This window comes from Prosopis cineraria, unplaced genomic scaffold, assembly GCF_029017545.1.
Source record: "Prosopis cineraria cultivar Desert tree isolate PC_DT_omini unplaced genomic scaffold, ASM2901754v1 PC2, whole genome shotgun sequence".
NCBI classification, from domain to species: Eukaryota; Viridiplantae; Streptophyta; class Magnoliopsida; order Fabales; family Fabaceae; genus Prosopis; species Prosopis cineraria.
This window is the reverse complement of record NW_026555333.1, coordinates 33169384-33241472: the sequence shown is the minus strand read 5'-3', so window position 1 is coordinate 33241472 and position 72089 is coordinate 33169384.

The following is a 72089-nucleotide window of genomic DNA, read 5'->3' as shown; positions in this document are numbered from 1 at the left end:
CATTAATCATTGATTTCTAGAATTATAATAACATAAACCTTCTTGGCTAACCTAATATGAGACACTTATAAGCGTTTAAGTGTGGTTCACCATTAAACTTAATGGACACTAATGAATCTAAGTCAAGTGAATTTAAAATTAACACTATGTCCAGCCTTGTTCTACACAAGTTTCAAACCTAAACTAGTGGAAGAAAAACACCTTAAGCCAAATTCATATAACCAATATGGATCTAACTCAAGTCTAAACATGAACTTGAACAAGAATCAGCAAGAACTTATGAAATAGCCCTAGAACATCAAGTTAAATCATAAATTTTAGATATGGACATAGAATGAAAATTTGAATCTAACATTTATATTCTCATCAAATCTAAATTAGAATTACAAAATCCATGACTAAACAAGAGATGAATCTGAAATTCACTAGGAATCAAAACAAAAACATAAAATCAAGAAAGTGAATGAAACTTACAAATCTAGAAATCTCATAATGTCAAGTCATCCTTCTTGGAGCTCTAGGTGATTAGCCTCTCATGTTTTTCTTCTTCAAATGAATTAGATCTTGAACTTAGGATGACATATTGAATTCTAAAAATATGAAGCTTGCTAGACAAAATTTAGTGCTAGAATTGAGAGGATGATGGATGAAATTGATGCTGGATGAAGAGGAGAAGAAGGTGAAATGGAAGAATCAAGGAAGAACAAATTTGGACAGTGAAGAAATATGGATGAACACATGAAAATGAAGTGGAGAAGAAGCAAAAATCAAATCTGGAAATGAAGACTTATGATGAACTCAAACTGGAATGGATGAACAAAGCTAGAATTATTGAAGAAATGGTACTGGAAATGTGATAGTGGAGCTGGAATAGAGAAGAACTAGATCTGGATCTTTAATACTTGATGAATATGGCATGATACTTGAGCTGGAAAATGAGAGGGAGTTGAGAGAAAATTGAGAAGAATTAGATGAAGAGAGAGAATAGAAAATAAGGAATGAGGCTTGAATCAAAAATTTTCTCTTATGTGTGTGTGAATAATGTGAACCAAGGTGATAATTCCAAAGTTGTGTGGTGATATTTCTAAAGTTCAAATCTAAAGAGGTTAACTTCCAACTGGAAATATGGATTAAAATAAACAAATTAAATCTAGAAATTCAGAGGAAAGTAGTGCCAATGTCTAGAATTGAAGAGCATAAAACATGTGAATGAAGCCTTGAAAATGTGTCTCAATTCAAGCCATGCTTCAGTTGCCACCTCATCTCCTTTTAAATTTAAAATAGGTCACATCTCCCATTCTCCCTTTTGCTTTTATGATGATGTGCCTCCCATGCTTCCAACGCTAATCATTATTTATTTATTTAATTCCCCTAATTAATTTCTGAATTAGGTGCCATTTATCCCCTCTTCATGTCTAAAAATGTGATGCCACATCATCCTTAATTAATTCTGGACTTAGGATGCCTAATCAGCCTTTCTTCTCTCGTAATTGGTTTCTCAAATGAAGTTGACTTGTCTTTGCCTCTTAGCTCTAAATTTGCTTCTTTCATAATCTAAAAACAAAGGATACAAAACTAAATAAATTTTAGAAAGACAATTAAAAAGGAAGGAAAAAATATTTTAAGCCCAAAAATCCCAATTAGCATTTGCAAAGAGTCAAAGCAACCATCAAATAGTATTATTAGGATCTATAAAATCAATATGTTAAAAACAACTAAAAACTGGGAAATAAACCCCTATATGCATGATTTGATGTCAAAGACCAAGTGTTTAATATGTAAAATAAGAGATAGATCGCACATCCATGTAAAGAGATCTTACCTCTAATCAGATTAGAGACATACCAGCCTCCTCCTAAGATAATGCAAATACCCTTTCAGGAATAGTGGATCTTTGCTCTGTAGTACCTACTCTGCCCTCTTCATAATGTCTAGCTATATGCCTTGTCTTTCCATACTTGAAGCAAGCCCAACACTTGGCCATATGATATCTTCCATACTTAATACACTGTAGGGTCTTGGCTCTGCTAAGAGTTGAAACACGCATAGTAGAAGCCTGCTAAGATGGCTGTGAACACCCAACACTATTTGTAACATCTTAATTTTTTAATCCTGTGATTAGCTATTAAACAAGGGTGGTTAGTCAATGATTAGAAATCTACATGATTAATTAATAATTTGACTCCTTAGCATATTGAATGAATAGATATGAGTGAAGGAATCGTGTCTTAAGACGAAGCATGTATGAGTGGTCAGGATTTTTTTCACTGTACCATACACCATGCATAAGGCTGCCTGTACCATGGCACATGAAACAAAAAATGACATAATAAGTCATGGATTAGCTGGTGAGGGTAGAGAGGAAAGGAAAGAAAAACGTGAAGGGAGAATAGAAGAAGCAAGGGTCTACTAGGGCAAAGGTTTTCGGAGTATTGGAAGAGATATTTGACTAGTAACTTATCAGGTAAGCTTCGTACAGCTCTTACCTCCAATTCTACTATAATTTCTCTTAGTATGAATTATAAAGAAATTGAATCAGGGAAATTTAAGGGGTTTGTTTCTTACCCCATAGTTAAAAAGACTCTTGAGAGTTAAATTAGAGCTTTGTAACTAGTTTAGAGTTGAACAATAGAGCTTTTAACCTATAAGCTCAATTTAGCTCTAATTCAAAAGAAAACAAGGGTCGAAATGGAGTGGAAGTAGAATGGGATGGTAAAAAGTGATAGAAAGTGGTGATTGAATAGTAATTGACTTAGATTGACTAAGTAGAAAAGAATGGATGGCTAAATATAGCTATAATTAACAATTAAGTATTTTTGATTAATTAGATCAATTGACTAATTGTGCCAAATATGTGTAGATTGGTATATTTCAAGTGTAAGTAGGAAGAGAATTTCGTAGAGAAGTATTAGTGATTGAGCAAGTACCACGGGGTAACCTTTCTTTGATAGAAGGGTTGAGGTGATTGAATAACTTCCTCTATTTGACTATTTATTGTAACTATGTGTAAGTATGCTATTTATTGTATAAAACTATTTTAAACTGAGTATGTTTTGTTTTATTGCATGAATATGGCATGAAAATGAACTTTGATTAAATAAACAAGCAAAATTATGTAATTTTATTTATGTATATGTATATATATATATATATATTTGTGTGTGTATGGTGGTGATTGGGAACCTATGATTGGTTCAGAAAGCTTGATCATAGGGGTAGGAATTCACCCGTGTCGATATGGCATTATTCTTCTTAGTACCTAACGAAGTGCAGTATTAGAGAATTGTATCTCCTTAATACCTATTGAGGTGCAGTATTGGAGATTTTCTTCTCAATGTTTATTGAGGTGTGATATTAGAGATTCAGATTCCTTAGTATCGATGTAATGTGGTATTGGAGTCAATGACACCACATTATGTGTATTAGTGGAAACCATAGTCTGGAAGTGAGACAGAACACTTTGGTTGGGTGATTCTACCACTAAAGGTGAGCTCAAGGCCAATAAGAGTGTATATTAGTCTAAGGTGAGCCTATAGTTTTAATTTGAGGTCATTTGGAGGTTTGATCAATAGTGATTATGCTATATGTTAGAAAACTGGTGAAAACTAGTGAATTGTAGTGAATATAGTTTTAAAAGTGGTGAAATGATATATATTCATGAGATTTGAAGTGCAACACCTGTTATATGTTATGTTCAATTATATATATTATGTTACACATGCTCGTAGTTGCATGTAATAGTTGACAATAGAGAGTTATTCTATTACTGAAATTATTATCTCACCTCGTGGTTACATTTTTATAAGACCGAGTAGTGATCAGGGCCAAGGAAAAGAGTCGGGTCCAACATAGTGGTGCCGTGGCTGTGTAATCTTTGAGTTTTATATAATGAACATTATTTTTTGTAGTTATATATATAAGTTTCCATAAGAATTGCATGCATGTTTAAGTTGTGATTTTTGGGAAATCGGTATTGATTTTTATGAATCTTAGCCCATATGCAAAAATGTGTGGTGAAATGATTAACAAGGGCTAATATTTAAATGAAGTTAATTTATGGTGAATCTGAAGTTAGTTTGTGGTGATAATATGGTGAAAATAGTTAAAGGACATTTTTGTGAAATGTTGTGAAATGTAAAAATTAGCTGTTGAATGGCTAAATTGTGATATTTGTGTGTATATGATGTAAATTATGTCAACTCCTTTTAAACTTGGTTTAAAGCCTAGAATGGTCGAATGAGATAATGTCAGCGATTTGTATGCTTGGATGCACTGAATTTTTATAAAAAGTGACTTTTTACACATAGGTGTCCAATTTTTGATCAGACCATTAGATCATATTTAAAATTCTCTCATTAGTTAGTTTATAAGATAACCTTCATGTGAGTACTTGAATCACTCTAATTAGACATCGTATGTAGAAACGGCACATGCCAGAAATGAGCTTGTGTGCCATGGTGCATTAGATATCATGCCATGGCACATAGTATAGAGAAGGTCAGAGCTCATGGCTTTGTATCACACATCACAATGCATGTGGTACACACTGAAGTGCATGGATCATAGTCTGACCTTATTTCTTTATTTCAAAGGCATGTAATGATTGATATGAATGCATATGATTGTTTTTGTTGTGTATGGCTTTGATATGGTAAGATTTTCAAATAAGGCATTTGAGTATTGTTTAGTTTTGTTGTGGTGGTGATTACATTAATCCTTTCCTATATTTGGTGGATATATAGGGAGGGTTACGTTGTTCTTAGGTCCACTGGTTCTTTGAAAAGAACCTCGAGATTGAGATCCCTTCTAGAAAGTCTTCTTCCAAAAGCTCCTAGAACTACCTTTTAATAAGTACAACTATAAATAAGTAAATAAAACATTAATATTATGCATACATATATATATATATATATATAATATGCATTCATTTTCATAAATAATCATATTCGAATGTATCATCATCCCATCCAATTGAACCTCCATATCTAACCTGATTGAACCCATAGTCTCCACTGGACTAATTCTATGTAAATTAATTTGAGTACACCTTCAATGGTAGAGTCACCTAGCCAAATGTATTTTGTCCCACTTCTAGTTTATGGATTCCACCTATCACACAAACAATCAAGGTGTTGTTACTCTATGACACATCTCACACATGTTAAGAAGTGTAATGCCTAACATTATACCGGTATGGGCACTAACTAGATGAATTCTCCTAACACTACATCCCTTAGGATACTAAAGAGAAAATATTACTATCATATAGACTTTCACACTACTCCACCTAGGGTGAATTTTCACCCTCTATCATAATCATACCTTTTTACATTATATACAACTATATACCATATATGTATAAAATAGTTCACCTATTTACCTTTTAAAACATCTTTCTTTAGTAATTCATTTCCCATTTAAAATCATGCAAGTTCCAAATCATGTCAATAAACAATATCATATATAGTTAAACTAGCTAATAGACAGAATGAATTATTCGGTTACTTCAACCCTTTTGTTTCTAAAAAAGGTTACTCGTGGTACTATCGCTTTCTTCTCTAACGCTTGATTAAGGCAACCATGTGAACCACATCAATTTACACAATTTAGCATTATATGCCAATTATAAATTGACCATAAGTATGTATCATCATGATTAAACTAAATTAAGTCTACTTTAACACTTAACCACTCTCTGTTAGCAACTTTAACTCCAATTCACCTTCTCTGTTCCTTCTATAACTTCCATTAACCTTTCTATAACTCACACAAACATTCTTACCCTTTTTTAAAACTCTTTAATTTGGTTAAATTGAACTTACAGCTTCTAGGTTCCACCTTTAACTAACAAACTAATAATAAAAACCTTAATTTAATTCCCAACAGTCCTTTTACAACTATTAAGTTCAAAAAATCCTTAAAACTCCCTAATTTAATTTTTCTATATCCAAAACCAATAGAAATTAGGTTAGATTAGGAGTGTAAGGTAGTATGAAACTTACTTCATAAGCGATAGGTCGAAACTAACTCCCTGTGTATTGAAATACCTTGCCCTAGTAGAGCCCACTTCTTTCTCCTTCTATTTTGTGCTCTAACCCTTATTTCCTCTCTAGTCCATGAGCTTATCCACATATTTAGATTCAAATTTTTATGCCTTACTCCATAGTGCATGCTACATTTGCTGCAACACGTGGCATAGTAAGAAAAATCTCACTGTAACATACTTACTTCGCTCTGGACTGAAATTCTTTCACTCGATCCTATTCATATAATTGACCATCAACCCAAAATGTCAATTTAACATTAAAAATCACAATTAACATATTTAATCCACAAGCTTACTTATTAACCCTTAATTAGCAATTAGCTTTCGAATAAAATTCAGGATGTTGCAAATGTTCTAGACTACCAAGACTAGAACGAGTTTTTGTAATAAGACAATAAGTAGTACTGGTTGAGCAAGAACAAACACCGGTAGAACAAGTGCAATAACCAAAATAATAGAGGCCTCAACATGGTAATGACAAAGATATTGTGGAAGAATTACGGCAAATCAGGGAGGTGCTATTGTATCATAAAGAGAAAATGCTTTAGCATGAGGAATAAATAGTAAGAATGAAGCATAAGAAGGACTACAACCATAACAGTGATGAGGGCCCAAGCACATAGCTGAATCTAGCCACCCTTAACACTAAAGTGACGTACCCTTCCTTAAGATAAAGGCATGAGAAGAAGAGGAAAGGGAATAGTGAAAAGCATAATAAAAGTGGGAGGTTTGCAAAATTGTGTGAGGGGTTAAGTGTAAACCACAAGAAAATTCTAGCACCCCTTTAACCATTCCTACTTCTTCAATTTATGGGAAGTATCAAAAAAAGGAATGCTAGAAATGTTTTTGAAGTATGGAAAATATGGGCATATTACTCAATTCTATAAAGGAGACAAGTAACCTTTCTAAAAAGGCTAGAACTGTTATGGTGGGTAAGATGCTTTTTTTCTCTGTGTAGAAAATCAGCCTAATGTTATATGCTTTGAGATGTATATATGACCACTTGATGAATTAATTTGATATTGTGAATGATACAGAAAGGGAGAGGAATTGGATTATTGATAACAAATATACTTGTTGCAAAAATTTTGTGAAATTGCAAGTTCTCATAAAATGATATCATTTTTATCTTGAAGCCTTGGAGTTAGGATGATATGTAGTTAATGCCAGCAATTGGTCCCTAATCTTGTTAAGAATTATAATTCCCAAAAAAGGAAATAGGAAATGGTGAATAGTATGTATGCCAATTTTGTGCATGCAAGAGAGATTGTTAGGGGGTTTTGTTGGATCATATGTTTTGATGATTACAAAACCAAGATAAGAGGTGTTTGTCATGTCTGCAAATATAAAGAATCATGGATGAATACAAAATCTCAAGAGCATGAAGAATCAATAGAAGTTGAAGATACTTAGGATAAGTTATTTTAAATTTGAGAGCTTAATCACTTTTCATGATCATTAAAATAAATGCATCATATGTCTTATTTATATGCATTAAGACTCATCTAAGTGTATTAATGCTTGTAAATGATGTCTTTCTTGTGTGTTGAAAGTCATACTCACTAATTGTAGTATGAGGTGTAGAATCACGTGTGACTTTATAGGTCACTCATGAGATTCTACAAGTTAGGCATACTAATTGCTCAATCTTGCAAGAGTTAGGAAATGATTCATGCATGATTTATCACTTGTGTTGTGTGATGCCTTAAGCTTTGCTTTTGCATGCAAAATCATACATGAGAGCCATAGTTGTCCACGCAAGTTTTAGCAACTATGTTTCATTACATTTTATCAAAGTATTATTTCACGCGTGAGTCTGATGGTAGCCACATGTGATTTGTTACTTGTTGCACAATCACATTTTGCCTTGTTAAGTCTTAAGTCATCTCAAGCCAAGCTAAAATTGTTCACTTGTATGATCATTGATTCATAAATCCATATCTCTTGATCATGCAAAATATTGCTTGAGTTATGTGCAGTTCACGCGTGAAAATGCACCTAGATAAGTTGATGCATTATTGCTTGCTATTTCATACATGATAGCATTTTACTTCCATGCAAGTTTTATTCACAAGAATTGGCTTTAGCAAATTGCTAGCCATTTCACACGTGAGAGGAAAGAGGTTCCATGCGTGATTTGTCACAGAAAACTAATGGTGGTTTCTTATGTGCAAAACCACACATGAGAGCTAAAGATTCACTTGTAAGTTTTAGAACACAAAAATGAATGCATATTCACAGATGCAAAACCACTTGTGAGAGCAAAGAGGTTCCACATGAGTTTTAACATATAGATCTGAATGCTTAGTTATAAGTGTAAAATCACACGTGAAAGTTCAAGATATGATTTATCACATATACATATTTGGAACAATCCAAGTATAATTTCACGCGTGATTCTACTAGTCACTAATAAGAAAATTGCACCAACAGATAGAATCACTGTTTCAACAGTCTATCAACTAACAAAACTATATATGTGATTCATTTTGAGTCAGAGCAAGAACTAATAATCTTTGAGCGAATTAATCTTTATTTTATCATTTGAAAAGCTTTCAAATTGTGCTTTTATATCTTGCATTTATTCATTATTCTTGAAAAGATTTGTGAAAACCTCTCACAAGTTTATAAGCTTTTAATTGTAATTCCATTTACTCTTTAAGAGAATTTTTTTTGCAAAAGCTTATTTCTTTCTTCAGAAATCTTAAAAAGACATTTTTCAAGTATTTATAACAACTTCCTGAATTGTAGCAAGGTTTGTTGTGTGATTCAAGACAAGTTAAATCTTGAGAGTTGTATTGTGATGACAAGCATCCACTAAAGCTTGTGAACCTAGTTGAAAATCTCAACTGTGATCTTGAAAACTGGACGTAGCCAAGTTTAAGGCTAAACTAGTATGAATCTTATGTGTCTCATCTTCTTCCTTCATACTTAAGTTCTTCACTCTTTCAAGTTTTTAAAAGTTTTTAAGTGTCACCAAATTCACTCTCCTTTTAGGTGCCAGCCTATCTTAACAGGTTTGAGTGTCATTAGGCCAAGAAGACCTACTAGAACATTAAGGATAGATAGGTGTGGTAACTACAAGAGGCGGTGAATTGGGTGACACTAATTTTTTCTAATGAACATTAGGAGTGAGGGAAATAGATATAAGGAAAGAAGAGATTTGACATAAGAGATTTATCTAAGTTCAGCCTAAATCTTGGCCTATGTCCAGCCCTTGAGATTTTCAACTAAACTTGCATGCTTCAATTGGTGCTTGCAACCTCAATACAACTCACAAGACTTGACTAGTCTTGATTTAATAATAAACCTTGCTACACTTATCATGTTGTTACAAATCACTTGAAAAGCTCCTTTTCAAGATTTCAGCTTATTTACAAAGTAAAGAACTTTCAAAGATGAACTCTCTTGAAAGAGTAGAATAAGTATAGTTTAAAGCCTATAAACTTATGAAAGCTTTTTCGCAAGATTTATCAAGAATGATAAATATGTGAATGGAATACTTTAATGCACAATTTAAAACTTGTTAGAATGCACAAAAGATGAATAGTTCACTTAAAGATCACAAATCTTGTTCTAAACTTAAATTATATCACATATATAGTTTTGACAGTTAACAGATTATTAGAATAGTGTTTGTAACCATTGGTGACATTCCTTGCATGTAAACCATAAGATTTACTCATGAAATAGAGCTATCCAAGTTTTAAACATATATATGTGACAATTCAAGTATGAACATTAGGGTGACTCACATGTGTTTTGGAGGAAAAGAATATGCAAACCATACTGTGTGATAAAACAGGCGTACAACCCTCAAATTCTTACCTATTGGCTGGTAAAATGCTAAGCCCAATTCTATGTGGTAAATCATGTGAGGGATCAATTTACTAACATGCGTGGAATGGTTAGTTACAAAACTCAGTCCATTCGAGAAGGTAGATCACGCGTGGAACACTCTATCACACACTCATGAAATGACTAGTTATAAAACTAAGCCATTCTGAGAAACACATCATGCATGGTACTCATGTGCATTAAAGCGTGGATTCATGATTGCAAAGACTTAAAACAATAAGTGACAAATCACACAAGTGTACAAGATGAAACATGCTTGAAATGGCTTAAGACTTACTTAGGCTAATTGTGTTCAAAAGGCTAAGTGACAAAACACACGTGAATACCTTCTTATTCAGCCATGAAATGGCACTTCACAACATGCAAAGGAACACAAGGTGACAATTCAAGCATGCATACACAAGGTTAATTTGCATGAATTAGAGCACATAAGTTGTATCAAGGCATCACACAAATACAGGTGACAAATCATGCGTGGATTACTACTAATTCAGGCATGAAACGTTAGTTAGTGTGCCTTAGGTGACAAATCACGTGTAGGACTATACTGAATCACACTTGAATCATTTAACAATGAAAAGCTCAACTTTTATGATCTAAAATAAGCTTGAATTGACTAAAATAAGTTTAAAGTCCCTACTTAATCCAGACTTTACCATTCACAGACACACAATCATCAAACAACAATGACTTAATATCAAAGCAGCCTTTGATTTGTTTTCAAAATGTGGTAACTCAACTTCATAAAACATATGTTTAAATAAGAGGGCTAATGAACGCATAAACACAATCACAAAACTCAATTAAACACAACATTATTACCCTAAGAAAGGGCCATGCATTGAGGCTTATGCCATCATATGCCGTGTCATGTGGTACAAAGCCATGACTCTATTCTTTTCTATGCCATGTGCCACGGTGTAGCACACAATACACCGAGGCGCATATAATAGAAAAATCTACTATTATATAGCAGTCCAAATTGAACTTTTGTTGCATGCTATTTTCATATCCGATGTCTGATTGGAGTGATTTAAGAAGCAAGATGAAGCTCATATCGTAATCTAGTTAATGAGGTAAGTTTGGACTCGATCTGACAATCTAATCTAAAATTAGACACCTAGGTGTAAAAAGTTACTTTTTCTTTTAAAAACTTGCACTTTAAGTGTTCAATTCTCATTCCTTGTCCCATTAGACCACTCTAGGCCTTGAACTAAGTCTAAAAGGACTACATACACCCGATTAACTCAACAAATCACATATATCATATTATTTACTCAAATTGACCTCTTAATGCCATATTACACTTGTTGACCTATATGAGGTATAATCTATATAACACATATACACATAGACTTGTTTCACTTTTAACCATCCGACTCTTACTTATGAGGCTTTACCTCACCATACAGTCAGGAATCATAAATATACTTGACTCATCCAAATGGGGCTTAACCTCACCATTTGGTGTCAAGTTCTCACATACACATATAATATCATATCCAATTCACATTTAATACAAGTAGAACAACTTACATAATAACAGACACTTGCTTGACTAGCATCTAGGCCTACCTATGTACCCATCACTAGGGTATGCTCGGCGAGATGCAACATTATATATATATAAGCCAGTTTTCAACCACAATTCATATACACATTTATATTTTCATATTCACATACAGTTATGCATCCTAGTTGCAACACAACTATAACAACTCATTATACATTTATATACATGAATGGTAGTCATACCACTACCAATCGAGGCTACTCTTTGTTCACTTCCTTTTCTGACCTTCAGGTGCTCTCTTCGCTTGTCTATAAAAGTAATGGAGTGAGATATATAATAGAATACATTTGTTACCTACTTTTATTTGTCAATTAGGACCTTTTTATTAATTATTTATCACCTCAAAGTGCATATATTGCTTAGATTTAGAATTTTACCTAAGTTTTTAGGTTAAGTGCACTAAGGGTATGTTGGTCCAAAAAAATGAACTTTTGAGAAAATGTATAAGAAAAATTGACAAAGTTCATTTTATGTCTATTTGATGAGTGGTAAAATTATATTTTTAAATTTTATTTTAGTTTGAGATTAATTAAATAAAAAAGTCAACACTTCCTAAAGTGTCATAGTTTGACCTAGTTTTCGGTTTGCTTTTGTGTGAAAATTTTTATATAATTTTGTGCAACTTGAAACTTGGTTAATTTAATAAATTCTCCCTTCTAATTATGAATTTAATTCTAAATATTAATTATATTTTATTATATCACATGTTATTTAATTGAATTATATGATTTATGTGACATAGGTGGCATATGACTTATGCATCAATTAGGCAATTGAGGTCAACACTCCTTGAGGTCAAAGATGATAGTTTGCACATGAATTAGGCTTTATTTATGGATTAAATTAGCTTAAAAAGGTGGATGACACATGGAAAATTACACACACATTTGAATCATCTACCAACTAATAGGAGGTTGCCACCTTGCAAGTATGATAAGGCTCCCATTTTCATTTTAATTTCTTTTCCTTGTTTTTTTATTAAGCTTCAGCTATGCTAAAATAGAATGATCACACCATTCAGGTCCCAAAATCAGATCCAACAATCATCTTATTCATCTTCCATACTTTCTCTCTCTTGTTCATCTTGTTCTTCATTTTTCTCTTCTTCTCTCTACACCAGATTTTCATCCAGCAACCTTTTCTTTCACTTTTTACCATTAAATTCACTCAATTCTTCCACCATTCTCTTCTCCTCTCATGGCCAACCCTACCCCTTGCAACTAGAAGGAGATTTAAAGCTCAATTCGTCAAGATTCATAGAGCATGGTGTTCTTGAAGGAGCAAGGAGTTCTTAATATTTTCTATCTAGATTCTCCATGGAATCCTAGGGGAGAGTCGATGGAAGAGGAGTTTTGAAATCTTCACTTGGCTATGTTCAATTGTTTCTTAATCTTGTTTCAATTCCATTAGAATACTATGACTATTATTGATTGTGGTTCAATTTAACTTTAGTTACATGATTGTTTGTAATTTCTAATGTTGAAACAAGATTGTTGAGTTCAATTTCATGACCTATGTGCTGCTAGAATTTCATCCACTCTATGAATTTGCATCGTAATATGTGATTTCAATGGGTGAATATCTTGTATTGGCCTAGCATGTAATTGTGTCGTGAATACTTGATGAGTTACTTGAGTTTTCATAGTTTTGAACTTAGGTACAGCTTTCGGCAGTGGCATTTGGGAATAAATTTTAGCTAAACACTTCATTAATTTTAGAGTTAAGCTAGTAAGATTACCTAAGGGCTTGTAATAGCACTTAAAGAATTGAATTAGTAAAGCTATGATACTTGAGATAGTTGTCTTAAATAAATGCATTTTTTAACCAAGAAAGAGGAGTTGAGTGAGCTGCCATGTTTGATTACAAATTAAAATTATTCCATTAGCAATACCCTAGGATTCTTACTTAAATTAGGAAGCCATTTCATTTATAGTTAGGTTTAGTTTTCTAGTTTAATTCACTAGATAATTAGGTTAGCAATTAGTTAATCAACTTCAAATTTTGGGTGATTTGTTTTACTAAATAACTTTAAATTAGACTTACAAGCATTCCTTAGGAGATGACCTAGGGTTGGCCCTATATTGCATTAGGGTTAGCTTCAGGTTAATTTCGAAGGCAAGAGACAATCCCTATTAAAATTTTAGCACCATTATCAAGGAATGGTTTAGGTTTAATTCTAAGGTTGTTTTGTGCTTAATTTACATTTTTAGTGCTTTTGAAAATTTTTGAAAAACCATAAAAATTTGTGTTTTGTGTTTTGTTTAGTTTTTTTTTTCTGTTTACAAAAACAAAGAAAAAAATTAGTGCAATTTCTGTTAGTTTGGTGTAGAGCTAAAAATACTCTGTTTCCAGTGTCTCTGTCTGAAATTAAAAAATTGACTAGGAACGAGTCTGAGAAAATTTGAACTTGAAATTTATTTTATTGAAATGTCTATATCTTAGCTTCATTTTAAAATTGGTTTGGTCAATTTTTGACATGGGAACTGCCTTGTGAAATTTTTACAAGCTAACAAGGTCCAGTGAGCCTTTACAGAGGATTCCCAAAACCCTGTTACAACTTTAAGTTAGCATATCTCCTTCTCTGTGTGTCCACATTAATTGATTAAAGTCTCATTTTTCTTTTTATTGTCTTATATTTGTTTCTTGTGTTTATTATTTTCTTCAATTTTTTTATTTTCTTATTTGAAAGTTTGTTAGAATCTCTGAAAGTCTTCTAGAAGAAATCATGTTTCTCCAGAACTGTGGACCAACTTGTGAAAAATTTTGGGAATGATTGGGAATGACTTTTGATCTTAAATTTTTATATAATTTTCCTGTATATCTCTTATGTCTCTCATAAAATTTTTGGAAGAATTTCTCATGTGGATTGGTTGATAAAAAACTCCACAACTTTATTGTCTCTAGAGAGCCTATTGTGCGAATTTTAAAATTGCTAAAGCTTCTTGATTGAGCATTTCTAACTTTCTTTCAACTTGTTTGGTGTTGTTTTTTATTGTGTTTTTTTTCATTTTGTTGCTGTTGAGTTTATTAGAGAAAAGGAAAAAAATTATTTCTGTTGCTTTTGTGTGTTTTGAATTGTTTCTTCTTGATTTGCATTTTAATTTATCTTGTTCTTTGTTCTTAATTTTCTTGAGCTTGATTAGTGCATGACCCGAAGAAAACATACATCTTTTGTTGAATTAGATCCAGAAATGAAAAGGACTATTTCTAGATTGAGAAGATCACAACCTATTCCTCATTTTCATTTGGTTTGTAATTCAATAATGGAAGGTATCTTATGAGAGCTTTGGGAATGGGAATGAGAATTTGCATGATGATGGCCATGTTAATAATGAATTTGAAGGCTTGCATAATTCTAGAGAGGAGAGGAGCATTGGGCAATTAACTCAACCTAGTTGGCATGATAATCCTTATGCTTGTATGTTCTTCCTTCTAATGTTCAATTTAAAATGAAACCCTCTTTGAATAATGCATTGCCTAAATTTTATGGGTTACCAAGAGAAGATTGCCATAGGCTTTTACATAGTCTCCTATTGGTTTGTGATACTATAAAGCCTATGTATGTAAATATTGATGATGTTCAAGCTAAGACTCTTCTTGGATAAATTCTAAATTAGACTAAAAGACAAGAGGGTGCTGTGGGATATTCCACCAAATTAGACTTGAAGAAGCTTATTCCCTCTTGTGTAGAGCCACCTATCTTGGAGTTGAAGCCTTTACCATCTAATCTCAAGTATGCATATCTCCTTGAGAATGAGAAGCTTTCGGTAATAATTTCTAACTCTTTATCTCTTGAGGAAGAAAATGAATTGCTTGATGTGTTGAGAAATAACATGCATGCTATTGGTTAGACTTTGGCTAACATTCTTGGTATTGACCCTATTGTGTACACACATAAAATTTTTCTCGAGGACAATGCTAAGCCCATTAGGCAACCACAAAGGAGACTTAACTAATTGATCTTAGATGTGGTAAAGAAAGAGGTTGTCAAGCTACTTAGGACTGAGATTATTTATCCTATAGCTGACAGTGAGTGGGTGTCTCTAACCCAAGTTATGGCTAAGAAAGGGGGCATTACTGTGATAAAAAATGAGAAAGGAGAGCTTGTCCCGACTAGAGTTTAAAATTCTTGGAGAGTATACATAGACTATAGGAAGCTCAATAATGTGACTAGGAAGGACCATTTTCCTTTGTCTTTTATTGATCAAATAATTGAGAGAATGGCTTCCAAGTCCCATTATTGCTTCTTAGATGGGTTCAGTGGGTATTTTTATATTCCCATAGCTCCTAGTGACCAAGATAAGACCACCTTTACATGCCTCTTTGGTACATTTGCCTCTAGGAGGATGCTTTTTGGTCTTTGCAATGCACCTGATACTTTTCAAGGATGCATGATGTCCATATTCTGTAATTATATTGAAAATTGCATGGAAGTTTTTATAAATGATTTTACTATGTATGGTGAGTCCTTTAATTCATACTTACATTCTTTAGATAAAGTGCTTAGCAGGTGCATTGAAAAAAAGCTTGTGCTTAACTTTGAAAAATGTCATTTCATGGTAGATAAAGGCATTGTTTTGAGCCATTTGATTTCTTCCAAGAGCATAGAGGTGGATAAGACCAAAGTAGATGTGATTACTTCTTTGTCATATCTTGTTTGTTTGAAAAATTTGAGATCATTTTTGGGACATGTGGGCTTTTGTAGGAGATTTATTAAGGGGTTTAGTGAAATTGCTTTGCCTATATCTAAACTCTTACAAAAAGATGTTAATTTTATTTTTGATGATGCTTGCAAAAAGACTTTTGATACTTTAAAAAGCATGCTCATTTCCCCTCCCATTCTTAAAGCCCCAAATTGGTCTTTGCCTTTTGAGTTGTCATGTGATGCTTCCAATTTTGTTGTGGGAGCTATGCTTGGTCAAAGAGAGGGCAAGTTATCATATGTGACTGTTTATGCATCTAGGACCCTAGATTTAGCCCTGTTTAAATACACTACAACTGAGAAAGAGTTATTTGCTACTGTTTTTGCACTTGATAAGTTTATATCATATCTTCTTAACTCTAAAGTTGTTGTGTACACTGACTATGCTAGTGTGAGGTACTTGTTTAAGAAGATAGATTCTAAGCCTTGCTTGATTCGATAGGTGATCTTGATGCAAGAATTTGATGTAGAGATAAAAGATAGGAGTGGTTCTACTAACCAAGTAGCGGATCATTTGTCTAGGCTACCTCATTTGGAAGCTACCATGGTAAACTCTAACCCTACTATTCCTTGTGATTCATTTCCTGATGAGGCATTGTATGCCATTTCATCTAAGCCTCCATGGTATGCCTCTTTTGCTAACTATATTGAGTGTGGAGTCTTACCTCATTGTGCTTCACGTTTTACCATTGAAAAATTGAAAAGAAAGTCTAGGTTTTACATTTGGGAATCACCTTCAATATGGAAGATTTGTAGTGATAAAGTGATTAGGAGGTGTGTTGATGATGTTGATGTGCCTTCTATTCTTTATTTTTGTCACTCTTATGCATGTGGTGGTCATTTTAGCTCAAATAAGATAGCTAGGAAGGTTTTAGATTGTGGATTGTATTGGCTTAGCTTGTTTAAAGACTCTTATGAATTTTGTAAAGCATGCATGAAATGCCTCAACAACCCATTTTATTTTGTGATATTTTTTATGTTTAGGGCATTGACTTCATGGGTCCCTTTCCACCATCCTTTGGTTTTTAGTACATATTGCTTGGTGTTAATTATGTTTCAAAGTGGATTAAGGCCATTATTACTAGAACTTGTGATGGCTAAGATTGTTTTGAAGTTTCTTAAATCAAATATTTTTTTAGGTATGAAGTTCCTAAGGCCTTGGTAAGTGACCAAGGATCCCACTTTTATAACAAGATGATAAAGGCTGTCTTGGCTAAATATGGGGTACACCACAAGATCTCTATACCATGTCATCCCCAAACCAATGGCCAAGCTGAAGTATCAAATAGAGAAGTCAAGAAGATCCTAACCAAGGTAGTAAATACAAATAGGAAGGTTTGGTCTTTACACTTGGAGGATGCTTTGTGGGCTTACTGGACTGCTTATAAGACTCCTATTGGGATGTCTCCTTTTCGATTAGCATATGGAAAGGCTTGCCACCTCCCAGTGGAGATAGAGCACAAGGCCTATTGGGCCATCAAAAAGCTCGACTTGGATTTGCATCGTTCGACTAAAGAGAGATTCCTTTAAATGCAAGAACTAGAGGAGCTTAGATTGGATGCTTATGAGTCATCTAGGATTTACAAGGAGAAAACAAGGATTCTTCATGATAAAATGATCTTGAGGAAGAATTTCAAAGTTGGAGACTTAGTTGTTGTTTACAAAAACAAGATACATCCATAAGCATTCCAAGCTCACATCTAAATGGTACGGGCCATATGTGGTGACTAATGTTCTTTCTTATGGAGTCCTTTAACTTGAGGATGAAGCCACGGGATCTACTTGTGAGATTAATGGCTATTTATGCAAGCTTTATAAGGAGGCTGACCCAACAATTCAAAAGGAAGAGGACTTCTCTCAACATGATTTTAAACCACCATGATAAGGTTGTATCTCTCCAACCTCGAGCTTTTACCGTGGTTTGATTGATATATCTAATGATTGCTATAGTACAAGTATGGAGAGATGAACCTAGTAGATAGTAGATTTGTTTACTTTGATTTTTTTAGTTTCTTTTTATTTGTTTGTGTGTTGAAAAAAAATTCTGCACCACACTTTTTTCATGCATTCACTATTGATCTTACCTTGTTTTATCACTAGTCTATACATACATTAAGGACAATGTATGATTTAAGTTTGGGAGAAAGAAATAAATATTTTGTTTTGTTTGTTTGGTTTTGCAAAAAAAAAAATTTGAAAAAGTTAAAAAAATTTCTTTGTTTTGTTTTGTTTGAGGTTACTTAATTACCTAGCTCTTTGAATGGATATTTTGATGCTTGAGATGTGGTATTTTTTAATATTGAATAGGTGTGAAGTGAACATTCTTTCACTTTAAATTAATGAATTAGAGTGGCACATTACCCTTTTATGGAAAAGGCCAAACACTTATGTGTGATTAATTCCTTAGAGATGTTATCATCTAAAATTTGTTTCATTTCTTAATTGAGACCACATGCTTGCACTTGTTTGATAGGAAATGAAAGATGGCATTTATAAAAAATAGCCAAGAGTCAAATAGCTAACCCATTATTATTGATTATCCTTTGTTAGCTACTTTGAACTTTTGGTTTGATTTTTAAAAATAAATATTCACCCTATTTTTCCCAAGGAATGCATGTTACACTTTTATATATCTTTTTAATATTCATTGTCTATCCTAGATTAAGTGAGTGGATTCCTATTATCATTTTTATATCCATTACTCTTTATCCTTTGTTGTTATACCATTACATCCATTATTTCCATTGTTTTCAAAGAGTTAGGGGCAACCAAAAGAAAAAAAAGATTTGAAAAAATATATATATAGTTAAAAAGAAAAGAAATAAAGTTACTAGAAAAAGAAACAAAAAGAAGAAGAAAAGAAGGAGAAAAAGAAAAGAAAGAAAAGAATAAAAAGTTGCCTAACTCATCTATTTCATTTTTTTTTAATTATTGTCATTGCTTTCCGTCCTCATTATGTTAAGGTGCCACTCAATTGAATTAGGTTATGCTTTGCATATTAAGGAGATATATCTTGACTTTAGCATTATCTTGATACTAACCTTATTTTTTTTTCATGCATGCATTTTTTAGATATCCTTTCATTATCCATATTACAACTTAATAAAGTCCATTTGATTCTTGATTGCAAGTGCTATTTAGTGATGGAGATGTAGAAGGGTTACAAATTTATGATAGGGTTTATCCTAAGGAATTTTGAATGAAATTTAATACCTTATACACTTTGAGTAATGAGGGAAAATACTTAACCATAAAGAGGCTTACTCTTTGATATTAATTCTTAGTAAGGGTTTGTTTGTGATGTGCGTAATTCTTTTTTAATTATTGCCACATTAATTGATAATTTGTATAAGTTCTTGAGCTAATATTTTAGTGACCTTGGACATTGTTTTTCTCGTGTTTTTTCATCTTAGAGTTTCTTTAGGACTTTTTCACTTGATTTTGCCCGGAGTACATAACTGTGGGAAAATTGATAGAACACATTTGTTACATACTTTTATTTGTCAATGAGGACCTTTTCATTAATTATTTATCACCTCAAAGTGCATACATTACATTAGATTTGAAATTTTGCCTAAGTTTCTAGGGCCAGTGTACTAGGGGTATTTTGGTTGAAAAAAATAAACTTTTGAGAAAATGAACAAGAAAAATTAAAAAAAGTTTATTTTATATCCAGTTGATGAGTAGTGAAATTAGATTTTTAAAATTTATTTTAATTTTGGAGTAATTAAATAAAAAAGTCAACACTTTCTTAAATGTCTTATTTTGACCTAGTTTTCGATTTGCCTTTATATGAAAATTTTTATATAATTTTGTGCAGCCTAAAATTTGGTTGATTTAATAAATTCTCTCTTCTAATTATGAATTTAATTCTAAAAATTAATTAGATTTTATTATATCACATGCTATTTAATTAAATTATGTAATTTATGTAACATAGGTGGCATGTGACTTGTGCATCAATTGGGCAATTGAGGTCAGCACTCCTTAAGGTCAAAGCTAATGGTTTGTACAAGAATTAGGCTTTATTTGGGGATTAAATCAGCTTGAAAATTTAGATGACACATGAAAAATTACACACACATTGGAATCATCTACCAACCAATAGGAGGTTGCCTCCTTGCAAGTATGACAAGGCTTCCATTTTCATTTTAATTTCTTTTCTTTGTTTTTTATTAAGCTTCAGCTATGCTAAAACAGAATGATCACACCATTCAGGTTTCAAAATCAGATCCAACAATCATCTCATTCATTTTCCACACTTTCTCTCTCTTGTTCATCTTGTTCTTCATTTTTCTCTTCCTTCTCTCTACATCAGATTTTCATCCAGCCACCTTTTCTTCCACTTTTTTACCATCAAATCCACTCAATTCTTCCACCATTCTCTTTCCACCACTCATGGAAAACCCTACCCCTTGCAACTAGAAGGAGATTTAAAGCTCAATTCATCAAGATTCATGGAGCATGTCTCGGCCTCTTAGTGTTCTTGGAGGAGCAAGGAGTTTTTGATGTTTTCTAGCTAGATTCTCTATGGAATCCTAGGGCAGAGTTGATGGAAGAGGAGTTTTGAAGTCTTCACTTGGCCAAGTTCAATTGTTTCTTCATCTTGTCTTAATTCCATTAGAATACTATGACTATTGTTGATTGTGGTTTAATTTGACTTTAGTTACATAGTTATTTATAATTTGTAATATTAAAACAAGATTGTTGAGTTGAATTTCATGACCTATGTGGTGCTGGAATTTTGTCCACTCTATGAATTTGCATGGTAAGATGTGATTTCAATGGGTAAATGTCTTGTGTTAGCCTAGCACAAAATTTTGTGGTGAATACTTGATGAGTTGTTTGAGTTTTCATAGTTTTTGAACTTAGGTACAGCTTTCAACAGTGGCATTTAGGAATGAATTTTAGCAAAACACTTAGTTAATTTTAGGGCTAAGCTAGTAAGGTTACCTAGAGGGCTTGTAATAGCACTTAGGAAATTGAATTAGTGAAGCTAGGATACTTGAGATAATTGTCTTAAGTAAATGCAATTTTCAGTCAAGAAAGAGGAGTTGAGTGAGTTGCCATGTTTGATTAGAAATTAAGATTCTTCCATTATCAACACCGTAGGGTTCCTACTTAAATTGGAAAGCCACTTTATTCATAGTTAGGTTTAGTTTTCTAGTTTAATTCACTAGATAATTAGGTTAGCAATTAGTTAATCAACTTCAAACTTTGGGTGATTTATTTCACTAGATAACTTTAAATTAGACTTAAAATTATTCCTTGGTAGATGACCTAGGGTTGGCCCTATATTACATTAGGGTTAGCTTTAGTTTAATTTTCAAGGCAAGTGACAATCCCTATCAATTTACATCCTAGTAACTTGGATATAACCCAAATATCGATTAGTAAACAAAATTATAAACAAAATTATAAATATATATTTCAATAAAAATAGTATAGTATGCATATAGGAATTGATTCTCATCATTCTCATCATGCTCATGCTAATTCATTCCTAATTCCATCTAGTAGAGTAATCTCTATACTCGGACTAGGACTACCAGACTTTTATAAAATAGGGCCCATCATACCTCTATTTAGACCAAGTATCCTCTTCACATATGGGTGGTCTCTTAGGTCTGTCGTGGTTGAGTCAAGCTTTATGTTCAAGGCCTTCAAGACTTTCTAGCCTTACATAAGGTAAGACCACGACCCCTACCCTAGTCTAGGATACACTCGTGGATCATTATTCTAAGTTTGTCGTGGCAGAGTCAAGCTCTATGATCGGGATCATCACATTTGCTAGGTCCTTCCTGGTGGAGTCAAGCTCTATGCTAAAGACCTTCAGAACTTCTTAGACTTACACAAGGTAAGGCTATGACCCCTTACCCTAGTCTAGGGTACTTTGCGGATGCGATGCGCATGTCTATGCATATGTCTCATCTCGTACATCTTAAACATTACACACATACCCATATACATATACTTTTGCAATTCTACTTGTAAATAATTTCATAAATGAATAAGTAAAAAGGTTACTCTAGTTACCTTTTAACCTTATTATCAAAGGTTACCCATAATACTAATCTCCCAGAGGTGTAGATTCTCATGAGCAACTTCGCAATTGCTCAATCTATACAATATAATGTTCCTTACTCAATTCTCAACACTTAATATAGGCACTGATTCAGCTAAACCGAATCCCCCAATGCATAAACTAGTCTAATTAATACCCTTTTGAATTCATAAGTCCATTATCTATAGTCATTAGCCCTATAAGCTATTCGAATAACTATAACAACCTCCTAACTCATTTATTCACCCAATTTCACCCTTTTAACCAAAATCCTTAAACTAATTGAGTCTAAATTCTTAGAGTTGAACTATTTAACTCTAAACTAGTCACAAAACCTTAGTTTCATATTCAATAGCCTATTTTAAACCTTTCTTTTAGATTACAACAACTTAAAGCTTCCTGATTTGATTTCTCAACTAACAAAATTCAATAAAAATGGGATAGAAATGAAGCGTAGGGCTGCACAATACTTACCCAACAAGTTACTAGTCAAAGCAGACTCCTAATAGCTAGATAATGCTTGCCCTAACAGAGATGGACTCCTCCTGTCAAATGCATTTTCCACTACTGTCTCTTCTAATTTTGTAAGTTGATCACATCAACTTTAAGTGAAATTTATGCAATGTACTGTGTTACATGTAGCTTTCGCTGTGGCATGTGGAATATTGAGGAAACTCTCACTGTTATTCACGCATTATGCCCCAAATTACCATTTTACCATTCAATCCTCTCAACATAATAGTCAACTAACACAAAATATTAACTTAACATCCAAACCATAATCAATCCACTAATTACTAATTTGCCCCTAATTAGTAACTAGCTTTCTGGGGTTGAAATTCAAGATACTATAGTTCTCCCCTCCTTTAAAGGAATTTCATCCCTAAAATTCATACACAACTACAAACTCACCTCATGAAAATAAATGAGGATACTACTTCCTCATACTCTCCTCCGTCTCCTATGTCGCATCACCAAAAGCCATTCCTCATGAAAATACCTTAACCAATTGGATATTCTTGTTACGTAATTGTTTCTTATTGACATTCACTATTCAATTTGGCTCTGTCCGATATGTGAGATTCTCCTGAAGCTTTACTTATTCTGGCTCAATCATATGTGACAGATTCGGTTGATACTTCTTCAACTGTAATACATGAAACACATCATGTATCCTAGATAAAGGCAGAGGTAAAGTGATCCTATACGCTACAAGACCCACTCTACTTAAAATCTGATATGGTCCTATATATTAAGGCAATAACTTCTTAACTTGTATAGATCTCCCAATACCAGTTAATGGAGAAACCTTGAGAAACACATGATCATTGACTTCAAATTCTAATGGTTGATACTGCCTATTAGCATAACTCTTTTGACAGCTCTGAGCAGTAAGAAGCTTCTATTGGATAACTCTAATTTTCTCTGTGGTCTAATCCATAATATATGGACCAATCATACTTCTCTCACTTAATTTGACCCAACATAAGGACGATCTACACTTTTTCCCATACAAAGCTATTATTGTAGGTGAACTCAGCCAAAGGCAAGTGGCTATTCCAGCTACCTTTCTATTTAAGGGCACATGATTGAAGTATGTCATCTAAAGTTTGTATCGTGTGCTCAGTCTGTCCATCAATCTATGGATGATAAGAGGTACTAAACCTCAACTCGGTATCCATAGTGTAACATCCTGAATTTCTTAATTTTGAGATTAGTGGTTAATCAAGGGAAAGTAGTAATTAGTGTGGGATTAGAGATTCGGATGATTCCTTAGTGAATTAACTTGTTGGTGTGTTATATGAATAGATGCAGCTGAGAGGAGTGCATTTCAGGTCAAACCAAGTGCGTGTGGTGAGAATAAATCTTACTGTGCCACGTGCCATGGTGCATGGACCAAAAAATGACTTCATAAGTCATGAAATTTCAGAAATTTCAAAGAAGTAAAATCTGAAATGCACGAAAGGAGAAGAGAGAAAGTGATGGGTGTGCTAGGGCAAGCCATTTTGAAGTGGTAGAAGCTGATTTAGATAGATAACTTGTCATGTAAGCTGTGCATAACTCTTACCTTCCATTCTACACAAATTTCTTTAGGGAGATTGAATCAATGAAATTTGAGGGGTTTGATTCTTGTTCAATAATAATAAAAAGGTTCTCAAAAGTTAAATTCGAGCTTTGTGACTAGTTTAAAGTTGAACAGTAGAGATTTGAACTTGTAGGCTCAATTTTAGTCCTTAAAGAGAGAAAGTTAGGGCAAAAATTTAATTTGAGTAAAATAAGATCGGTTGATATGATGTGAAGTCATAATTGGGTAGTAATATATCTAAAATGGATAAATGTAAAAACGTTTATTGATGAATATAGCCCTAAGTAGTAGAAATGAATTTTTGATCAAAATGGACCAAATGACTAAAAAGTGCTAAGTGTGTTCTGATTGACATATTGAACTTGTGAGTAGAGGAAGGAAGCTTGAGATACACGATTAAGGTTATTGAAATTCACAAGTAACCTTTCTAGTGACAGAAGGGTTGAGGTAACCGAATAACTTCCTTTGTTTGACTGTTTAGTGTAACTGCATGTTAGTATGCTATGTAGTGCATGAAATGGTTTTAAACTGAGCATGTTTTATAGCATTGTGTGATTGTTATGTGAAATGGCTTTTAGTTGAAATAAAGCATTGAAATGTGTGATTTTAAATGGAATGTAATATATATATATATATATATATATGCTATATATGTTTAAGAAATGAGTAAAATGATAAATGAGAACCTTAAATAGTTCAGAAAGCATGCTCATAGGGATGGGAGCTCACCTAAGTGTAGGAGATGATAAAGACTATATGGAAAGGTTTCCTTAGTACCATTAGGGTACGGTGTTGGAAACAATTCTCCTTAGTGCCTTGTAAGGTGTGGTGTTGGAGAAGATCTCCTTAATGCCTATTGAGTTACGGTGTTAGAGATATGAAAGGCTCCTTAGTATCTTTATGATACGGTGTTGGAGTCAACGATGTTCCATTGTGTGTATTGGGGGAAACCATGGTCTGTATTGTGCATTAGAACATCTTTGGCCAGGTGATTTTACCACTGCAGGTGAGTTTAAGACCAACGAGAGTGTACATTGGTCCAAGGTGAGCCTATAATTTTATGTCAGGGTGATTTAGAGGTTTGGATAGTAGTGATCATGCTATAGCATGCTATATGATGCTATGAGATATTGTATGATGATATGTGATATGTTATGAGATATTGTATGATGATATGTGATATGTTATGAGATATTGTGAATGATATATGTGAAAGTGATGAAAAGAAAATGAGATATGTGATATAAATGCTATTTTAATGAGATTTCAATTATATATTATGCTTTACTTCCATATTGTTGCATGTGATAGTCAATAGGAGTGAGTTATTCTATTACTGAGATTTTTATCTCATCCCCGTGGTTACATGTTTATAGGATTGATATAATGTTTACCTTGATATTACCAAGACAACACTCATACACGTTGTCGTGATAACTAGGATTGGATAAAATCCCAATCAAAAGTTACCATAACCCAAGGGTTTAAAAAATAATTAGTTTTAAAACAATGGGATTCCAAGAAAACCCTTTTTAAATATTGTTGTTTGAGCTCAAACCATAGTTAAAAATCAATTAAGAACAAATATATGGAAGTATAGAAATCAAACCACATCAAATTAGGCTAAAACAAACCACTTTTCAAAATTATAGCCTGTCCGCTGCAGTGCAAGCCGCGCCCGGCACGATAGATTGCATAAAGGGATGAGTCCCTTAAAGGCCTCTTGCGCCGTAGCATAATAACCACGTGCCATGACGCATCTATTGTCATGGCAGTAGATTGCTGTCATAATAGCCCTTCGAACTTCTAGAGCGCCCTGTTTCGCCATCCAATGTTCGATTTAGATTATTCAAGTGTCCACATAAAGCTCTTTGAGTCCTCTAGGTAATGGCACTAATCTCATACTCAAACAATTATTTATTTAAAAGATAGATGCCTAAATCTAAAATGGTTCATTTTCACATCAAAACAAACACAAAGGTGTCCAACTCACAATGCCAATTGCCATTAGCCCTAAAGACATTTTGACTACCTCAAATGGACCCACACATAACATGACAATTCAATCCTAACACACAATTAAGCATTCATACTCAAAATGACCATTAAAACCCCAATTCACAACAACATAAAGGGGTGGATAAATTCTAACACACATGTCAATTGGTTATTTTGGCACATAAATCTCTTCAAATTCTTTACTTGTAATGGTAACTTGGCCAAGCACACACATTTAATCCACAACATCAACCTTGGACCAAGATACGCACACTTATCACAAATTCATACAAGTATTATCCTAAAATAATGTCATGTTCCTAAGTTGGTATTATATAAAGGCAATATTCATTACAAACCCAAAAGAGAAAAGGGAAGAGCTATACTATAAAGCTCTTCACTCTTCAATTGCCCCTTCCTTCCCCTTGCCACTACCGAAGCCCTTACTTGTAAAATATAACCACGGGGTGAGATAAACATCTCAATAACAGAATAATTCACTAATATTAATTAACATACACAACCATAAGAGAGTAAAACTATAAAACTCAAAATATACTTTTAGCATATCACCACATATTTTTTTCATCAGTACAAATCTTTTACTACTAGCATGATTGTTCTACCATACGAGTCTCCATATCACCTTGACCAAAACTATATGCTCTTAGACCATGTGCACATTCATAATGATCTGAGCTCACCTTCAGTGGTAGGATCACCTGGCCAAAAGTGTCCGATCCCACTTCCAGACAATGATTTCCCTCTATCGCATTTGAATCAGGGTATCGTTACTCCAATACCACATCATTAATGTTAAGGAGTGTTACTCTCTAATGCCATATCCTACATGGATACTAAGGAGAAAATCTCGAACACTGTGCCTTACTAGGCACTAAGGAGATACATGCTATATGGACTTCCACTACTCCTTCCACGGGTGAACTCCCACCCTCTAATATGATCATGCCCATACTCAACATATATATCACATATACATTTCAAATTTCTCAATCCATTCATATATAACTTTCATCATCCTCATTATTTTCAAAATAAATTTCTCATGCACACAACCACATTTCACAATATGTAAGGTTATCAAATTTCAAATAATAGATTCAACATATATACTCACATATAGTTAAGCAATATAATCGAATAGTGTAAATTATTCTGTTACCTCAACCTATAGTCAAACAAAAGGGTTACTACAGCTCAATGTTAGCTCCATACATTCTATACAAACAATATAGCTCAAGCAACACTTAATCTATACAACTAAGTAATAATTATCAATTATCACTCTGGATAACTCTGAATTTACTAGGTTCTAAGTGTCTAAAATACCCAAATTTCTTTTCTAACAACATCAACTATTTCTAAACACTCTAACCATCCTATTAAATATCCCAACATACCAAAATTGCTAACCAATATCCCACATTGTCTCAAAATCTTTAAATTATACCTAGAGTTCATCTAAACCCTTACCAAAAATTTTCAATCACCATAAAACTCATAAACTTAGGGTTAGAGGCTTGATTTAACTCCCCAAGACCTTAAATAAACTAACAGGTTCAGTTTAAACCTAAGAGAATCAAAATCAAAGCCCCCATTGCCCTAAATATCTAGATTTTCACATAAAAAGGGAGAAGAGGGAATGTGAAACTTACCTAATGGTGATTTAAGCTCCAAATGCTTCCAAAGTAGCCTAAGGATCGTGCCTTACTAGACCAAGAGCTCCTCTTTGTCACTCTCTTATTTTTCCTTCTTTCTCTCTTCTATTTTTGATCTATTTTCATGAACTAATAAGTGCTGATTTTGCATGTGCACTGTGGCCCATTGACACACCTACCATAATGCATAATACAGAAAGTTCCATAAAATTTTAAACTCTCTTCTATACTATGGCCTGCTCAAACATAGCCCTATCTTCTGAGGCTATCCAAGGATCTAAAAACTATATTAGTTTCCCATAAACCTCATTAATCAGTAATTTATTTAAATTGACCAATTTATCCTTGGAAACACTAAAATTTACAATGGGAAGTGATCTGGGCAAGGGAAGAGATTCTAGACTGGCGAACTGAATTGAGAATTCTTGTGTATATGTGTAAATGAGTTTTTATAGGATTGCATGCATGTTAAGTAGTGGATTTTGTGAAATCTAGCCCAATTATGTGCATGTATTGAATTGAAACAAGGGGCTATGATTTGAATGTTTATGATTGAAATGAATATGATTGTTATTGAATCTTAAGCCCAAGTGACAAATTATGATGAAATAAGTAATTTAGGACTAAGAATGTATTGTGAACATAAATGTATATGAATGTGATTAGAAATAGCCAAGTGGGCTAAGTTATACCAAGAAATAGTAAGTTTGTGTATAGTTAGAAAATGTGAAAATTGCTCTAGAAGGGTCAAATTTTGATATATGCATATGATTGTGATAAATTGTGATCAACCAAGTGTGTTGGGTCCTTTCAGACTTGATTCAAGGCCTTGTGTGGTCTAATGAGAAAAAGGGATCGATTTGAGCACTTGGATGAGCAAAATTTTCAGAAAAAGTGACTTTTTGCACTCAAGTTTTCAATTTTTAATTGGACCATTAGATCGTGTCTAAACCCATCTCATTAGTTAGCTTACTGATGAAACCCTAAGTCACTTTAGGCCATCAATGAAAACTAAAATGTAGTTGGGGAGCATTCTAGGTCATCTCTTAAGAGAGCAATGCACACAAATTATAGTTCAATTATCAACAAATTAAGGGAATGAAGATACGTTTCAACTATATCTAGAATATAAGAACTAAATGTTTGTAATTTTTTGATTTAAATGTATTGATGTGAATGAATGAGATGATGAGCTCAAGTTAGAATCCCTTGTGATAATCCTTGAATTCCAAAATTGCAACCACATATGTAATGACAATTAGCTTAATAAAAAACACTCTAAAATCTTTAAAGAGTTGTGAAACATTGCATCCAATGATCATTATGAATTTAAGTCAAGTGGAGTGAAATTGACAATGTAAATCAGCCTTGTTCATAGCCATTCAATTCAGACCAAATTAAATGGCAGAAAAACTTCTCAAACCAAATTCATATAAACACATATGGATCTAGCTTGAAATATGGAGAAATTTGAACAAAAACATCAAGAACATATGAACACATTCAAGAACACTTAATTGAATTCATACATTCCAGAACTGAAATACAAAATCAAATATCAATCCAACATCCACAACTTCAATCTAACATGTAATTGGAATCAAAATCACAATCCAACCTGAACAATAATTTTGAATCCTTGAAAGAAAATAGAAGAAATTGCAGAATTGAAATTACAAATGAGGAAGGCAATTCTGAAATACCCAAATCACAAGTTCATCTTCCTTGAAGCTCAATGGAAAATCAGCCTCTCATGTTCTTCATTTTCAACCCAATCAGACTTTGAACTTGAGAAGACATCTTGAATCTGGAAAATATGTGACTGAATATGGACGAAACTAATGCTGGAATTGGAAAGATAAGGAACGAAATTGATGAAGAATGGGGAAGAGAATGACACAAGGTGGAAGAATCAAAGAGGAGAGATAAGAAACAAGTCTGGACAAAGGAAGAACATGAACGAAAATTGAAGAAAAAAAATGATGAAGGAAATGAAGGAACAAATCTGGAATGATGGAATTGATAATGAACACTTGATGAACAATCTGGATTAAGGATGGAAGAAAAACGAAATTGGATGAGGAATTGATGCTGGAAAAATGAACTTGGAGCTAGAAATGGAGGAGAACCAGATCTGGAACTCCCAATACTTGAGGAATGGCGTGAATTGTGGAGGCTGGAGATGAGAGAAATCAGACCTAGAGAGAGAGCATGAATGTGTAGAATGAGGTCTCCCTCTGAAAATTTTGCTTAAGTATGAATAACTAATTCTGATCCAATGGTGATGATTCCAAGGCCAAAAACTGAATCAGTTATTCCAGCTGGAAATAATGAATTAAAATTGAAAATTAATTCTGGAAATTAGAGGAAATGAGGCGCCAAAATGAGCTGGAGATGAGAGCATGAACAATGTGACTAAGCATGGACCATGTGACTTCATTTGAATGTTGCTTCAGCTGCCACATGAACTTCTCATGAATCCAGATGTGAATTCACGCCTATTATGCTCTTGGCTTGCCTCATCATGATGTCATCCTAATGTTCAGCTTCCACTTCACGCACAACATGCATTTCCTTGTTTCCAATGATGATGTCATCCTATGAATTCCATGGATCAGATTACATGTGCTCTTGACTTCTCCAAAATTGTTGACCAAGTTTTTGCTCCTTGATTACAAAATTGCCCTCACACAAATCTGAAAATAAAAATACAAGACTAAATAAATTCTAAAAAGACAATTAAAAAGGAAGAAAGTGAGAATTTAAGCCCAAAAATCAATCAAGCATTTTAAAGTCTCAAACCATCCACCAAATAGCTTTATTAGGGTATATGTAGTCAATGTGTGAAACATAGTTAAAAATCAGGAAACAAACCCTAATATGCACTATTTGGTGCCAAAAACCAAGTGTATAACATGTAAAATATGAAGTAGATCACTTACGAGCTAAGCTTTGTGTGGTAGCTTGAATCACTCCAATCAGATGTCATATGTGAAAATGGCGCATGCCAAAAGTTCATCATTTTTCTTGTCAAAATGACAATAGAAAATCGGACAGGTGTGCCACAGTGCAAGGTGTCATATTCCGTGGCACATGACACATGATAAGTTGAGCGTATGGCTCTGTGCCATATGCTATGGCACATGTACTGCACGCCACGACGCACGGACCTGTATCTTACCTAATTTTTATGGTTTTAAGGCATGCAATGATGGAGGTGAATGCATATAGGTTATTTCTATTGTGTATTCTCTAATGTATTGTATTATTTGATAATTTTGTGAAACAAATCTTCGGCCAAAGCTTTAAAAAACAAAAACATCTTTTTGCTAATTGTTATGAGTAGTGTAGTAACACCGTAATCTTTTCCTATATTGAGCAAATATATGAGAAGGTTGTTGGATAAGGAAGTGCAGTGGAAGATTAAAATTTTAAAGTCCTTATCCTTTTATGGACTAAACGAACTCATTTAAGTCAAGGTGGATAAAAGAGTTACCTTTAAATTCTTTAAAGTTGGCACACGTTCTCTTTAAGAGTTTAGATCTCAAGAGCTGACAACATAGATCTACTCCCTTTACCAGTATCCATATGAACAACTCTCTAACTCCAACAGTATGCTAGCGCTCTCAGTGTCCATTCTTCTTTGAACGTTAATTTTCCTTTCTATAAGGTGTTTCATGGCTCTCAGAGTATTTTTGCCGTCAGAACTTTTCTGACTATCTCTTCCTCCATAAAGGATGTCCCTATCTATATATAGTATATAGATAAAGGTTTTCGTCTTCCACTTAAAAGCCCACGAAAATTTAATTAAATTTATCTCATAAATTTAATCCATAATATCATATCTAATTTAAATTTATCTTATAAATTTAAATTATATAAATGACATGATATTCTCTTATATCATGTTAGTTATTAAATTTAATCTATCATATAAAATTAAATTTAAAACTAATATAATATAATATAATATAATATATATCACATAAACATATTATATATATTATATATTCAATTTTATATATCAGATACATATATCATATATATATCTAATATATATATATATATACACATATGAATATATATAAAAATATATAAATATATATAATTATATTTTGAATTTTATATTTCATATAAATATATATATATAAATATATAAATATTTATCAAATAAATATTCAAATATATATATATATATATAATTTATTCACCCTGTATTACATTTATTGAATCTAGACATATTCTAAATTCAATAAACTTAGACATTATAGCTCGAGTTGAGCTGTTCTTTTGTGTGACCCCATAGGCCCATATGAAATTGGCAGTAAGCTAATTACGCTATTAGCCTACAAGTCACAAGTGGCCTCTAGCAAGATATTGTAACTACCTAATTCACATGGGGATCGATGATCCGGTGTAACTTATCATGAAACCATATCACATCCCTTTTGTCACGCGATATTTTGATCAAGCATGAGACATGAAATTGTTATTCTCCTTTACTTGACCGTTACTTGCTCAATCTCTGAGTAGATTGACAGTAGCAATGGAAAAACCCTTTTCATTTTAATATGGCCATATATTTTCTCAGTCTTACTCATTAAGGGGCCCAATAATATCTCTCACTTAATGTGAGGGACGAATTTCATCTTGACCACTTATATTCCTTTGCATGAATATCACTAAACTCAATCATAACCTTTATGATCAGCCGGTCAAAGGTGACTTTTGACTAAGTCAAAGTTCAGTAGTCATCATGTAGGAATCTATGATGATCTCAGGTCAAAGGACTTAGTGATATAGTTGCATATGAGATAAGCTTATTACTTGTACCATGCAGCTTTCTCATAATAGGTCAGTCCAGTACCATGTACTCTTTCAAGTTCCTATGACTTTAATTTGTATCTCTATAATTAATCAAAGTAATACTAGTCTTGTTTCATTTGTGATCCCTCAAAGATGACCGACTAGAGACATTTAAGACAATCACTATAGTTTGTCCAGGAATACAATTATCATATTGAATATGAAATTGTTATGATAATAAAAGAGAAATTCATTAAATAACAATGTGCATAGTACAATGATTGGCCCTAGGGCACAATTTCCAATAGAGGTTACACATAGCCCTCTACAGTGCTCCCCAAAACCTTGAAGTAAATCAAGGATCTCTATCTGAAACTATGTAAGTGGTATACCATGTAGTCTTACTAATTTTTTAATACACCTCTGCATACGTTTCCACATCATAGGTGGTCTTAATTGGAAAAAAGTATGCCGACTTCATCAATCGATCCATAATGACCCGTACTGAGTCATATTATGACTGACTCCTCGGTAGACTAGACATGAAGTCCATTAATATACTGTCCTACTTCCATTGGGGAATCTCTAAAGGTTGAAGTGTCTTAGTTATCTTTGATGTTCAACCTTTACTTTCTAACATATAAGATACCAGATCACAAACTTGATAACATCTTGTTTCTTGCCTTGCCACCACCGATGCTTCTTAATGTCATGATACATCTTGGTCACCCCAGGATGCATCATATACTTGCTTCAGTGAGCTTTTTCTAAAAGCTTCCTTCTAATATCCTAATCTGTAAGTACATAGATTCAGTATTTGTATAAGATGAACTCGTCATCACTAAACTAGAATAAGGTTGTGTGACCTTCTTCTACTTGCTCTCTAATACTAGACCAATACTTGTCTTTCAACTGAGCTTTCGAATCTCTTTCCAAAACTCATTAGAAATAGAGGTTGAATAAACTGCATTCAATGTGTAATCTTTAATGCTCTCACTGACATTACCATACCATCCTCCATGCAATCTACTAGTTATTATAAAATATTTATTTTAAAAATTTTAGGATCCCAGATAAAACATTTCTAAAATCATTTAATAATATATTCGAGTTGTAAAATATTACTTAGCAAAAGCACTATACCTCAAGATAATGCTTGGCCGAGCAAAGATGGACTCCTCCTCCTCTCAAATGCATTATCTACCACTTTTTATTTTGATTTCATGAGTTGATCATGTCAGCTTAAAGTGAAATCTGTGCAATACACTATGGCATATGCAGCTTCCACAGCGGCGTGTAGCACAGTGAGGAAACTCTCATTGCTACTCACGCGTTACGCCCCAAATTGCCATTCTACCATTCAATCCTATCAACATAATAGTCAACCAACACAAAATATTAACTTGACATCCAAACTATAATCAATCCACTAATTACTAATTTACCCCTGATTAGTAGGTAGCTTTTGGGATTGAAATTCAGGATATTACAAGTCCTATTATGCACAAATAAGACATATCATCTTAAGATGATACATTCACTTTAAAGATTGATAGCATGTGATTAAACTCTCAAAGTCTTTACATTGAATCTTCACCTTATAATTCTTATTCTTCTCTTGATTCTTCATGCTTTTGAGGTTTTGTCTTCATTCATGAATCTTTATACATCTGTACACATGACACACACCTCTTCTCTTAGTTTTATAATTGTCAAAACATATGATTCAATAGATAGTAGTCCATTATGATGAATAACATTATGAGTAAGACTATGAAATTGGGCTTGAAAATCCATTCAACCCAAATATAGGAAACTAACCATGAGAGATACTGTTTATTTTAGAGGATGCAAGTTGAGGTGTTGGCAAGAGATCGTAAGTAAAATTAAGTGTGCCAAATTAAGGGCTCACTGTTGCGAGCTGCATGTATGTTAAAATGCAGAAATAAACTAGCATGCCTCTAAATTTGAAAGCAAGGATATGTATGATCTTGAGCTTCGACTTAGGCAAAAGATCATTTATATGTTACAAGTGTATGTTACTCTTATAGTGGATAGTATTTTGAAATTAAAGAAGTAAATATAGAGTGAGAGCATGAGGAGTTTGTGCTATTGACTAATATGAAACCACTATGGGAATAAAAAGGAAAAGGTAAAAGTCCAACAAATGCAACTTCCAGGAGTCATAGAGAACATACTACTAGGCATCTAGAGACATTAGTGTATCCCTCCTAATGGAAATTTATTATAATGTGATTTCTAGAAATTGACAATTGTCCATACAAGTTAAGATATACAAGAAATAATGTATGGAAATCTTGAGTAGTTTTCAAGATAGATGGGGAATTGTAATGACTATTACTGGTGAAAGATTGGCATGTTAAAAGAGATGAAGGGTGTGATTGTGATTGAGTTCTTGCAACTCATGAATACTCTTTAACCTTTAATGAACCTTGTCAAAGATGTGGAGTAAATATTTTCCAAATGTGGAATTTTAGATCAAATAAACAAAGAGACTGCATCGAATGGCAAGCAGTGTAGAGATATGTAATGGCACGAGTAGTAAAGGATGATGTGAGAAAATGAAAACGTTTAAGGAAAATTCCTGCTTGGTAGTTAAGGATAGGAAGTTGAATTTGTAAGGGAGGAGGGCAATGGTGAAATAAAATTTGCATTAAAGGCTTTGAAATGATAGATGATGAGAAGATAAGAGTGGAGATATATTGATTACTAGAAATAAATGAAATGATAAAATATTAGAGATAGGATGGAGGTCGATAGGGATCAAGAGATGAGATATCTCAGCCAATTGAAATAAATATAGTGCATTCTAAGTTACTGTTACCTTTAGGAAATTCTTGTGTTCGTTTAAAATTGCCACAAGAATATAGGGGCCTAAATAAAGATTCTTCCATGAGAATGTAAGTCCTAGTAGTTAGAGAAAATTAAGGGACTTGATTAAGAATTGTTTTATTCATAACCACCTTAACTCCTTCAGTTTATTGTTTAAACAAATGTTTGAGTGAAATGATTAGCAAGAACAGAGAGAGATGCTCTAAGTAAGAAAGATAGTAGATGTTGATTTATTGATTTAGGTACAAAATATAGAGGGTGATTGATACCTTAAAATTTAGTAAGTGAAAAGAACAAATAGGTGTTTAATTTTATGTGTCACTGCCCTTGGATTTTACTTCATTAATACTCTCCAATGCTAATTAATTAATTCCAGGTGCAAGAATTCAATTATTAGGTCACATGAATATTTGACTTTAATTTTATGTTCATTTTGTGATGTAGGTTGCACATGTAGATTTAGACTTTTTGCAATTGGTCAATAATCATAGAAGAGGGCCAAAATAGGTAAGATGTGGCATCACTTTTAGGCTCAAAAGGGAGAGAATAATCAGATCGTTTGATGAAATAAGTGAGAATATTCTTACTTGGGATATTCCCTTTGAGACAATAAGAGGAAGCTACCTATTTGAGCATGTGGGAAGTGTGTACCTCACCCTAGCCTTTTCTTTTGCTTTTTTGTTTTATTTTTCCCCAATTGGTAACTAGAATTTGTAATTTCCTTCTCAACATTACCATTCAAAACTCAAACACACAATCTAAAAAATAAAATCCTTTAACAAGGATTAGGGTGAGTCAATCGCCCATACAAAGCTTGTCTCAAAATTTAGCCAATGACACCGGTTTCCTTTAAATCTGATATCCTATTTGAAAATTAGACACCTAAGTGCATTTTGACTATTTTAGCCAAAATCTTCTACTTAAGCATCACAATTTGAAACCATAAGTCATAGGCACTTCTAGGGCCTTGACCACGTCTAATGAGACAATTTACACCTAATTGACCATTCACATACACAATATCACACCTATATCCAAATTTGGCCTGTAAACTGCTCATTTCACACACATTTAGGCAGCTGGGGTACATGATGTAACCTTCTCCTATATCTGCTAGATACAAAAGAAGATTAACTCAATCACCACATTAAAACACCAAATTGTAATAAAATACTTTGTTTGAAAATCTTAGGCCCAAGATTTGTTTTGCAAAATCATAAGATACTCGAGCAACACATAGTGGAAATAGTCCATATGCGTTTACATAACTTATTGCATGCATCATGAATAAAGAAAACAAGTTAAATTAAGGATGATGTGTTGTGGCATGTGGCACAAAGCCACATGCCCTATTACTCTTTGTGCCATACGGCACAATGCATAAGTTTGATTTTGCTGCTATCATTTGATAGCAAAATGATAAACTTTCTATGTGTGCTGTTTCCACATACAACATTTGATCAGAGTGATTTAAACACCGATATGAATCTTAACTTATAAGCTAACTAATGAGCTAGGTTGGACATGATCTAATGGTCTGGTTAAAATTTAAACATGCGGGTGCAAAAAGTCACATTTTCAAAGAAATTGATGCACCCAAGTGCTCAAATCGATCCCTTATTCTTAGTAGACCATTTTAGGCTTTGAATCAAGCCTAAAAGCACCTAATATACTTGATTGACCACAATATATATCATACACACACATATATCAAGAGTTGGCAGTTCAACAGCCAATTTCTATAAACCATGACTTTTCACAACTCAGCTTAAAATGACCGACTTGGCCTTTCTTACCACATAATCACCACAAAATCACTTCATATTCACTATCAAAACATTTACAACACATTCACAACTAAATCTTAACCCCAATTAATCATTTTTCTACATATTCACAAATAAGGGTTAAGATTAATCACCAAAATTCTTCATATTTCACAATTAAAATATGCATGCTAACCCTTATGGAAACTTACACATATATATATATACACACAATATTCACATCTAGTTAGTTCATTACACAAACTTTAAAGTCTTGCAACCATAGTACCACTAGGCCAGTCTAAACTCTTTTCCCTTACCCTATTCACTGATTTGTCCTCTAAAAATGTAACCACAGGGATGAGATAAAAATCTCAGTAACAAAATAAGTCACTATTATAGACTATCACATGCAACTATAAGAAAATATAGCATAATATAAAGTTAAACATAGCATATAACACATATTTACTTTAAATCTCATTTATATAAATTGTTTCAACACTTTTACCACTTATTTTCCTACTTTTCACTACTTTTCCACATATGGCATGATCACTACCAACCAAGCCTCTAAATCACCTCGACTTCAAACCATAGGCGTGCCTTAGACCAATAACACACTCATTAGCCCCGAGCTCACCTTTAATGGTAGAATCACTCGGCCAAAGGTGTTCTATCTCACTTCCAAACTATGGTTTCTCCCAATACACACAATAGGGTGTCGTTGACTTCAACTCTACATCTCGTTGATACTAAGGAGTCTAAATCTCTAACACTGTACCTCCAAAGGCACTAAGGAGATATAATTCTCTAACATCGCACCTCATCGAGTATTAAGGAGAATGATGCCAATGGTCTTATCACTACACTCTACACGGGTGAACTCTCACCCCTATAATCATGTTTTTAGAACCAATCATAGGTTCTCATTCACTACTATCTCATATATACATTTCTATGTCAAATTACACAATTCATGTGTTTATTCAATCAAAGTTCATTTTCATTCAATAACCATACAATGCCATAAAACATACTCAATTTAAAATGATTTCATGCGTTACATAGCATACATACAGTTACAATAAATAGTCAAACAGAGGAAGTTATTCAATTACCTCAACCCTTCTGTAACTAGAAAGGTTACCTGTGGATTTTAATTTACCATTACAACTCTCTATAAGCTTTCTTTTTCCACTTACATGCGCAGTATGCCAATCTACAAACAATTGGCACTCTTAGTCAATTAGTTGAAATTGATCAAAACTACTAAATTGATGCTTAAAACTACATTTAGTTGTCTATTCTTTTTCAGTTATCCATTCTAAGTTAATTACCACTCGATTACCATTTTACATCACCTTAACCAATTCCTTTTCAATTCTACACCATTTCCACCCTAAAATCTCATTCAATTAGGGTCAAATTGAGTTTACGGGTACAAAGCTCTATCGTTCATGTTTAAACCACAAAGCTCTAATTTAACTCTTGAGAACCTTTTTATTACTATTAGGTAAGAAATAAACCCCTTAAATTTTTCCAATTAAATTTCTTTATAACTTATACTAAAAAATTAGGTAGAATAGAAGGTAAGGGTTATACGAAGCTTACCCGATAAGTTATAGATCAGAAGTGCCTTCCTATGCTCTGAAATCTTTGATCCTATCATATTTCAGCTCCTTCTCTTCTTTTTTTATGTGTCTCAAATTTTCTCTTCTGAAATTCATCCCAATTTCACGACTTAAGAAGTCATTTCTTGGTCTATGCATCACAGTACAGGCAACTTGTGCCATGGCACGTGATACAGTGAGGAGAATCCTAACCACACCACTTGTTTCGGCTCGAAATGTGATCCTTCCACCCGTATCTACCTATTCAACATCTAAAGGACATAAATCAATAACTAATCATCTAAATCTCTAATCTATTACTAATTATCACTTTATCCCTGATTAACAGCTAATCATTAGATTAAGAAAATTAGGATGTTATAGTTCTCCCCTTCTTTTAAGAATTTTATCCCCAAAATTCATAAAACACTTTAAATACATACCTAAGGAAATAGGTAGGGATACTATTGCTTCATTTTATCCTCTGACTCCCAGGTAGCATTACTTGGAGCCATGCCTCATTAGAAAACTTTCACTAACCGTATAGTTTTGTTCCTCAATTATTTCTCTTTCACATCTATGATCTATTTTGGCTCAGCCTTATAGATCAAATTCTCCTGAAGCTCAACCTCCTCTAGTTCTATCATATGTGAGGGGTCTAGTTGATACTTCTTAAGTTATGACACATGAAACATGTCATGCACACTCAACAATTGTGGTGACAAAGCAATTTAGTAGGCAACTGGTCCAATTCTCTCTCAAATTTTTAAAGGACAAATGAATCAAGGAGTCAACTTCTTAGCTTTAATTGATCTCTTGATTCTCATTACTTGTGTAACCCTCAGAAACACGTGGTCACCCACCAAGAATTCTAATGACCTTTTATGCCTATTTACGTAACTCTTTTGCCTACTCTAAATTGTCAATAACTTTTGCTTGATCAACTCAATCTTCTAAGTCATTTGATCCATAATATCCAGTCCCAACATACTCCTTTCACTCATATTTGTCCAACAAAGAGGCGGTCTGTACTTTCTCCCATATAACACCTCATAAGGTGCTAGTTGAATATTAGAGTGGTAACTGTTATTATAAGTAAACTCAGCCAAAGGAAGATAGCCAGCCTAGCTACCCTTCAACTCCAGAACATAGGCTCTTAATATATCCTCCAAGGTTTGTGTAGTCTGCTCTATCTGTCCCTTCATCTATGGATGATATGCCATACTAAACCTTAACTCAGTACTTATGGCTTATTGCAAAGCTTCCTATAACTTAGATGTAAACCTTGAATCTTTATTAGAAATTATACTCTTTGGCACACCATATAACCTCACAACTTCTTATATATAGATCTCTGCCAACTTTTTTAGAGAATCATTAATTTAAATGCCTAGAAAATGAGCTGACTTTGTGAGTCTATCAACAATTACCCAAATGACATTATGCCTTGATTGAGTTCTAGGCAACCCAAATACAAAATCTATGGAAATGCCATCCTATTTCTACTTAAGGATATCCAGTGGTTGCAACATCCATGCTGGTCTTTGATGCTCTATTTTAATCTTTTAATAGGTCAAACACTATGTCACAAAATCAATAACATCTCTCTTCACACCAAGCCACCACCAATGTTGCCTCATATCTTGATACATCTTTGTAGATCCTAGATAGATCGTATATTTACTATAATAAGCTTTACCTAAGATAACCTTCCTTAGATCAGCATCATCAAGCACATAAATCCTATCTTCAATAAACAACAAGGATGTCATCATTGAAACTAAAATCAATGGCTTGATTTGCTTAAATTTCTTCTTTGATCCCTAGAAGACACTCATCTTCTAGCTGTGTCATTCACAATTCCTTCAAGAAATCATTATTCATCTTCATGGAATAGGCACCAACTAATGCCTTTAGTGGTGCATCTTGCTCTAAATAAATGATTCCATCAATCTATGCTCCTTAACCATTAAATTTGCCATATGTAAAGTCTTCCTACTCAGTACGTCAGCAACTATATCAGCTTTACCCAGATGGTATTTCAATTCAAAATTATAATCCTTAAGTAGCTCCATCCACTTCCTCTACCTCATATTTCGTTCCTTCTAATCCACCAAGTATTTTGGACTTTTATGGTCGCTAAATACCTTAAATACTACACCATATAGGTAATGGCTCTAAATCTTTAGAGCAAACACCACCATCATAAGCTCTAGATCACGCATAGGATAGTTCTCTTTATGTGGCCTTAATTATCAAGAAGCATATGCCACTACTTGACTATCTTGCATTAACACACAACCAAGGCCTCTCAACGATGCATCTGTGTATATCTCGTAAGACAACCTCGGATTAGGAATAATCAACACTAGTGCTATAGTTAACTTCTCTTTCAGCTACTAAAATGCTACTTTACACTGGTCATCCCAAATATACGATTGATCTTTCCATGTCAACTTAGTCAATAGAGAAGCTATCTAGAAAAATCCCTAGACAAATCATCAATAACACCTAGTTATTCCCAGAAAACTATGTACCTCCATGACTAAACAAGGAAACTTCCACTTTAACACTACATCAACCTTATATGGATCCATAAAAATTCCATCTGCAGACACCATATGTCCTAAAAATTAGACTTCTCTTAGCCAAAACTCACACTTACTGAGCTTGGCGTACAACTTCTTATCCTTCAAAATCTGAAGTATTGTCCTCAAATGCTTTGCATGTTGCTCCTTATTCTCAAAATAGATCAGGATGTCATCTATGAAAACCATAACAAACTAATCCAAGTATGGTCTAATAAACCCTTTCTCTAGGAAGTCTTCAATCTACTTCTCTAGTCCTGCCAACTCTAATGGCAACATTTTATATGAGGCCTTTGATATTGGTTTAGTTTTATAAACCAAATCAATTAGGAACTCCACTTCCCTTACATAAGGTAATGCAGTCACTTCATCTAAAAATACCTTAGAGAACTCGCTTACTACCCTAATCTTCTTAATTCCATCATCATACACATTAGTAGAAGAAAAGAACACCATATATGCATCACAGCCTTACCGGCTCAACTTCTCAGCATTAACCACCGCTAAGAACTTAGGCTACTCAAAAGAATCCATTGCTGCAGACCATATTGGTAATAAAACTACCTTTCTAGCATAATCAATCATAGTATTATTTGCTGCTAGCTAATCTATGCCAATAATCACATCAATTCCTCTCAAAGGAATACAAATCAAATCAGTCTTGAAAACTCTATCCTTAAATCAAATCTCTACACCCTGACAAGCTCTACTTGTGATATTAGTAGATCGCAAAGGTATCATCACTCTAATGAGCACAAGTAATTCTTGGAATGACAAATTTAATCATTCCACACATTCCTTAAACATAAAAGAATGCATGGCACCAAAATCAAATAGTGCCTAAACTTGATAGCCATAAATAGAAACCATATCTCTGATTAAGTTCGAAGATGCTCTAGCCTCTTCCTCTGTAACAATAAACACTCGGTTAGGAACCATAAATCTCCACTTAGTCCCCTTAACTCTACCCTCCGGGCACTGTCTTGCCAAATGTCCTAACTTGCCACGCTTGAAGCAAGCACAACATCTTCTCAGATGAGATTTGTCGCACCCGAAAAATGTGACGCGGAACTGTCGCACCCAAAAAATACGACGCGGACGGTGCACAAGCGGATGTCTCGGCCTTCGTTGTAGGAACTGAATCGAACGAGGAGTTGCCACCAAGATTTTGAGGTAAATCTCAGGAAACCGATTAAAAAGAGGATAAGGGTGGTCTGCAAAATCAGAGAATAAGTTCGGGAGTCGGTTGAGTGTGGGGAAGGTGTTAGGCACCCCACAACATCCGTTCGTCAGAATGGTTACCTGAAGTTTGTTGTGCTTTTTTAAAATGGTTTTATAATTATTTTAATTATCCCTTTTGTATTCATTTGTTTGATAAAAATGATAAGAATTAAGTGAGAAATGTTTATTTATTTACGAGGGAGGACAGACTTGACTCAAAATCTAACTCTGAGGCCTACGTATCCTGTGATGGGGATCAAAATCCACGTAGTTCAGGCTTAAAAGTTTGTTGTGAAAATATTTTTGAAGAGAAATTAATTAAAAATAACTCACCATTTTGCAAATAAAATAATTTCTGAAAATTTGATATGTGTGTTTTAAATTGCAAGAAGTAATTTGATTTTAATTATTTTCTCAATTTTTGGATTTCAAATTAAAGAAAAGAAAAGGGTTTAAAATTATTATTATTTTTTTATATTTTATGATTGAGGATTTAATTGCAGTACCTGCAAAATATTGGTTCATACGGCAATACAATTGCTCTAAATATCTGTGGAGATTCTGAAATCTCACATGATAAAAGAGTTTGGCCATTTAATTTATTTATTTGTATTATTATGTATATTTTTAAGTGTTAATAATAATTTTAAGTGTGTATATATATGTTTCAAAGAAATTTAATCATCATACTTGCAAAGCCTTATTAGCTTGTACGGTAATATGATTATCCCTAATATCTGTAGAGATTCTAAAATCTCACATGATAAAGGAATTAAACTTAAATACATTTTTAATGTAATTATATTAATATATAATTTATACATATTTTTAAAAAACTTAATCGTTATATCTGCAGAGTCTTATTCACTCATACGATAATACGATTATCTTATAAGTCTACGGAGATTCAAAAATCTCACATGACTAAAAGATATAATCGGTAAATATGGTTACAATTTAAATACATTAATTTAGTTAATTAAGTTTTTTAAATTGTATATTATATGATTATTTACAAAAATCACTTATTTATTATAAAAATTGAAAATCACTATATCTGCAAGGACTTATTATCCCACACGATAATGTGATTAATTTAAGTCCTTACGAGAATTCTTAAAATCTCACATGAAACTTAAATAAATTATTAATTTAGATTATAAAAGGAGAGTTAATTTTAATATATAAGTTTTGCTCTCATATCTGCGAAATCTTATTGATTTATATAACATGAGATTATCCTGTATATCTGCAGAGATTTAAAGTCTCACACGATAAAAGGATTAAATAATATTCACTTTAAATATATTTTAATGTGTAATTATATAATGTATATTAAAAATCTTAATCGTTATACTTGCGAAGCCTTATTGACTCACGCGATAGTACGATTATCTTAAAAGTCTATGAAGTTTTAAAAATCTTACATGACCACAAGATCTAATTAGACAATATAATTATTAACTTAATTAATTAATATTATAAAAAATATTTATTATTTTATTATAAAAATTTGTTTATGTAATATATACAGATTGTGAATCACGATATTGCGAGGATTTATTATCCTACACGATAAGGCAATTAATTTAATTCTCTAGGAAGATTCTTGAAATTTCACGTGAGACTTAAATATTTATTATAAGATTGATTCTCATACCTACGAAATCTTATTGATTTATACAGTATGAAATCATTATAAGTGCCTACGAAGATTCTTAAAATCTCACATGACAAATAGATAGCCAAAATATTTATATTTACAGTCAGTGTATAATATTATGGGTAGCTAAACAATTCATGCAGTAAAGGCTAGAGAAATAAAATATTTTGACAATTCACTATTCTTTTGACTTGAGGATATATTCTAAAAAAAAATTTCAGATTTGACATAAAATTTATAGTCATGATAGATGCGGCTTCAAACTACAATCACCTCACAAATTATCAACAATATTCTCACAAGCTCTCCTTTTTTTTATTTTGTCAAGCACCTCTCAAATATGTTCTAAATTCTACATAGAAAAATATTTAAATTTTAATTTTTTTTGCCTAAACATACATCTGGATCAATCCACACTCATAATATCTATCAATATACATATAAGTTCATTAATGAATCAAGATTAAAGGAGATGATATGATTTAAATATTACCTGAGTAATTTGTGATTCTAGGTTTGCATTTTTCTTCCTCTCAAGACAACGCTTTCATCACCTCAACCTCAAGTATTGAACGTGTTTTTGATTCTTTATTGCTTGTAAAACATCTAGCACTCGTGTGACATCAATTCAGACTGCAACCTTCGAAGAACATGCTAAAAATCAACATTCTTTGAATGCAATTGCAGAAACCAACGATTCCTAGCACAAAAGCAATCAAGTAAAGCAATGGCATATGAACTTCTGGGTTGACCTCTTGCTCAGTATCATATGGTGCGCCATCGTTGCTTGACCAGACATGAAGATATAACCCATGAATATCAGTAGAAGGTGGACGTTAAAGACTTAGTATCTGTTGATAGAATCATACGCCATCCCCTTGTGAAAATGCAGCAGCCAGATGAGCAAGAGCATGACGGTGAGGATCCCAAACCATTTGAATCTCTCTCCCTCTCTATCTCCAGATCATGCCGTGAGAGAGTAACAAAATGTAAGATCTCTCTCTTTCCCTCTACCATTGCTCTCTCACCCTCGGTCTCTCTTCTTTCTCCAACTTCTTCTCCTTGCCTCTCTTGTTCTTTTTTGTGTGCTCTCTTTTCTACTTTCTTTTGGTCCCTGTTTCTTCTTCTTTTTTCATCTAGTTCTCTCCTTCTCCTTTTCTGGTGTTTTTTTTTTTCTGTCTCCTCCTCCCTATCATCCTTGGCTCTCTCTTTTTCTAGTTTTGGATCAGTCTCCTTCCTCGATTCTCTGTTTTTTTTCTCTATCTCGGATCTGTCCGTGTTTCATGCTCTATTTTTTTCTGATATTTTGGTCTCTTGTTCTGTCCTCTCTTTTTTCTTCTCTTCCAGTTTTCCTCTCTTCCCTTTCACCGTGTCTTTTTTCTTCCTTTTGTCCCTCTCCCTTCTCCTTTATCTTTTGTGCTCTCGTTCTCCTTTCTGTATTTCGTCCGTGCTCTATTTTTCTATCGTGTTTTCCGTGCATGTGTGTGCTTGCTTCAATGTGTACACCTGGTCTTCTGTTATCGTCTGCTGCTCTCTTTCTGTGTGTGTTTCACATGCAGTCTGTGTGCATATCCAGTCTTTTCTTTTGCCTGCTCTCTGCTTTCTGGTTTCATGTGTGGCTTCTTTTTTTCTGTATGTTTTCCTCTTCTGCGTTTTCTCTATTTTTCATTTGCCCTCTTTTGGTTTTTGCTTTTGCGTTTGGTCCGAGTCTATTCTCTCTGCATCTAGTTTCTTTTTCTGCTCTGCTGTCTGCTTTCCTCCTTATCTTCTCTTCATGCATGTGTTCTATGCATGGCTTCATTTGCTTTCTACTTTCTGAGGGTGTGTGTGTTCTGTGTCTTCTTTTCTCTTTTGCCTTCTTTGTACATGCATGTCCTGCATTCCTTTAACCATTTTTTAATGTTTTTTAATTAATTAGATTAAGGGAGAGAAAGAAAAATCTAATTTTAAAAAATATATATATATTCAAATGGAAAACAAAAAGATTTAAAGAGAGAAATTTAAAAAAATTTGAGTCTCAAAAAATTGATTCCCAATATCTTTGAATGGTTGGGATAATTTGAAAAAGATTTTTTTAAAAAAAATTTAAGCAATATTTTTTTAAAAAAATATAATCTTAAAAAAGGATTAAATTTTATTTTGTTATTTTTTATATTTTTTGATTATTTATTATTAAATTAAAAAAATGCCCGAACAAAATACGGTGTTCACAAGATCGGCCTTAAATGTTGCACTGAGGTGTTCTTCCAATACTTAGGGTCAGGCTAGGACATTAGATGCTTGCCTTGAAGACTGTGGAGGCCTAATTCTCATATCTACACTTCTCTGCATTGACCATCTTTGCACAAATCAAGATTGGGATCATCTACTGAAACCTTTCCTTCTAGAAGAACTGGAACTACCAGCATTAAACCCATTCCTTTTTGAGACTTCACTTATTAGACCCAAAAAGGATAAGAATCTCCCTATACTATCTTGCCTCCTCTTAGCTTCTGCCTTTCTGCCCCTCCTAGCAACTACTCTCAACTTATAATACATATCCTCGTATGTCGTCACATCAAACAGTGTAATACTGCCAGTATTCAGGTCTCATCTTCTCTAACAATCTCTCAGCTTTCCATTTGGTGTCATTAATATGTTGGAGGTACATGGAGTAGGTTGATAAGTCATTAAACCTCCAGATAAACACTTCCTTATCCAAATCTCCTTACCTAAAAGCATAAAATTCTTCCTCCTTTTTAGTTTTGAATGAGACTGGAAAGCATTGATCAAAGAAAACTTTCTTAAACTCCTCCTAAGCTAAACAAACACCACCAGTTAGTCACACAGATTCCTACCATCTTTTGATAGCCCTAACTAGCTGCATTGTGGCCAGGAAAACTTGTGTTTTGACATACAAATTACCACCTCAAAGATGGTTTCCAATTGCTCTACCCATAACTTAGCTTCCCCTTCTCGCATATTTCCATCAAAAGTTGGCAAAATGAACTGCATGAAAGTCTTCCAAGCACGATCTATTGAAGGATCAGTGCCAAGAACTTCTTACTTGCTACCCGAATCTTGAGATGGTCCAAATTTGCTCTGTGCTTCCTCTTGTACTAGAATGCCTTGAGCCTTAACTCTCTCCTCTTGTTCTCTTCCTCTTAGGATCATATCATGATCCCAAACTATCTACCTTATATCCACCATCATCTCTTAGTTCTTCTAGTAAATTATCCCTTCTATCTATCTGTGGTTGAACCAGTTGAACTTCTAGCTCTTGTTCCTCCTCAACTACTCATAATGTACACTATTTTCTCTCCTCCTAAATAAGAAACACAAAGGATATCAACGACAAAGTTGTGTAATGTAATGAACAAGAAGAAGTTGCCATATCTAAAGATGAATGCAACAGTCAAGAATCACTACAAGCAATTCTCGAAACTCAAGAAACTAATATCAAAATGTAACCTTCTCATAATCCGCTAGATATAGAAGAAGATTAACTAAATCACCACATTAAAACACCAAATAGTAATAAAATACTTTGTTTGAAAGTTTGAGCCCAAGACTCATTTTGAAAATCATCAAAATCATAAGACATTCGAGCAACGCGTAGTGGAAATAGCCCATATGCATTCATATAACTTATTGCATGCATCATAAACAAAGAAAACAAGTCAGATTAAGGGCCATGCATCATGACGGATAGTACATGCATCACGGCATGTGGCACAAATCCACACGCCTTGTTTATCTCTGTGTCATGTGCCGTGGTGCACAAGTTTGATTTTGCTGCTATTATTTGATAGCAAAATGATAAATTTTTAGCATGCGCCATTTTCACATGTGATATCTGATCGGAGTAATTCAAGCACCCACATGAAGCTTAACTTATAAGCTAACTAATGAGATAGGTTAGGCATGATCCAATAGTCTAATCAAAATTTAAATACCCGGGCCGCAAAAAGTCACCTTTTTAAAGAAATTAAAACACCCAAGTGCTCAAATCGATACCTTATTCTCATTAGAGAATTTTAAGCTTTGGATGAACCCATCTTATCTTCTTGAACACCATTCTTAATATCAACCCATCTACTCTTGAAAATAGGCACCTTAAATTTGATGTAATCAACTTCCCATATCTCTTCAATGACCCTAAAATATGAAAAGGATGCCAATATTGGATTTTTATCTTTTGCACTAAAAAAATGAGTTGCTTCAGCTGATACCATTACCCTACTATTTTGCATGGCGCTATTGTCATCTTGTATTTTTGTATAGAATGAATATCCATAAATGTCATATGTACTCTAAGTAGTAACATCAAAGCTAGGCCTACTAGCTAACCTCTTATTGCTTCTGAAACATTAGACTTCTTATGATCTTCCTTTACCTTTGCCTTAAACCAGAGTAAAAATGTCTATTATGCTCACTTAGCAACCATTTATCTACCTTTTTAGGATACTGATCTCTTAATTCCTTTTTGTGTGCATCCAAATAATCTTGCACATCATTGGTGTTATTCAAGATGTACAAGTGTGCTTGTTGCATTTCTTCATAAGTCATGCACTTTACTTTCATGCCTTGTGTCCCTTGCCCTTAAACTCTCACTCCCTCGTGGCGAGATTCAGGAACATCGATAGATTTGACTTCAGATAGGTATTCAGTGCAAAACTCGACAACCTCCTCAGCAACATATCTTTCAATAGAGGCTTCCAGACGATGAGGATTCTTCACATAGCCTTTAAGAATTTTCATGTACCGCGCTCAAATGGATACATCCAACATAAATAGATAGGACCACAAAACTTTACCTCCCTCACTAAATATACAATTAAATGTGCCATGATGTCAAAAAAGGAGGGAACAAAATACATTCCTAACTGACACAAGGTAATGACAATATTATTTCTCAGGATCAATGACTTTATTACAAATGGTGTTGAAGAAGACACATAGTCTAATGATTGATTTTCTCACCTTTTCCTCTAATATGTCTCGAATGGCTACTGATAACAATTGTTGCATTAGTACATGGCAATCATGAGACTTCAAACCAACCAATTTTAAATCTTTCATTAATACAAGGTTTTTGACATTTAAAGAATATCCTTGTGGCACTTTAACACTATGTAGACACTCACAAAAACTTATTTTCTCTCTTTTAGATAAAGTATGAGGAGCTGGGCTCATGTACCTCTTTCCTTCCGTTCTTGGACCCAAGTTTGTTTGTATTCCCATGTCAAGTAAGTCTAGTCTTGCTTTGACTCTATCCTTGGTCTTTCCTTTTATATCTAATCCAATGAGACTGTCACATATTTTTTTTACATACATCACATCAACATTGTGTCTCACCTCAAGGGTGCTCCAATAAGGGAGATTAAAAAAAATTAACCTCTTCTTCCACTGATTCTTTTGAGCTTCTTTTTTCTAGCTCTTACTAAATACCACATTAATGTCTTTGACCTGTTCATATACCAAGCTTGCAGTTAATGGCTTTAGAGTTTCATCATACTCTTGATAGCCATTGAATGATTCCTTCTGCCTATAATAAGGATGGTCTCATCTCAAGAATCTTCAATGACTAAGATAAACTGTCTTCTTCCCATTTTTAGTTGTTGATTTGATGTGTTTTCTTCACAAATAGGGCATGCTTTATGCCCCTTCACACTGTATCTAGATAGGTTTTCATATGCAGGAAAATAATTTATTGTGTAATAAATGATAGCTCGTAACTCTAAAGACTCATTCCGATATGAATCAAACACATCCACACCTACCTCCCACATCATCTTCAAATCTTCAATCAATGGTGCCAAATAAACATCTATATCATTTCTTGGTTGTTTAGGGCCTGAAATCATTAAAGACAGCATGATATAATTATGTTTCATGCACAACCATGGAGGATTATAAATCACTAAGAGAACAGGCCATGAGCTATGTTGACTACTAAGATTGTCATAAGGATTCATGCCATCTGTATATAGTCCAAGCTTGAGATTTCTAGGCTCATTGCCAAATTCAAGAAATGATTGATCAATTCCTTTCCATTGTGAAGAATCAGCTGGATGCCGAAACATGCCATCAATTTTTCTCTTATCAGTATGCCATTGCAAGTTCTTGGCCTCATTTAGATTAGCGAACAAGCGCTTAAACCTCAATATTATAGGAAGATAATACAATACCTTCGCTGGAGGCCTCTTAGTAATAGAATAATCACTATCGTCTATTTCTTTTACTTTGTAAGGTGATTCCCTACAAATTAGGCACACATCCAACACTTCAAAATCATTTCTATACAATATATTGTCATTGGGGAAAGCATGTATCTTTTGGTATCCCAAACCCATTGGACATAATATTTTTTTTGGTTTCATAGTAACTACTTAGAAGTGTGTTACCCTCTAAAAGCATCTCTTTTAATAATTTAAGCAACTATGTGAAACTCTTATTGCTCCACCCATATTTGGCTTTCAAGTTGAACAACTTTAATATCATTGTTAGTCGTGTATATTTTGTACACCCTAGATACAAAGGAGTTTCTGAATCATTGCACAAGCTATCATATTTGCGCACCTTTTCAACAGCTTTAATGCCAATGTCACATAACATATCCTCTATTTGATCACCAAAATCCACATCATCATTCTTAGCTTGTGGTGTACCAAGTTTTTCTAGATTCACCATGCAATACCCATTGTCTATACGCTTTGTAAAACCCAAAACAAATTAGGTGATCCTTAATCTTCATAGAACTTTGTCGCAACCTATTCAAGCATTTAAACACAAGGACAATAGAACAATCCTTTATTATTAGGAACATTATTCTTTACAAATTCCAAAAATTGATCTACCCCCTTCTCATATTCATCACTTGTTTGCAAAGCATCTATCCAATTACGGTTCATCGTTACCTATTCTAAAAAAGTAAGATCTTATTCAACTATGGCATCGTAACAATTTATAAAGCGAGATCTTTGAGACACTAAATCCTTCAATTCTATCAATTTAATATTACTAAAATGCCAATTTCAACACATTTTGACAAATATCAATTATTCAACTTTAAATTAATTATACTAAACATAAAGAAATTAATATCATGGAAATTAAAAAAAAATTGACAACATAACAACTTATAAATTAAGATTTTTCTAGGCCCTAAACTCTCAATTTGATCAATTTAAGTAAATCATAATTGGTATTTTGATAATTATCAACTCTAATCAACAATCAATAGTATAATTTATGATAATGGGACTCACAATTCATCCCAACAAACAAACTTAAAAAGAAATTAATTATACTAAACATAAAGAAATTAATATTATGAAAATTTAAAAAAAATCGGCAGCATAACAACTTATAAATTAAAATTTTCTGAGCACCAAATCATCAATTTGATCAATTTAAGTAAATTATAATTGAAATTTTAATAATTAACAATAATCAACAATCAATAGTATAGTTCTTTGGAGAAAAAAATTAAAAAGAAAAAACTTAAAAAGTAACAAGAGGCGAGCTGTAATAAAAAAACAAATTAATTAAGTAATAAATAATAATTAGTAACAATCAAAATTTATCCCAACAAATAAACTTAAAAATAAAAATAGTAGGAAAAGGAAATAAAAAAATTGTAAAAAAATTAGAAGCTAAAAATAATTAAGTAAAAAATAGTAGCTAAAAAATTGCCAAAAAAACCTTATGCAGCAAAATCTGGAAGAGATAGCAGCTGGGTAGTGGTGGCTGGAGAGGTAGAGAGACGAGCTGTGGGAAATGCATCTGGAGGTGAGCTGTAGGAAAGGTAGCTGGAGCGGTAGCAACTAGAACCTGCAGGTAGAGTTAGAGAAGAGGCAGAGCTAAGGGGAAACGAGCTGAGGGAAATGAGCTGAGGAATGATGGTAGCGATAACAGCATAGGAGAAGGGGTAGAGCTAAAGGAAAGAAGCTATAGGTGAAATCAGAGAAGAAGCAGCGCTGAAACAAGCTGTCTAAATTTTAGACATTTAAAATGTCTGAAATTAAGACATACATTCACACCAGTCACTGAAGATGTCTGAAATTCAGACATATTAAATATGGATGTCCAAATTCAGACCATTTGAATTCAAAATGTCTTAATTAAGATATAAATAAGTAAATTATTTATTAAAAACATTAAATTTTAATAAATTAAAATAAAATTTAGTAATTAATAATCTAATTCTAATAAATTATGTTTATTAAATATTTCTTATTTTAGGTAAATTAATTTGTCTTAAATATTACTTTATTAATAAAAATAATTAATATTATAATTAATAATTTAATTTATTATAGTTATTTTCAAATTAATTACATTTAGGAAATAAACAATTGAGTAATAATTTACTTTAACTAATTAATTAAATTAAATTATTTAATTTTTTAAAATTAATTAAATTAATTTACTTCAACTAATTACATTTATGGCGATAGTTAATCTTAGAACTGTAGCTATAAATGGAATACTTTAAATATTTAATTATGAAAAAGCCACTTGCTCATATATTGCCACAAGTTTTTGAGAAATTGTGGTGAAAAATGTGTCATTAAAATTCTATTTTGCAGCTGTGAAAGGAGCTAAGTTTAAAGAATTTTCTCCACTCGAGCTTGATATCCTTAAGGTTCCCAAGCTATTAGAGAGAAATTTTATACTTGTAATACCTTTGTCCATTGAGATAATGGAAGAGACCGAGAGCTTAAATGATGAGAAGGTGGAATCAAAGACTAACCAAGTCAAATCTTTCATAGAGGTAAATGTTATTCATGGAACTCTCAAGGAAATCATATCATGTGATCTTGCACCAGATAAGGGAGCTATTTTTCTTTTAAATTCATTTGATAGTATTGCATTTGATTATTTTGATTTTATTGGTTGTGTTTTATATCTTGATAAATTTCCTTTGTCTCCACTCAAACATTATTTCATTTGTTATATTATTCTTGATGACCATGTTGCATTTGATGCATCCTTGCTTGCAAAAGTAAATATTAATGGTTGCATCTTATATGATTTGAAGGGAGAACAATCTATACCATACATCTTGAAGCCATTACAAGTTGATCCCGAGCCTCCACCCAATGTGTTTGGAGAGAAGAGCACAATGAGTAGCTTCATGCTACTCCTCAAAGATGAAAACTTCAAGTTTAAGAACTTGTGGAGATTTAAACCAGATTGTATCTTCTTCACTCTTGCTCTTTACTTTGCTTTGCTTTATGCTTTGATTTTTTTTTTGATTGAGTAAATTGCAACTATGGGGGAGATGAATCTAGTTGGAAAAGGTAGAATTTCTTTGTTTTTTGCTTTGTTTGTTTCTTTTTATTTGTTTGTGTTGAAAGAAAAAAAATTCTGCACCACACTTTTATTATGCATTCATTTTTTATCTCACCTTATTTTATGACTAATCTATATATACATTGAGGACAATGCATGATTTAAGTGTGGGGGAAAGAAATGAATATTATGTTTTGGCTTTAAAAATTTTTTTGAAAAAAATTAAACAATTTTGTGCTTTGTTTTGTTTTGTTTGAAGTTACTTAATGACCTAGCTCTTTGAATGGATATTTTAATGCTTGAGATGTGGTAATTTTTAAGATTAAATAGGTGTGAAGTGAAAATTCTTTTACCTTGAATTAATGAATTAGAGTGGCACATTAGTCTTTCATGGAAGAGGCCAAACACTCATGTGATTAATTCCTTAATGATGTTACCCTCTAAAATTTGTTTCACTTCTTAATTAAGACCACATGTCTTGCACTTGTTCGATAGGAGATGAAAGATGGCATTCATAAAAAATAGTTAAGAGCCAAATAGCTAATTTATTATTATTGATTATTCTCTATTAGCCACTTTGAGCTTTTGGTTTGATCTTAAAAATAAATATTCACCCTATTTTTCCCAAGGAATGCATGTTTCACTTTTATATATATATATATATATATATTTTTAATATTCATTATGTGTCCTAGATCAAGTGAGTAGATGCCTATTGTTATTTTTCTATCCATTACTCTTTATCCTTTATTGTTTCACTATTATATCCATTGTTTCCCTTGTTTCCAAAGAGTTAGAGGTAAGAAAAAGAAAAGGAAAAGCAAAGAAAGATTGAAAAAAAATTATTATTATGAAAGTAAAAGCAACAAAGCTGCTAGAAAAAGAAATAAAAAGGAGAATAAAAGAAGGTGAAAAACAAAAGAAATATAAGAATAAAAGTTGCTTAGCTCATCCATTCCATTTCTTTTATTATTTTTGTCATTGCTTTCCATCCTCATTATTTTAAGGTGTTCACTCAATTGAATTAGGTTATGCTTTGTATATTAAGGGGATATATCTTGACTTTAGCATTATCTTGATGCTAACCCTATTTTTCATACATGCATTTCTTAAATTGCAAGTGTTATTTAGAGTTGGAGATGTAGAAGGGTTACAAACTTATGGTAGGGTTTGTCCTAACAAATTTTGAGTGAAATTAAATACCTTATACACTTTGAGCAATGAGAGCAAACACTTTACTTAGAGAAGCTTATTCTTTCACATTGATTCTTGGTAAGACTTTATTTGTGATGTGCATAATTCTTTCTTAATCATTGCCACATTGATTGATAATTTGTAAAATTTCTTGAGCTAGTATTTTAGTGACTTTAGACATTGTTTTTCTCTTGTTTCTTTGTTTGATAGTTTTCTTTTAGGACATTTTTCACTTGATTTTGCCTGGAGTGCAAAAGATAAATGTGGGGGATTTGATAGAACACATTTGTTACCCACTTTTATTTGTCAATTAGGAACCTTTTATTAATTTTTTATCATCTCAATGTGCACTCGTTGTATTAGATTTGAAAAATTGCCTAAGTTTCTAGGTTCAGTGCACTATGGATATTTTGGTCTAAAAAATAAACTTTTGAGAAAATGTACAAGAAAAACTGAAAAAATGCATTTTATGTCCAGTTGATGAGTGGTCAAATTATATTTTTAAAATTTATTTTAATTTGGGAGTAATTAAATAAAAAGTCAACACTTTTTAAAGAGTTTTAGTTTGACCTAGTTTTCGGTTTCTTTTGTGTGAAAATTTTTATATAATTTTGTGCAACCTAAAACTTGGTTAATTTAATAAATTCTCCCTTCTAATTATGAATTTAATTCTGAAAATTAATTATATTTTATTATATCACATGCTATTTAATTGCATTATGTGATTTTTGTGACATAGGTGGCATGTGACTTATGTATCATTAGGCAATTGAGGTCAACATTCCTTGAGGTCAATGGCTGAGCATTTGCATGTGAATTATGATTATTTTGAAGGATTAAATCATCTTGAATGATATGGATGACACATGAGAAATTAGACACACATTAAAATCATCTACTAACCAATAGGAGAGTGCCACCTTGCAAGTGTGATAAGACTCCCATTTCATTTTAATTTCTTTTCCTATTTTTAATTAAGCTTCAACTGATGCCAAAATAGAATTGAGCATGTCTAGCACATCTAGCCCCTATTCTCATTTACCCCCCAAAATCAAATCAATCATCATCTTATTCATCTTCCATGTTTTCTCTCTCTTGTTCTTAGTGTTCTTTATTTTCTCCTCCTTCTCTCTACACTCTAGCACATCCAGCCCCTATTCTTCCACCATTTCTCCATCAAATCCACTCAAATCTTCCACCATTCTCTTCCCCTATCATGGCCAAACTCACCCCAAGCATCTAAAGGAACTAAAGGAAGAATTGAAGCTCAATTAATAAAGACTATGGAGCACACCCCTTGGCCACATGGTGTTCATGGAGGAAGCAAGATTTTCTTGATGTTTTCTAGCTAGATTCTTTATGGAATCTTAAGGGAGGGTTGATGGAAGAGGGGTCTTGAAGTATTCACTTGGCTAAGCTTAACTATTTCTTCATCTTGTTTCAATTTCATTAGAATACTATGACTATTATTAATTGCGATTCAATTTGACTTTAGTTTTATAGTTGTTTGTAATTTGTAATGTTGAAACAAGATTGTTTAGTTGAATTTCATGCTCTTGTTGCTGCTGGAATGTTTGGCCTCCTCATGAATTTACATTGTAATATGCGATTTCAGTTAGAGAATGTCTTTTATTAGACTAGCATATAATTGTGTGGTGACTACTTGATGAGTTACTTGAGTTTTCATAGTTTTGAGTTTAGGTACAACTTTGAGCAGTGGCAATTAGAAATGAATTTTAACTAAACACTTGCTTAATTTTAGAGCTAAGCTAGTAAGGTTACCTAGGGGGCTTGTAATAGTACTTAGGGAATTAAATTAGTGAAGCTAGGATGCTTGAGATAGTTGTCTTAAGTAAATATATTTTTTAGCCAATGAAGGAGAGTTAAATGAGCTGCCATAAATAATTAAAGGGCTAGGAATCTTCCATTAGCAACACCCTAAGGTTCCTACTAAAATTGGAAAGCCACTTCATTCATAGTTAGGTTTAGTTTGCTAGTTTAATTCACTAGACAATTAGGTTAGCAATTAGTTAATCAATTTCAAACTTTGGGTGATTTATTTCATTAGATAACTTTAAATTAGACTTAAAATCATTCTTTAGGAGATGACCTAGGGTTGACCTTATATTGCATTAGGATTAGCTTTAGTTTAATTTTCAAGGCAAGTGACAATCCTTATCACCTTGTCACTACTTTGTCTTGTAAAAATTTAACCATAGGGGTGGGGTAAAAATCTTAGTAACAAAATAACTCACTACCATGTACTATCAAATGCAACTATGAGAAAGTATATAGTATAAAGTTAAACATAGCATATAACACATATTCATTTTAAATCTCATTTATATAAATTGTTTCACCACTTTTACTACTTATTTCCCCACTTTCCATCACTTTTTCACATATTGCATGATCATTACCGACCAAGTCTCCAAATCACCTCGACTTGAAACCATAGGCTCGCCTTAGATCAATAACATACTCATTAGCCTTAAGCTCACCTTCAGTGGTAAAATCACATGGAAAAGGTGTTCTACCTCACTTCTAGACTGTGGTTTCCCCTAATATACATAATGAGGTGTCATTGACTCAAACTCCGCATCTCATTAATACTAAGGAGTCTAAATTTCCAACACCACACCTTAAAAGGCATTATGGAGATACAATTCTCCAACATCGCACCCCATCGAACACTAAGTAGAATGATGTCATATGGTCTTATCACTATACTCTACATGAGTGAATTCCCACCCCTATGATCATACTTTTAGAACTAATCATAGGTTTCCATTCACTACTATTTTATATATACAGACATATACATTTCTATATCAAATTACACAATTCACGTGTTTATACAATCAAAGTTCATTTTCATTCAATAACCATACAATGTCACAAAACATGCTTAGTTTAAAATGATTTCATGCACTGCATAGCATGTGCACACACAATTACAATAAATAGTTAAATAGAAGAAGTTATTCAGTTACCTCAGCCCTTCTGTCACTATAAAGGTTACCCATGGATTTCAATTTACCACTATAGCTCTCTATAAGCTTCCTTTCTCAACTTACATGTGCAATATGCCAATCTACAAACAATTGGCACTATAAGTCAATTGGTTCAAATTGACCAAAACTACTAAATTGATGTTTAAAATTATATTTAGATGTCTATTATTTTTTACTTATCCAATCTAAGTTAATTACCACTTTATATCACCTTAACTAATCCCTTTTCAATACTACACCATTTTCACACTAAAATCTCATTCAATTCAATTAAGCTTACGAGTTCAAATCTCTATTGTTCATATCTAAACCAGTCACAAAGCTCTAATTTCACTCTCGAGAACTTTTTTATTACTATTGGGTAAGAAACAGACCTATTAAATTTTTCTAATTCAATTTCTCTATAACTCATACTAAGAAAAATTTAGATAGAATGGAAGGTAAGGGTTATATAAAGTTTACCTACCTTCCTATGCTCTGAAATCTCTTGCTCTATTATACCTTAACTCCTTCTCTTCTCCCCTTCATGTGTTTCAAATTTTCTCTTCTAAAATTCACCCTAATTTCATAACTTAAGGGTTATTTTTTAGTCCATGCGCCATGGTACAGGCAGCTTGTGCCACGGCGCATGGCACAGTGAGGAAAATCCTCACCACACGTACTTGCTTCAGCTTGAAATGGGGTCCTTCCAACCATATCTGCCTATTCAACATCCAAAGGACAAAAATCAATAACTAATTATCCAAATCTCTAATCCTTTACTAATTACAATTTTACCCCTAATTAATAAATAATCACTATATTAAGAAAATCAAGATGTTACATGTGGCATAGTAAGGAAACTCATCATCGTACTCACACACTCTACCTCCAAATGTTGTTCTACTTATTGCAACATCCCAAAGGATGAAAAACAATATTTCATCATCCAAAACCCTAATCATACCATATATTACTAATTCGCCCTTAATTAGTAATAATTCCAGAATCAAGAATTCAAGATGTTATAGTTTCACCCTTCTTTTGAGAATTTTGTCCTCAAAATTAGAATAACCACACATACATACATACTTAAGGAAGCAGATAAGGATAATGTTGCCTCATCTTGGCTTCGGTCTCTTAAGTTACTTTACCAAGAGTCATACCCTTCTAGAACACCTTTACTAGTCAAATAGTTTTATTTCTCAATTGCTTATCCTTCACATCCACTACACAATCTCTCAAATATATGTCTCTGCCAGTTTCTTTAGAGGATCACTAATCCAGATGGCCCAAAAATAAGCTAACTTTATTAATGGTCCACAATCACCTAGATAGCATCATGCTCCGACTAGGTTCTTGGTAATCTAGAGATGAAATCCATGGAAATATTGTCCCATTTTCATTTAGATATCTTTAAGGGTTGCAATGTTTTAGCTAGTCTTTGATGCTCTATCTTAACTCTTTGACAAGCCAAGCACCATGATACAAACTTTATTACTTCTCTCTTTATTCCTAGCCTCTACTAATGGTGCTTCATGTCCTAATACATCTTTGTAGCTCTCGAGTGAATAGTATATTTACTATAATGAGCCATACTCAATATCACTTTCCTCAAGTCCGCATAACTAGGAAGATAAATTCTATCTCGATATAGTATAAATCCATTATCAATAAAACTAAAGTCTTTAGTCAGATTCAACTCAACTTCTTCTTGAATCCTAAGAAGATATTCATCTTCTAACTATGCCATCCTTAACTCTTTCTAGAAATTACAGCTAATCATAGCAGTATAGACACTAATCAAAGCCTTCAATAGTGCATCTTGCTATGAATCTAGAAAAGACTTTATTAAACTGTGCTCCTACACCATCAAACTAGCCATATATAGCATCTTCCTACTTAATGCATCTGCAACCACATTGGCTTTACCAGGATTGTATTTCAACTCAAAATTATAATCCTTAAGCAATTTCATCCACATTTTCTACCTCATGTTCAAATCCTTGTAATCTACCAGATACTTCAGGCTCTTGTGATAACTGGATACACTAAACACTAAGCCATACACGTAATGATGCCAAATTTTTAAAGCAAACACCATAGTTGCAAGCTTTAAATCATATGATGGGTAACTCTCTTCATGTGGCCTTAACTTCCTTGATGCATAAACCATAATTTGTTCACCTTGTATCAGTATACAACCTAAACCTTTTAAAGAAGCATCAATATATACCTCATAAGGTAATCTTAGATTCAGAATCACCAATATAGGTGCAATAGCCAACTTTTCTTTCAACCTCTAGAATGTAGCTTTACACCTGTCATCCCAGGTAAAAGGCTTATCTTTGCGGCTCAACTTTGTTAGAGGAGAAGCGATATGGGAGAAACCTGGATAAATCATTTGTAACATCCTGCTAATCTTAGAAAACTTTAGATCTTTATAATAGAGTTAGATTGCTCACACTTCAACGCGGTATCAACCTTATGTAGATCACATAAATCCTATATGCTAACACAACATGTGTAACATCTTGATTTTCTAATTTTGTGATTAGCTATTAATCAGGGGTGTCACATCCTGAATTTCTTAATCTTAAGTTTAGAGGTTAATTAAGGGTGAAGTGAAAGTTAGTGTGGGATTAGAGATTCGGATGATTAATTAATATTTTGACTTGTTTGTGTTTTATATGAATAGATATAGATGATAGAAGTGTGTTTTGAGGCGAAGCAAGTGCACGTGGTGAGAATAAATGTCACTGTGCCATACACCACGGCTTATGCTGCATAAGTCGCGGCATATGGACTAGAAATTGCTTTCATAAGTTATAAAATTTTAGAAATTTTAGAGGAGTAAAATTTAGAAACACTTGAGATAGGAAGAGGTGAAGGGCTAAGAAGCTAAGTCAAGCCATTTTGGAGCGGTGGAAGGTGATTTGGATTGATAACTTGTCAGGTAAGCTATGTATAACTCTTACCTTCAATTCTACACAAATTTTTCTAAAAAAGAGTTATAGGGAAATTGAATCGGTAGAATTAGAGAGGTTTGATTTTTGCTCAATAGTAATAAAAAGGTTCTCGAAAGTTAAATTAGAGCTTTGTGATTAGTTTAGAGTTGAACAATAGAACTTTAAAGCAATAGGCTCAATTTTAGCCCTTAGAGAGAGAAACTTAGGGCAAAAATATGATTTGAGTGAAATAAGACCAATTGAGGTGATGTAAAGTAGTAATTGGATAGTCATGGACTTAGAATGGATAAATAAAAAAGAGTTTACTGATGAATATAGGCTTAAGTACAAAAAATGAGTTTTTTGGTCAAAATGGACCAAATGACTAAAAGGTTGCAAATATATTTAGATTGGCATATTGGACACGTGAGTAGAGAAAGGAAGCTTAAGATAAGCTTATGTGATAGTTGAAATCGATGGGTAACCTTTTTAGTGATAGAAAGGCTGAGGTAACTAAATAACTTCTTTTGTTTGATTGTTTCTTATAACTGTATGTTAATATGCTATATAGTGCATGAAACAGTTTTAAACTAACCATATTTTATAGCATTGAGTGATTGTTGTGTGTGAAATGACTTTTAATTGAAATGAGCATTGAAATGTGTGTTTTGTAATGTAAAGTATTATTTGTATATTATGTGTAAGAAGTGTGAAATGGTAAATGGGAATCTTAAATAGTTTGGAAAAGTATGATCATAGGGGTGGGAATTCACCTGAGTATAGGAGATGATAAAGACCATATAGCAAGGTTTTCTTAGTACTCGTTAAGGTGCGGTGTTGGAAACAATTCTCCTTAGTGCCTTGAAAGGTGCGGTGTTAGAGAAGATCTCCTTAATACCTATTGAGATACAGTGTTGGAAATGAGAGACTCCTTAGTGTCCTTGCAATACAGTGTTGAAGTCAACGATGCTCCATTGTGTGTATTAGGGGAAACCATAGTCCGTATTATGCATTAGAACATCTTTAACTAGGTGATTCTACTACTACAGGTGAGCTCAAGACTAATGAGAGTATACATTAGTCTAAGATAAGCCTATGGTTTCATGTCGAGGTGATTTGGAGGTTCGGTTGATAGAGATCATGCTAGCATGTTATTGATATGATGAAATATGTTGAGATAACATGGAATCCTTTGTGATTGAAGAAAGTTGAGTAAGGAAATGAAATATGTGATATAAATGTTATTTTATGAGGTTTTAATGATATACTATATTTGTAATCAAGCTCGATTATGTGTATATGTGTTATTTGAAACAAAGGGGCTATGATTTGAGTATATTATGTTGAAATGATTTTGTCTTGATGAATCTTAAGTCAAAGTACAAATTATGATGGAATGAGTAATTTGTGAGCTAAGTTTGTATTATGAATATGATTGTATATGTATAGGTTGAGAAATAGCCAAGTGGGCTAAGTTATATCAAGAAATGGAAAATTGTGTAAAGTTAGTGAATTGTGAAAATTAGCTGAAGAAAGGTTAAATTTCGCTATGTGAGCATGATTATGATTAATTATGGTCAATCAAGTGTATTAGATCCTGTTGGACTTGATTTAAGGCCTAGTGTGGTCTAATGAGAGTAAGAGATTGATTTGAGTGCTTGGGTGTGTAAAATTTTTAAAAAAACTGACTTGTTGCACCTGGGTGTTTAAATTTTAATCAGACCGTTAGATCATGTCTCAGCCTATCTCATTAGTTAGCTTATGAGTTAAGCTATGTGTAGGCACTTAAATCACTCCAATTGGATGTCATATGTGGAAACAGAGCACACTAGAAGTTCGTTATTTTTACTATCAAAATGACAACAGTAATTCGAATAGGCACGTTGTGGCTCATGGTGACACATGCCACGGCGCACGGCATAGATATGGTAAGTCTATGGCTCTATGCCACATGCCGCGATGCATAGACTGTGCAGCGCACAACCTAAATTTTAGTCTTATTTTGGGATGAAATGCTTGCCATTAGGATAGGAATGCTAGTGGGTTATGTCTATTACGTATTAGAGGAGTGTATGATCTACTTCTGCTATGTATTTCTTTGATTGTATTGTGAATTGATTGATTTTGCAAAATAACTCTTCGTCCGAAGCTTTTAAAATAAAATTTGATTATTATGATTGATGTGAGGCAGTGGTAACAACATAATCTTCCTATATTGAGTAGATATATATAAGAGGAGATTACATTTTGGTATCAGTTTTTGGAGTTATGAGACCTGATTGTTATTGATGCATTCATTCAGAAATATGGCAACTTATCTTGTTCATTACACAACTCTTTCCCTGATATCCTTTGTGTTTCATATTTTTATCCTTAGGAGGGGAGAAAATAGTACAGCATGAGAGGCACTCGTGCTAGAATCATAATGTCTAGACGAGTTGTAGAGGAGGAGCAGGAGCCAAAAATCTAACCGGTTCAACCGTAAAGGGATAGACGTGATGAGCTACTAGAAGAGCTCAGGGATATGGTGGTTGACATAAGACAAATTGTTAGGGATCATGACATGATCCTAAGGGGTAGAGAGCAAGAAGAGAGAGATGAAGCTCAGAATATCCTAGTACAAGAAGCACATAGTAGACCGAGACCATCTTGAAATTCGGGTAGTGGACTAGAAATCCCTGGCATTGATCCATCTATTAATCATGCTTGGAAGATGTTTGTTCGGTTCAATCGACCAACATTTGACAAAAGTATGAGAGAAGGTGAAGCAAAATTATGGATAGAATGAATAGAAACCATCTTTGAGGTGGTAATCTATACTTTAAAGCAGAAAGTTATCTTAGCCACAGTGCAGTTGGTTAGTGCTGCTAAGAGGTGGTGGGAATTTGTGAAATCAACTGGTAGTATTCAGTTGAGCTGGGATGAGTTCAAAAGAATATTCTTTAATCAACACTTTTTAGTCTCATTTAAAACTAAGAAGGAAGAGGAATTTCATGCTTTTTGGCAGAGAGACCTGGATGAGGAAGAATTCATAAGAAGATTTAATGACTTATTAGTTTATTCCATATATCTCCAGCATCGTAATGACTTAAAATGGAAGGTTGAAAGATTGCTTGAAAAGATGAGACTTAAGTACCGGTAACAGATAGCACTGCTTGATGTGACTGTTGGATAAAGAGGTGCAGTGGAAAATTAAAATTTTAAAGTCTATATCCTGATATAGATTAAACGAACTCATTTAAGTCAAGGTGGATAGAAAAGTTACCTTTTAATTCTTTGAATTTCGAGCACGTTCTCTTTAAGAGTTTAGATCTCAAGAGTTGACAATGTAGATCTGCTCCCTCTACCGATATCTACAGAACAGCTCTCTAACTCAAATAATGTACTAGCACTCTCAGCGTCCATTCTTCTTTGAACATTATTTTTTCTTTCTATAGGGTGTTTCGTGGCTCTCAAAGTGTTTTTACCATCAAAACTTTTCTAACTCTCTCATCCTTCATAAAGGATGTCTCTGTCTATATATAGTATATAAATAAAGGTTTTTGTCTTTCACTTAAAAGGCCCATGAATATATAATTAAATTTATCTCATAAATTTAATCCATGATATCACATCTAATTCAAATTTATCTAATAAACTCAAATTATAAAACTGACATGATATTCTCTCATATCATGTTAGTTATTGAATTTAATCTATCATATAAAATTAAATTTAAAACTAATATAATATAATATAATATAATATATATCGCATATACATATATATATATATATATAATATATATATATTATATTTAATTTTATATATCATATAAATATATATATATATATATATTTAAATATTTATAAAATAAATATTTAAATATATATATATATATAACTCATTCGCCCTATATTACATTCATTGAATCTAGATATATTCCAGATTTAATGAACTTGAATATTATAGCTCGAGTTAGACTGTTCTTATATGCAACCTTGTAAGCCCATATGAATTGGCAATAGGTTAATTATGCTATTAGCCCACAAGTTACAAGTGGCTTCTAGTAAGACATTGCAACTATCCAATTCACTTGGGGATTGATAATTTGATGTAACCTATCATGAAACCATATCACATCTATTTTGTCACACGATATTTCGGTCAAGTATGAAACATGAAATTGTCATTCTCCTTTACCTGACCGTTACATTCTCGATCTATGAGTAGACTGATAATAGTAATGGAAAAACCCTTTCCATCATAATATGCCATACATTTTTTCAATCTTACTCATCGAGGGGCCCAATAATATCTCTCACTTAATGTAAGGGACAAATTTCATCTTAACCACTCATATTCCTCTATATAAATATCACTAAACTCAATCATAGCCTTTATGATCACCCGATCAAAGGTGACCTTTAATTAAGTTAAAGTTCAGTGGTTATTATATAGGACTCCATGATGATCTCAGGTCAAAGGGTTTAGTGATATAGTTGCATATGAGATAAACTTATGACTTATGCCATGCAACTTTCTCACAGTGGGTCGGTCCAGCACCTTGTACTCTTTCAAGTGCCTATGACTTTAATTTGTATCTCTATAATTAATCAAAGTCATATTAGTCTTATTTCATCTATGATCCCTCATAGATGACCAACCAGGGACATTTAGGACAATCACTATAGTTTGTCCAAGGATATAGTTATCATATTGAACATGCAATTGTTATGATAACAAAAGAGAAATTTATTAAATAACAATGTGTATAGTACAATGATTAGCCTTAAGGCTCAATTTCTAATAGTGATGATGTATGAGCTGAGGGTAGCAATTAAGCATGGTAGAGAGACAGATACTAAAAGGAGGCGAGACAGTATGGGGAGGTTTTCATCTCATTTGGGTTTGACTGGTGGAATCTCAAAGAGGCCTAGGTTCAGTGTGAGCAGTTCTAATTCTTTTGGAAGAAGAGGTTTTAGTCGAGGATTGCAGTCTCGACTTGTGCATGGAGGGTCAATACAGGTGGTGGAGGTATGAGAATTGGGCCTCCACAGTCTTCAAAGAAAGTGTTGAATGTTCCAGCTTCGACTTTGAGTATTGGAAGGATCCCCCAGTGCAACACATGTGGTAGATCTCATTTGGGAAGATGTTGGGCTTGCTACAAGTGTGGTAAGTCAGGTCATATAGCAAGGCAATGCCCAAAAGGTAGAGTTGAGGGGACTGAGCAGAGATCAATGGTTCCTGGCTGAGTATTTGCAGTTACAAAAGAAGAGGGTAGAGCATCTCCAAACTTAATCAGAGAGGTATGATTTCTGTTAATAGTCACAAAATAGAGGCATTCTTTGATTCGGGTGCCACCCATTCTTTTGTGTCTAAGGAATGTGTGGATAGATTGAAATTTTCTTTACAAGAATTGCTTATGCTCATTAAAGTGTCTACACCTTTTGGATCAACTAGTATTACAAGTCAAGCTTGTTAGAATGTGGAGATTCAATTCGAGGACAGAGTTTTCAAGGTCAATCTAATTTGCATTCCTATGAGAGGAATAGATACGATAATTGGCATGGATTGGCTATCACAAATAATTCTACACTTGATTGTGCCAGAAAGGTGGTTTCACTACCAGTGTTGTAAGCAGTTATGTAATCTTCAGAGTGACCTAAGTTTTTATCAGTAATAAGTGCTAAGAAGTTGATTTGGCAAGGTTGTGATGCCTATATAGTATTCTTGACAGCTAGTACAGTGTATGATGGTAGGATTGAGAAGATTGAGGTGGTAAGTGGATTCCCAGAGGTATTTTCAGAAAAGATGAGTAGATTACCTCCTGAAAGGGAAGTTGAATTCTCAATTGATTTAGTTCCTAGAATCGAACCAATATCAAAGGTCCCTTATAGAATGTCACCATCAAAATTTGCTGAGTTAAAGAAGCAGATTGAAGATTTGTTAGAGAAAGGATACATCAAACCAAGTATATCACCCTGAGGATCACTGGTATTGTTTGTGAGAAAGAAGGATGGCAGTTTGCGACTGTACATCGATTACTGGCAATTGAACAAGGTAACTGTGAAGAACAAGTATCCTCCACTAAGGATAAATGATCTTTTAGATTAATTAGCTGGTGTCTCAGTCTTTTCTAAGATTGACTTGAGGCTGGGGTATCATCAGTTAAGAGTTAGTGTAATAGATGTACCCAAGATAGCTTTTAGAACTAGGTATGGCCATTATGAATTCTTGGTTATGCCATTTGGTTTGACCAAGGCACTAGCAGTGTTTATGGATTATATAAACTAAATCTTTTAGGTCATACTTAAATCAGTTTGTAGTGGTCTTTATAGATGACATCTGATCTATTCTGAGAATGAGGAACAATATGTAAGGCATTTGAGAATGATACTGCAGATTTTGAAAGACAGAAAGTTGTATGACAAGCTCAGTAAGTATGAGTTTTGGTTAAGAGAAGTAAGATTTTTGAGATACGTGGTGTCTGTGGATGGAATTTCAGTAGATCTAAGGTTGATGCAGTGTTTAAATGGGAACATCTTAGTTCAGTCACAGAGATATGTAGTTTTCTGGGATTAGCTGGGTATCATTGATGATTCATCCAAGGATTTTCCCAGATAGCATCTTCTTTAACTAAACTAACTCAAAAAGATTAGCCTTATATATGGGACGACTAGTATGAAATAGCATTTCAGAAGCTAAAAGAGGAATTAACCACGACATCAGTGTTGATTATCCCTAATCCAAGGTTACCTTACGAGGTATACATGGATGCATCTTTGAAAGGTCTTGGTTGTGTCTTGATGCAAGATAGTCAAGTTGTAGCCTATGCTTCATGATAATTAAGACCACATAAGGAGAACTATCTTGCACATGATTTAGAGCTTGCAGCAATGGTGTTTGCTCTAAATATTTGGCACCATTACCTGTATGGTGCAATGTTCACTGTGTTTAGTGACCATAAGAGTTTGATGTACCTGATGGATTAAAAGGAATTGAATATGAGGCAGAGAAGGTGGATGGAGCTCCTTAAGGATTATAACTTTGAATTGAAATACCATTCGGGTAAAGCTAATATGGTTACTAACGCTTTAAGTTGAAAGACTTTGCATGTGGCAAGTCTTATGGTTAAGGAATATAGATTGATGGAGTCATTTGTTGAGTCACAGTAAGATGCGCCATTGAAGGCATTAGTTGGTGCCTATTCCACTGAGATTAGCAATGATTTCTGAAAGGAATTACGAATGGCACAACTAGAAGATGAGAGTCTCTTGAAGGTTGGAGAAGAGATTGAAGCAGATCAAGCTATTGATTTTAGTTTCAATGATGATGGTTTTGTGGTTTACTAGGATAGGATTTGTGCACCTGACAATGTTGATTTAAGAAAAGTTATCTTCAGTGAGGCTCATCGTAGCAAGTACACGATCCATTCGGGAGCTATAAAGATGTACCAGGATGTGAAGCGATATTGGTAGTGGCTTGGTATGAAAAAAGATGTAACAAAGTTTGTGACTCAGTATTTGACCTGTCAAAGGGTTAAGATAGAACACCAAAGACCAACAGTAATGTTACAGCCATTGGATATTCCTAAGTGAAAATGGGAGAGCATTTCTATGGATTTTATAACTGGGTTGCCAAGAACTCAATCTAGACATGATGACATTTTGGTTATAGTCGATAGACTTACTAAATCAGCTCATTTCTTAACAATTCAGATTAGTGATTCTCTGGAAAAGTTGGCAGAAATTTATGTTCAAAAAGTGATAATGTTACATGATGTGTTGAAGAATATAATTCCTAATAGAGATCTAAGATTTACTTTCAAGTTTTGGGGAGCTTTACAACATGCTATGGGTACTAAGTTGAGATTCAGTACAGTGTATCATCCACAAACAGATGGGCAAACAGAACAGACCATATAGACCTTAGAGAATATGTTGAGAGCTTATGTATTGGAGTTGAAAGGTAGCTGGAATAGCCATTTTCCTTTGGCTGAGTTTGCTTATAATAATAGTTACCACTCTAGTATATAAATGGTACCGTATAAGGCATTATATGGGAGAAAATGCAAATCACCTCTTTGCTAGAAGGAGTTGAGCAAAAGGAGTATGTTAGCACTAGATATTGTGGATCAGAGAACTCAAAAGATTAAATTGGTCAGGAAACAGCTGTTAACAACTCAAAGTAAGCAAAAGAGTTACGTGGATAGGTGTAGAAGGCTGCTAGAGTTCCTAGTGGGAGACCATGTGTTTCTAAGGGTTACACTAGTGACGAGACTTGGGAGGTCAATAAGAGCCAAGAAATTGACTCTTAGATTCATTAGCCCTTTTAAGATTCTGAAGAGAATTGGACCAGTTGCCTATAGGATCGCTTTGCCACCACAGTTATCAGGTGTGAATGAGGTATTTCACGTGTCATAGCTTAAGAAATATCTACCTAATCCTTCACACGTGATAGAACTGAAGGAGATTGAACTCCAAGAGAATTAAACCTATAAGGCTGAGCCAAAGCAAATCATAGATGTAAAAGAAAAGCAATTAAGGAACAAGACCATATAATTAGTTAAAGTTTTCTAGCAAGGCATAGCTCCTGGTGATGCTACCTAAGGTACAGAAGATAGAATAAGGCAATAGTGTCCTTACTTGTTTCCATAGGTATATATTTATTTTTTTTATGAATTTTGAGGGTAAAATTCTTGAAAGGAGGGGGGAACTATAATATCATGAATTTCTTAATCCTAAATTTAGAGGTTAATCGAGGGTGAAGTGGAAGTTAGTATGGGATTAGAGATTTGGATGATTAATTGGTATTTTGACTTGTTTGTGTATTGTATGAATAGATATAGGTGATAGGAGTGTATTTCAGGTCAAAGCAAGTACACATGGTGAGAACAAATCTCACTGTGCCACACGCTGTGGCCTATGCTACATGCGCCATGGCGCATGAACCAAAAATTACCTTCATAAGTTGTGAAATTTCAAAAATGTCATAGGAGTAAAATTGAGAAACAGATGAGATAGAGAAAGGTAAAGTGCTGAGAAGCTAAGTCAAGCCATTTTGGAGTGGTAGAAGGTGATTTAGATTGATAACTTGTCAGGTAAGTTACGTATAACTCATACATTCTATTTTACACAAATTTCTTTGAAAATGAGTTATAGGAAAATTGAATCAGTGGAATTTGAGGGGTTTGATTCTTGCCCAATAGTAATAAAAAGGTTCTTGAAAATTAAATTAGAGCTTTGTGACTGGTTTAGAGCTTAACGATAGAACTTTAAACCAATAGGCTCAATTTTAGCCCTTAGAGAGAGAAAATAAAGGCAAAAATTTGATTTGAGTAAAATAAGGCCAGTTGAGGTGATGTAAAATAGTAATTGGGTAGTCATGAACTTAAATGGATAAATAGAAAAGAGTTTATGGATGAATATAAGCCTAAGTAGTAAAAATGACTTTTTGGTCAAAATGGACCAAATGACTAAAAGGTGCTAAATTTGTTTAGATTAGCATATTGGATGCACGAGTAGAGAAAGAAAACTTGAGATAAGCTTGTGTAATAGTTGAAATCCATGGGTAACTTTCTAGTGACAGAAGTGTTAAGGTAACTTCCTTTGTTTGATTGTTTATTGTAACTGTATGTTAGTATGCTATATAGTGCATGAAACGATTTTAAATTAAGTATGTTTTATAGCATTGAGTGATTATTGTGTGTGAAATGACTTTTGGTTGAAATGAGCATTGAAATGTGTGTTTTGCAATGTAAAGTATTATTTGTATATATTATGTATAAGAAGAATGAAATGGTAAATGGGAACCTTAAATGGTTCAAGAAAACATGATCATAGGGGTGGGAGTTCACCCAAGTATAAGAGATGATAAAGACTATATGGCAAGGTTTTCTTAGTACCCGTTAGGGTGCCGTGTTAGAAACAATTCTCCTTAATGCCTTGAAAGATGCGGTGTTAGAGAAGATCTCCTTAGTGCCTATTGAGGTATGGTGTTAGAGAAGAGAGACCCCCTAGTGTCCTTACGATACAATATTGGAGTCAACAATACTTTATCGTGTGTATTAAGGAGGTGAGCTCAAGACTAATGAGAGTATACATTGGTCTAAGATGAGCCTATGGTTTCATGTCGAGGTGATTTAGAGGTTCGGTTGCTAAAGATCATGCTAGCATATTATTGATATGATGAAATATGTTGAGATAACATAGAATCCTTTGTGATTGAAGAAAGTTGAGAAAGGAAATGAAATATGTGATATAAATGCTATTTTATGAAATTTTAATGATATACTATGTTTACTTTCGTATTGTTGCATGTGATAGTCAATAAGAGTAAGTTATTCTATTGTTGAGATTTTTGTCTCACCCCCGTGATTATATATTTATAGGATTGGGAAGTGATCAGGGCAAGGGAAGAGAGTCTAGACCGGCTTGAGTGTAAAGCTATGTACTCTGAGTTTGTGTAATGAATTGAACTGAGACTATATAAATATGTATAAATGAGTTGCCATAGGGTTGCATGCATGTACTAAATTGAGATTTTGTGAAATCCAGCCTGATTATGAGTATATGTGTTATTTGTAACAAAAGGGCTATAATTTGAGTATATTGTGTTGAAATGATTTTGTGTTGATGAATCTTAAGCCAAGGGACAAGTTATGATGAAATCAGTAATTTTAGGGCTAAAATTGTATTGTAAATATGATTGTATATGTATGGGTTAAGAAATAGCCAAGTGGCTAAGTTATGCCTAGAAATGGCAAATTTTATAAAGTTAGTGAATTGTGAAAATTGGCCATAGAAGGGTTAACTTTTGATATATGAGTCTGATTGTGATTAATTGTGGTTAATCAGGTATATTAGATCCTTTTAGACTTGATTTAAGGTCTAGTGTGGTCTAATGAGAGTGAGAGATCGATTCGAACGCTTGGGTGCACAAAATTTTCAAAAAAAGTGCTTTTTGTCCCTAGGTGTCTAAATTTTAATCAAACCTTTAGATCATGTGCAAACCTGTCCCATTTAGCTTATGAATTAAGCTACATGTGGGCACTTGAATCACTCTAATTGGATGTCGTATGTGGAAACGGTGTACACTGGAAGTTTATTATTTTTGCTATCAAAATGATGGCAGAAATTCAGACAAGCACACTGCAGCATATGGTGACACATGCTGCA